Here is a 72,089-nt window from a genome sequence, read left to right as displayed (position 1 = left end):
TTTAACAATTTCATTTTTAATGCACTCTAAATTCTTTTCTGTCTTGTTTCAGCATGTGATAGTCTTTTCTCCTTGCCCTCTAGTCTCTTTTGGCTTCACATGAAATTCTGGCTATCCAAAGTCCCCAGTATAACTTCCCCAAAGACAGTATACATTTGGTTATTTTATTTTATGTTATTTATTTTTTAGTAATCTCTACACCCAATGTGGGGCTCATACTCACAATCCTAAGATCAAGAGTCACATGCTTTACCAACTAAACAAGCCAGGTGCCCTTAAAAGTAATTTACATTGAAGTGCAAACTTATAGATTCATTTCCAGTAGAAGGGCATTTGGAATCTTACAGAGGAATTTTCATTTCTAATATCTCAAATATATATACAAAGATAGATGTTAGCTAACTACCTGGATAACTAAATAGATGGATATATACAAAGATAAATAAAAATCTCTTGATGTCTTCTGTGTACTCATATTATTGCCTCAGACTAAAAGACATAGATCACAAGAATCAACAGTGGGTACTCCATTTAGGAAAGCTTGCTCATATCTTCTCTGAACAATTCATTATCATACAAATAAAAGCTGAAGGTTGGTGTGTCTACTGATGTATAATACAGGCATCATATTGTGAATATTGTCTTTAAAGACATGTTTTGTAATGTTTTAAATAAAAAATGTGATTTTAAAAATTTTCTCAGTAAGAGTATAACTGGCCACAGCCAGCAGTGCAGATTATTCATTGAATGGGCTTCCATCTTTACGCATATTCTGCATTAAAATTATAACTAGATCAACAAAAAAAAGAGCATCTTTAAATGTTTCAACATTTTCTATGATACGGTTAACATTTGCTATTCTTTTTGGAATACGACTAGATTTCTTAAAGACACAGTCCCATTGATACTGTAATACATAACATGAAAATATAGTGCTGGTTTCTTTAATTTTTCTAACAGGGTAAGACTTTCCAATTGTTTCTTCCTATAGTCATCTGAGAATCTCTTATTTATGTTAATAGTGGGTGCTATTGTTGATAAGCTACTTGTAACAAATGAGTCAAACAAAAAGGCATGAATTCTGCAGATGGTGGAATAATTCAGTGGGATAATCTGCATAAGCAGATTCATATTTTCATAGAAAACATTTTAATTTAATGTTTGGCTTTGATCACTAGCTTACTGCACATACTTATTTTTTTTATCTAGTTCCCACCTTCTTTTTAATTAAAAATTGTACTGTAATTAGTGATTAATCTTTTTCCAAATAGCAACATGATTATAAAGCTATGTTATATGGTACAGATTTTCCATTGTTATAACTTTATTCAGATATATAGCTTTATGTCATCTGCTTCCCCAGTGAAATACTGTTCAGAGTGAAAGGAAAGGAAACAATTTTATCTGTAAAGAAAGCACAGGTTTTCTGGTCTGACATAAAAGTCAGTCACTCTATTCTAACGACAAGCAAGGAGCTGAACAACAAAAATCAAACTTTCCTAAATCAATCAGAGTAGTGGGGTCACTGGGCAAACTACAGCCCCCCAAATTAGAGAAACAGACAGGAGGATACAGATTCACAATTTATCAGAGCAGAAATCCCAAAGCAGAAAAACTTTCATGGGAATTGGTGCTGGGAAGGAAAACCTGAACTGTAACTGATGAATTGCTGAATATCTGAGAAAATCTCTTACTTCTTTGAAATAAATTTGAACATTCTGTTCTTAACAAGGCCTACCCTCAGAAGAAATTGTTTTACCCAAGTAAACTACTGAATTTTTGCTTCAGAGCCTAATCTAAATGGAGAAAGGGAAATAACCAACACCAGCCCCCTCTAGCCATCCTCTTTCACTTAAAGGGGTGGGGGGGCTAGGAAACACTGGTGAAGTTCACAGTCCAGGGACACAGTCCCACTAAAAGACTGAGACCTAATCATATGATTATAGAATACTTCCTCTCCCCCTACATCTTACTATTATATTACTAATGACCTATTTACTACAGTGCCTTTTACCTAGTCCTTCATGTCCATCCTTCAATAAAAAATTAAAAAGCACACTAAAAAGCAAAAATAGTTTGGGGGAACTGAACAAGGATCAGAATCAGAGTCAGATATAGCAGGACAGTTGGAATTATCATACCAAGAATTGTTTTAAACTATGATTAATAAACTAAGGGCTTTAATGGAAAAAAGTAGACAATATGTAAGAACACACTGATAATGCAAGAGATGAAAATTCTAAGAAAGAATCAACAAGAAATGTTAGGTATTAAGAATACAGTAAGAGACAGGAAGGATGTCTTTGATGGGCTCATTAGGAGACTAGACATAGCTGAGGGAAGAATCTCTGAGATTGAGGATATGATAATAGAAATTCCTCAAACTGAAAAACAAAGAAGAAAAAAGACTGAAAAAAACAAGTAATGTATATTCAAGATATGTGGAACAACTATAAAAGGTGTAACATACATGTAATAAAAATATCAGAAGGAGAAGAAAGGAACAGAAGAAATATTTGAAATAATAATGATTGAAAATTCCCCTAAATTAATGTTAGTTACCAAACCAGGGATCCAGGAAGTTCACAGAATACTAAATAGGAAAAATACCCCAAATCCTACACCTAGGCATGTCATATTTAAACTTCAGAAGAGATAAATAAAAAAGTCTTAGAAGAAGACAGCAGGAAAAAAAATAAACATCTCTTCAGAAACCATGCAAGCAAGAAGAAAGGAGAGTGAAATATTTAGAGTGTTGAATGAAAAAACACCAGCCTAGAGTTTGCTACTCTGCAAAATTACCTTTCAGAAATTAAGGAGGAATACAGAATTTCTTAAAAAACCAAAAGTTGAGTAAATTTGCTGACAGTAGACTTGCCTTGTAAGAAATCTCACAAGAGAGAAGGAGAGTAATATAAATCAGAAACTCAGATCAACAAAAATAACAGAGGGCACCAGAGAAGTAATAAGTGAAGATAAAACAAAATTTATTTGTAGACCACAGTTGGTTCAAAATAGTGGCAAAAATGTATACAATTTATACATTATACAATGTGTAAGTATATATATATATATATATATATATATATATATATATATATGAAATAAATGACAATAGATGACAGCAATGATACAAGAGACAAAGAGAGGAATTAAGAATATTTTGCTATTATAAGGTACTTTCACTACCTGTGAAGTAGTATGTTATTTGAAAGTGTACCTGGCATTTTGCAAACTCTCAGGCAACCATCAAAATAAGTTAAAGAGGAAATGAGGAAGACGAATATAAAAACAAAGAACAAGAACAATAAAAAGAAAACAATAGAAAATATAATAGATATTAATCCAACTATATTAATAATCTCTTTAAATGCCAATGATCTGAAAACTTCAGTTAAAAGATTGTCAGGGCGTGCCTGGGTGACTCAATCAGTTAAGTGTCCAACTCTTGATTTCAGCTCAGGTCATGATCTCATGATCTTAGGGTCATGAGATCCAGCCTCACATGGGGCCTTGTGCTGGGTGTACAACCTGCTTAAGATTCTCTCTCTCACTCCCTCTGTCCCTCATCCCCCTGCATTTGTGCCCTCTCTCTATATATATAACAATAATTATATATATATAGTTGTATATAGTTCAATTATATATATATATAATATTATATATATATACATTATATATTATACACACACACACACACACACACACACACACATATACTACAGATTGTCAGAATGGACCAGAAAACAAGACCCAGTTATGTTTCCGACAAGAAACTCACCTTAAATATAAATATACATATAGATTAAAAGAAAAGTAATGGAGAAAGATAGACCATGCTAGCACAAATCAAAACAAGCAGAGTAGATATATTAATTTCAGACAAAACAGGCTTCAGAGCAAGGAAAGTTATCAGGGATGAAGAGAAGCTTCACATAATGATAAAGAGGTCAACACTCCAGGAAGATATAATAATCTATAATGTATAGATGTCTAACAACAGAGTCTCAAAATATGTGAAGCAAAAACTGGTAGAATTGTAAGGATGAATTCACTATTAATGTTGGAGACTTTAACATTCCGCTATCAGAAATGGACAGATCCAGCAGACAGAAAATCAGTAAGAACATAATTGAATTTAAGAATACCATAGGTCAACTGGATGTAATTGGCATCTATGAATTACTTCATACACAACAGCAGAGTTCTTCTCAATCTCACATGGAACATTTATCAAGATAGACTACATTTTGGGCCATAAAACATATTTAACACATTAACAATAAATAGAAACCATACAATGTCTGCTCTTAGATCACAATGGAAGTAAACTAGAAATACTTGGTGGTCAAATGACACACTTCTTTTTTTAAAAAGTTCAAGCATAATTAATGTACAGTGGTACATTAGTTTCAAGTGTACACTATAAAATTCAGCCATCCTATACATATCTCAGTGCTCACTGTTAATCCCCTTTACTTCACCCTCCCCCTCCTCTCTGGCAATCATGAGTTTATACTCTACAGCTAATAGTCTGCTTTTCTGTTTGTCTTTTTTTCTTTGTTTATTCATTTTGTTTTTTTAAATCACACATAAGAGTGAAATCATATGGTATTTGTCTTTCTTTGACTGACTTAACTCATGTAACATTTTACCTTCTAGGTCTATTCATGTTGTTGTAAATGGGAAGATTTTGTTCTTTTTTAAGGCTTAGTAATTTTTCATTGTATGTATATATCACATCTTCATCTATTCATCTGTGGATGGACACTTGAGTTGCTTACATATCTTGGCTCTTGTAAATAATGCTGCAATAAATGTAGAGGTGCATGTATCTTTTAGAATTAAACAACAGACTCCTAACTAACACATGGGTCAAAGAAGAAATCCCAAGAAAATTTTTTTAAATATTTTGAACTAAATGAAAATGGAAATACACAACTTTTCAAAATTTGTGGAACTCAGAGGAGTAGTATGAGAGGGAAATTTATAGCATTCAAGTATACATTAGAAATGAAAGAAGATCTAAAATCAACAACCTAAGCTGCTTCCGTAGGAAACTAGGAAAAAAAAAGAGCAATAAATCCAAAGTAAACAGAAGAAAAGAAATGATAAAAACTAGAACAGAAAGCAATGAAATTGGAAACAGGAAATGAATAAAGCAAACAAACAAAACAAAAAAAAATGGGTTCTTTGAAGTATCAGTAAAATTGATTAACCTCTAGCAGGAGAACTAAGAAAAAAAAAAGAAAATAAATATAAATTACTAATATCAGAAATAAAAGTAAGGTCATCCCTACAGATCTCAAGGATATTAAAAAAATAAAAATAATAGAGGAACACTATGAACAATTCTATGCTCACAAATTTGATAATTAAAGGGACCAAATCCTTAAAAGATGCAATTTGCTAACCCCTCTACACACAAATAGACAATCAGAATAGACCTGTATCATTTTATGAATTGAAGTGATAGTTAATAACCTTCCAAAACACAAAACCAGGCCCACCTGGGTTTACTGGGTAATATTACCACATATTTCAGGAAGAAATTATACCAATTCTCTGAAATCTCTTCCAGAAAATAGAAGCAAAGGGAATACTTTCTAACTCATTCTATGAGGACAAATTACCTTAATACCAAGACCAGGTAAAGATGTTATAAGGAAAAAAAACAAAACTACAGAACAATATCTCTCATGAACATAGATGTAAAAATCCTTAACAAAACATTAACAAATCAAATCCAGCAATGTATAAAAAAAATTATACACCACTACTAAGTGGGACTTATCCCAGTATGCAAGGCTGGCTCAATAGCCTTCATGGATAGGAAGACTCAATATTGTTAAACTGTCAGTTCTTCCCAACCTGATTTATAGATTTAATCAAATTTCCAGCAAGTTTTTTTTGTGGGTATCAACATATATATTCTATGGAAAGACAAAGACCCAGGATATCCAACTCAATATGGAAAGAGAAGCATAAGTTGGAGGACTACTACCCATCTTCAAAATGAATAACTTGCTCAAGACTTACAATAAAGCTACAGTGATCAGAACAGTGTGGTATCAGTGAGAGAGTGGTTAAATAGATCAATACAACAGGATAGATCCCAGAAACAGACTCATAAAAATATAGCCAACTAATCTTTGACAATGGAATAAAGACAACACAATAGAGCAAAAATAGTCTTTTCAACATATGGTACAAGAACAACTAGACATCTACGTGGAAAAAATGGAATCTAGGCACAGACCTTATACTGTTTACAAAAATTAACTCATAAAGGATCATAAGACTCAATATAAAATGCAAAATTATAAAACTCCTAGAAGATAACATAGGAGAAAATCTGAAGGAATTTAGGTTTCATAACTTCTCATACAAAGGCATCAACTGTGAAAAGAAAACAATTGAGAAGCTGTACTTCATTAAAATTATTCTGCTCTGTGAAAGCCAATGGCATGAGAATAAGAAGACAAGCCACAAATTGGGAGAAAGTATATGCAAAACAAACACCTGATGAAACACTGTTATCTAAAATATAAAAAGAACCCTCAAAAACTTACTAATAAGGTAATTAGCAGCCCAAGTAAGAAATAGAAAAGACCTGACCAGACGCTTATCCAAGGAAGACATTTAGAGGGCAAGTAAACTTTGGCAAAGATGTTTAACACCGTATGTCAGCAGAGAATGAGATATTACAATGTGTTTCTTAGAATCTTCAAATCTAAACCCCTTCCAACAAATGGTGTGGTTGTGGAGCAACAGGAATGAATCAAGAACTTATGTCCACTCAAAACCCTGCACATGTGTGTTTATAGCAGCTTTATTCATAATTGCCAAAACTTCGAAGTGACCAAGATGACACTGTAGTGCATTTCAGTAGGTGAATGGAAAGATTAACGAGTACATCCAAACAATGGAATGTTATCAGTTCTACAGTGAAGTGAGCTATCAAGCCGTAAAAAGACTTGGGGGAAGTCTTACTAAGTGAAAGAAGCCAATGTGAAAAGGTACCTACTATATGATTCCAACTATGAGACATTCTGGAAAAGGTAAAACTTTGGAGACAGTAAAAAGATCAGTGATTGTCAGGGTTAGGTGGGGGGAAGGAGGGATGAATAAACAGAGACAGGATTTTTAGAGCAGGTAAACGATTCTGTATGATGCTACAATGATGGATACATGTTGCTAGACATTTGTCCAAGCTTCTAGGATGTACCAAGAGTGAACCCTAATGTAAACCATGTGCTCTGGGTGATTATGATGTGTCAATATAGGTACATTGATCGTAATAAATATACCACTGTGGTGCAGGACATGGAAGTCGGGTAGTTTGTGTTTGTGTGGGGATAGGAGATATAAGGAAACTTTCTACACTTCCCCCTTAGTTTTGCTACGAACCTAAAACTTTTTTAAAAATAAAATTGAGGGTTTTTTTTTTTATTAAATGCACATCAAAGTTTCTATGGGCCACACATATTTGGCTGTTCATTTACACACACACACAAAAAAAATACTATGCATGATGCTCAAAATTCTGCTTCTTGTAGGTTTGTTCATCAATTTACTCAACAACATTTTCTTTGGGTGACAATATTTTCATGCAATTAGTTGAAACTCTTCTAACTTAATAGAAAAACTATCAATGAACCCTTTGCCCCACACTATTTTTACATTACGTTGATGATTGAGTATCTAGGAGAATCCCTAAGAACTCCCTGAAATAGATGCGGCCACCCAAGGATGATGTGAATCAAATCTCAGGTCTCTGCTGCAGTAAACCACATTCAAGAATGGTTCAAACTGGGGCACCTAGCTGGCTCAGTTGGTTAAGCATCTGCCTTCAGCTCAGGTCTTCAATCGATTCTGGAATTGAGCCCTGAGTTGGGCTCCCTTAGCAGGAGTCCTGCTTCTCTGTCTCTTCCCTGCTTGCGCTATCTTCTCTGTGTGTGTCTCTCTTTCTCAAGTAAATAAATAAAATTGTTTAAAAAAAAAGGAAAGAAAAAGAATATTTCAAATCATGATGTGATGTGGGAAAAGTTTTAAGCAGTAGCCTAAGTCTGACCTGACCCTTTTGTATTTTATGGCTCTCCTCCTTTCACTTTAAGTATGTGTTTATGAATTAGGCATTATCTTAGTCACTTTGGATTGTTGTAACAAATTACCATAGACTAGGTCACTTATAAACAACAAAAATTTATTTCTCACAGTTTCAGAGGCTGGAAATCCTCTGAGATCAGGGTACTGGCCAGTCCATTCAGGTTCTTGTGAGAATCCTCTTTCAGGATGTGGATGACCACCTTCTTGTATCTGAATGTGGCTGAGAGCAGAACAGAAGCAGGCTTTCTAATAAGGGCACTAATCTCATTCATGAAGACCCCACCTCATGATCTCATCTAATTCTAATTACCTTGGAAAGGGCCCACTTTCTAATACCATCACATAGTAGGATACTGTTACAACATACGACTTCTGTGAAGTCATGTGTTGGAGTGTTAAATAAACCAGTAAAAGGCACAAAAGTATCTCATATTCCTATGTGGGAAATGGGAATTAATGGAGAAGTATATTAAAGAGGCTTCAAAAATTTTTTTCACAATAGTAAGAATATAGAGGCTATATTAAAGGAAATGAAATTCTACTACTGTACCTGGAAGCAATAAGTTCTTACCTGTACCAGAGAGCAGTTGCTTGTGTTTCAAGCAAGAAAGCTGTCCTTTGATCTCTATAGAAGGTATATCTTTGGACCTCAGTAGAAATCTGTTTCAATAGGAAGTTTCAAACACATTGTTGCTTAGATTTTTTTTTTAATTGTTGCTTAGATTTGAATAGCAATTTATCTTCCTCCACTTCACTAGATAGAACTATGGTTCTTAAGTTTTAATGTGCATTAGAATAGTCTACGGAATTTATTAAAATCAGATTTCTAGCCCCCAAACAAATACCAATTTGGTAGGTCTAAGCAGTAGGAGTGTGTGTGTGTGTGTGGGGGGGGGGTGTTTGCTTTTCTAGCAAGTTTCCAGGGGATGCTGATACTCCTGGTCAAAAGAACATATATTGAGAATACGCAGGATTGAATACTACTGGTCAAATGTACACATATCCTCATAATGTCCTAAATTGTTATTTTTGATACCAACAGAGACCATCTTTCCCACTTTATATAAACAGCTCTTTAGATGTGAATTTTTTTTTAATGGGCTTGTCCCATAGAGTAGTAACTTTTGTAGCCAGAAGAAATATACCAGAGAAGTCCTGCATTTGGAGTAAGGAAATTTGAGTCTTGGCTTCTTCACTTTTCTGTGTTCAGCAGCTTGGGATAATCAATTACTATGAGAGGCTCACTTTCTTTCTCTATAAAATGGGAATGATATCAGACTCCCACAGCTGTTGTGAGTGTTAAATGGGATGAGGCTATATGAAAGTGTCTTGTAAACAGCAAAGTACTTTACAAATGAAACAGTTTATTATTATTGATCTTATTATTGATTTGAGAATGACTTCCCACCTTCAAAATTTCTGATGTAGAAAAGACTCATCATAGTGGGTGAGTTTTGTTGACAGACTACAGTAAGCAATCAATAAATATTTATAAACTAATTGATAAAATAAGACGGATTCAGGTGCTGATATTTTACGATAAATATATAGACAGACTAAGAGAACTCTGCTATTCACTTGTAACAGCAGACTAAGGGAAATTAATTGAATACAATTGAATAAGTATTTATTAAGTGCTTCCTCTCTATCAGGTTTCATGATTAACCATTCTCTGTTCATGTTTTAAGTTATTTCAAATACCAAACACCAAATGAATTTCCCGTTTGAGAGTCAGTTGCTTCTTTGAAAACAACCCCAACAGAACCGAGAATTTAGCCCAGGGAACTTTGCTCTGAGTTTGAATTTATTCAGTATAAATCCTCATACATTGTACTAGCATAGTTAAATTTCTATCTGTGGCTTGGTGATCTAAACAAAGGATGTTAAGTCAAAAAAATTACAGGGCAATACAAACTTAGTATGATCTCATCTTTACATAATTTTGAAAACCATTAAACACGGCATATCTGGAGAAATGAAAGATAGGATTGATATATACCAGTTAATGAAAATTACCTTGGAGGGGAAGAATAGAGGAAAACTTTAACATTTTACTTTGTACATTTCTGATAGCATATACTCATTTATATAAGAATATTGTACTGAGAACAATCAGAACGTAAATGGTAATTTTAAATATATATATATACCTACAGGGGGTTCCTGCTTGGGAAGCAGTAGTCTCCCACATGATGAGTTTGTATTCCCCTTCAAAAATATCAACCTGTGAATGAATCATTAGGCTTTCTGTCCTTGCTAAAATGGAATCCCAATCCAGTTCCCTTAACAGGTTATTTTTCCGTCAGCACTAATTCACATGGTTCCTGTGCTTTGTGTCAAAATGTACCACTGCTGAGCACTGGGCTTCCCTTTGAGGGGTCAGTGAGAGTGATGTCTAATCAAGAACAACTTTCCCTGCAGGATTCCTTCCTGTAATTTACTTCCCACTGATTCTCAGGGAGGTGATTCCGCAGTACAAATACATTCTCTGTTTAATCAGTTCCCTTGATTTCTTTCTGAAATCCATAAGAAGATAGCATTGCAATAACACCCTCTCTCTGGGGTGGCTTTAGACACTTCCAGCATTTTGTCAACAAGCCCTCTCTGAGCAGAACCCCGCACTAGGCACTCTAGCTGGGTAGAGAAGAGTAATGAAATAGAAAATGGCACTCTGTCTCCACACCTAGAACGTAAAGCCAGGAGAAAGGAGTGAGAGATCTGAGTCTAAAAAGAGAAATCAGAATAGGGTGGAAGGTAGCTGTAAAAAGGAGCAGAAGAATTAAGGAGGGTGAGGGAAAGGAAAAGTAACTGGATCCCATTTTGTTACACAATTTTTTTAAAGGTTTGAGGATCAATGACCTAACTTTGAAATTTAAATTATAATGTCAAGTTGAAAATATGGCAAAAGTTTCTAAAGCCACCCTACATGTAAGATGTTAATTACCCAGAAAAAACGTAAGCAGAGCCTGTTTCCACCACACTCTTGCCCAGCTCAGAGCTGCCTCAGCTAATGATCGTATTTACTATCCTGGTTTGTCTGAATGGGACTGCAGACTTCAACCGCAGAGATTCAGCTCTTTACCTCAGTTTTGTAAAGATGGCTGTACCCAGACTTCATAAATATATTGAGTAAATACATGAGAATCTACATTGTTGGGGTTTTTTGAAAAGTGAATTCCTGAAACAATCTTAGGCTAAAAGGCATTCACGGTTCTTTTAGAAAAATCTTGAATGCTATTGTATCAAGCCCTGTATTTTTCAGTTGTTATTATCTAGAATTCTGTATATTCTTTTCACGATCTCATTCATTCTTTTCCTTTATGTGGAATCTCTAACATATCCTTTTTCTTTTCATTTTTCCTTAGATTGACTTCCAAACTCACCCTCTTGCTCATAAAATGTGCTTCTGAATTGTCAGTGCAGTGCAACTTGTTGGTCCTTTTATTTTGTTCCTACTTTATTTTAAACTGAAATAAAATATAATTGAAGGAAACTTGTCAAGGTAGCTGTTGAGAATAGAACTGTGAAAGAAGATTGCTGCCAACAGATTTTTTTTTCTTTCTTTTTTTTTTTTTCTGAGCAGGAGAAAATCACTATGATTTTGTTTTCCTTTGAGTGACTTCTTTTCTACACGTTGCTTGTTGCTGTAGCAAGTACTAGAAAGAAGGGAGAGGCCATTTTAGGACTAACCCGGCAGTGGCAGCAGTGGCAGCACAGTGGCAGCCTGCAGGTAATTGGGGGCACAGAGGAATTCAGGACCCACCCACCCACAAGAGAAGTAAAGAAACCAAGAAGACTAGCAAGAGACAAGGGAAGAACAGTTGAAGGCCATTCCAGGCAAGAAATCAGGCCTAATAAGCAGTTGCCAGATGGAAGTCCAATTAATTTGGAATGGAATCTGGGGCAGGAAGAGAAAAGCTGCTGGAGTAAACGAATTAATTTCATAGAGAATTATGATGCCACACAGATCTAAGGTGACAATCTCCATATCAAACTGCAGTCAGTCTTCAAGCCTAAATCACACCTGGTGAAATTCGTTCTTGACAACCCCAAAGTGTTTTTTCCAAACTCCTTTAGTTCTCAGGGTACGCACCTCCCAAGTAGAGAGCCACCAATTGTTGCTATGTATTCTGGGAACATTTTATGTATGGTTTGTGATCTCTTCTACTGGATTATAAATTTCTTTCTTGAAATATCTACATTGTTTATCTGTCGCATAATAAATACAAAACTACTGCAATAATAATTTCCCTGATATGATCAGATGATGATATCAAAAGCCTCATATAAATATTGTTAGTCTCTTTCAAGTCAAGTTCAAAAGCTAAAACCTCTATCCTCTATTATCTTAAACACTGAACAAAATTGGTAAGAACTGATGCCATGTCATTGGTACATGGAAGGTGTTCACAATAAATGTGCTGTTGATGAACCCCAGACTCTGAAATCACTATTTTAGTTTATTCACATTTTTTTTTAGAGAGAGAGAGAGAGTACCCATGCATGCAACTGGATTGGGGGAATAGGGGGTACATACTGAGAGAGACGGGGGAGAGAATCTTAAGCAGGCTCCCAGCCCAGCATTGCGCCCAGTGCAGGGCTCAAACTCACACACTGAGATCACGATCTTGGCCAAAATCAGGTGTCTGATGCTTAACCAATTGAGCCACCCAGGAGCCCTAATTCCTTCACATTCTTAATACTCCTTGAAATTACTGTATTCTCTTTTTTACTGTCTCCCTCCCTCTCCATACTAAACTATAAGCTCTGTATGTGCAAAGAGCATATCTGTCTTGCTCACTGCTAAATCTTCAGGGCCTAAAGAAGTAGTTCTTAATTCAATATTCAATAAATATCTATTAAATTGAAAATGTATTTTTGATTCTGACTGTACAATAGGAATTATGACCCTTGTAGAAGAAATTAGACAAGAGCCTGACTGATACAGAAAGATAGTAAATAATGTAAAAGTAAATAAGCCATAGAGTTATATACAAAGGCAGAAATACTTTTAGAAACAGCATAATACAACTTCTCAAAGGCCGACACGAAGATTCTAGCTCACCATTTCCCCAGTCTTCATAGAATTCTTCTCAGTTTCATGGCTTTTATTGTGCTTTATGCCTACCATCATGGATGCTCAAAATGTCTTTACCTTAGATTATATACTTAATTGTGCAACTCACACAATTATCCATAATAGATCATTTGACTTACCTTTTGAAGTCCATCCTTTCATGTTATGTCCTTGACTAACATACATTATAGGAGTAACTCATAAAGGACATTACACTCACACACTGGTCTCTGTTCCCCACTGCACATCAAGGGTAAAAGTGTAAGTCAGTGGGGCCTCCCTGCAGAGCAGTATGGCACCATTTAGTTTAGATGGAGAAAATCTTGTCCTAGGCATTGGAAAAACCAATCTGTGCATAAGGAAGCATGTAAAAGAAAGTCTTTGGAGCCTTGTCAATAAAAGACAAATTAGAGGGCAGCCCAGGTGGCTCAGCGGTTTAGCACCACCTTCAGACCAGGGCCTGATCCTGGAGTCTCGGGATCGAGTCCCACGTCCAGCTCCCGGCATGGAGCCTGCTTCTCCCCCCTCCTGTGTCTCTGCCTCTCTCTGTCTCTCTGTCTCTCTGTCTCTCATGAATAAATAAATAAAATTTGTTTTTTTAAAAAAAGACAAATTTGAAACAACCTAAAGCTTTATTACCTTGAAAATGGATGAATACATTGTCATACAGTAACACAAGGGAATATTTCACAGCAGTCAAAACAAATTAATACCAGCTATATCTATTAACATGGTTGAATCTAAAAACATAATGATAAGTTAAAAAAAAAGTTAGCTATAACATGTTGTATAAAACGTAGGAAATCTTATCCACCAACCTCTTGGAAGAGAGGACTCTTCAATGAGCTAGGCAGTCATTTATCAAATGGGGACTTGCCCAAGGTACCATATTTTTATTTAAAACAAACAACAACAAAAACCCTTCCGGGAATTACTAGTCACACTAACTGTCTCCATTGATCTCTTTACCCTTGTTTTCAGTCAGGGAACAGAAAACTAGGCATCCTTTCATTAGAGTTTTTCTTCCTTATGTAACATAGAAGGCAAGGTAAGAACAGAGAGGAAGAGGCATAGAGAATATGAGAAAAACAGAGAGTAAAAGGCAAAGAGGTTAAAAAAAAAATCTCCAATCATAATCAAGTCTGTCACTGAGAAAATGTTGATAATTAGTTTTATTAAGTAAACACAGAAGCTTTTAATCTGCACATTCTTGGTTAATTGTTCAACTCTGCACTTCCCCTGCTTTTCCTAAGGTAGCACTAAAAGATAAGAACTAATTCTGACGAGTTGGTTAACTACCATTAATGTTCTTGATAATTTAGGTGTGACACTTTATTTGAAAAGGGAAAGAGAGCCTCTTTTTGGAACAAAGAAGTCTTTCTCAGGATTTTCAATGTTTTAAAAATAAATACATAGAATTTGAATAATTTAAGACCTTCAGTGTCAGGCTTTGAAAAACTTAAAAGCATAAGTAAAAATACTTGTGGATAGCCTACAAACAGTTTCCTCTGAAGTGGGATTATTAATTATTGAACTTGTCTGTACCAGATTAGTTATTTTGAGTTGTTTTGACTCGATTCTGCAGCCACATTCTCTGCGGTGATATTTAGTTCCCTTTAAACTCTATTTTACAATCATCTTGCTTCAATTTCATGAAGTTCAGATTTATTCTAAGCAATTTAGAGGACATTTGCACATACTCAGTTCCCTAATGCAGCATACTGTCTCCTGGCTCATTTTATTAGAAAGGAACAGAAGTGATGGGAAAGGTGATTGGAGGGTAGAGGTGGGTCAGCAGGGCAATTGATTCTTTTTAAATTTCATATTTCAAATGGAAGGTAGTACACTTGATTTTTGTGTTAAAACAAAGGGGCATATCTATAATATCACCATAACATCTATGTCTGGGAATGATGACATAGCAAGTCAAGCATCTTCTCCAAACTATGTTCTCATTTTAGAAAATCAGAGGTCCCTAGAGGTTAATCTCATAATCCAACACTCATTGCAGTGGCCCTCTTTGACTAACGATATTTAGGACTATTTGGAAATGTGAGGTATGGCCGACTTTTTCATTGTAGAAACAGCTGATTCCATTACTAGAAAAGTCCTACTGCCCTAAAAGTCTTCCTTATATCAAGCTTCAGCCTGTTTCCCTATAGTTTATACCCTTTATTTTCTGTCTGCACTTAGAAACAACCTAGTTCAAAACTCTTACTTCCAAGGGCTTGATAGCTCTCAAACTAACTCAAGACAACTGTCTATTCTCTCTCTAATCTTCCCTACTTTAGGATATTTATGGTTAATTTTTGCCAACAAATCTTCCTGGGACAAAATATACAGAACCCCCATTACCCTGATTGCCCACTCTCCAGACCACTTTTGTCTAACATTCAGGATAGTGGTTAAAATTCCTAAGTTTTAGAGTCAAAGGGAGCTTGGATGAAAGCTCAGTCTCCCTGCATTTTAGCTATGTGCTGCATAGGATAACGTTGGTTGCATTAGTCTTCCTTATTGAATTTTCTCTTCCAATCACCAGTAGCAGCCCCATTTTTTCCCTGTTTCCAGGAGCATTCTTAGACTTTAGAAACTGGTTTTGCCCAGAAGAGAAAGTATCTAGGAATTTACAACCCCCTAGGATAAGACTCCACAAATTACTGCTCAGTGTGGAGGCAGGAAAGATGGAGCTCCCTTGCTTTGGACTTGAGTAATCTTGAGCTCACCTCATACCCCAGGACTCCCCTGTGTTCATAGGCTAAAGTCACCTCTGAGACTTTGTCAAGTTTCTTCCTTCCTGGCTCTCTCCCTTTTCCTGTTCTCTTGCTCCCACTTACCTATTGGTTTCTCCTGGAAGCACTTTCTTAGTAAACCACTTGCCCTAGAATACTTATCTCTGGCTCTGCTCCAGGGAAACCTGGCTGAAGATGAGAAATTACTATAATCTCTCAACTCATTCTCTATAATTGGAAGTAGGATAAAAATTGCATCTACTTCTAGAATTATCGTAGGGATCAAATGAGAAAAAGTATATAGCATGATATCGTTTCTGGCATAATATAAATGCTCACTAAAAGATAACTTACCAGATCCTCTGGGCCAAAAACTTGAATGTGACATTCAGGATGCAGAAAATTCAGGATATTAGGTTATCCAGTTTTCACTAATGAAGCATAAGAATGCTAGCTTTCCTTGAGAATGGATGACATTGACGGCTACCATGGGATTAGAGGTCATCACAAAGCTCAGTGCTCAGGATTTATGCACCGTGCCAGGTATCTGTTCAGTAGCCTTGCTGCTTTCTTTTCTCTTGGAACTGGTTGTCAGTAAACCAGAAGGCCCAGATCACCAACAGTACTTTTTGATATCCTCTCTGGGGCACCTAGAAGAACAATGTTTCCAATATGAAACAGACCAAGTCAAAATCTAGAATGTTTGTCCCAAATACCCGTTTCAAAGAGCTATCCAAAAGATTAAATATGATATAAGTCTATATGCCAAAAAAAAAGTTTAGGAAAACTGAGGTTTTCTGGTCTTTGTTTGGCACATCAGACCACATATTTGAGAGGTACAACATTGTGCAACCAATTACGAGATGAGATTGGTATTCGAGGGTTGCATTCACCCAGCTGCAGAGCTCAATCAGGGTTATATGCACAGCTGAAGGAAACTGGGCAACAGTTTTAATTAATTGGCAATTTTGAGCCTTTCATGCTAAAGCTACCTTAATGATGGGAAAAGAAATGATATGGGAAGGCAATACAATTTGAAACATGCAGATTTCCGACTCTGAGCTTTTAAGCAGCAACCTATCATTCGCGCAGTGATTATATGCTAAATATTTTCTAGTTACAAAAATCTTAAATAAATGAAAACCAACTTAGAATTTTGAGCTCGCTAAAAGCTTTTTGGCTTCTAAAAAAAAAAAACAATTTAACTGGATTCTAATGCTGTTCGCACTTGAGTAACAACAAATATTCTATTTATTTGCATAATATACCTACTATGATTGCTAAAATGGAAACAGTGTTTTCTGATTTATAAAGTCCTATTATTCGTTATTATTTTATTTAGCCCTCAAAACAAAGATAGAGAAAAAATATTATTTTTTAGAGAGAAAAAGACAATAAAATCTTGAATGTTCTTAGTGGTGATGTGAATCTACTGACTCATATATCATTTTTCCAAATTGCATTGTCAGTTCACATCAATTTATTTATTTATTTATTTATTTATTTATTTATTTATTTATTTATTTTGAAGGGAGGGGAGGGGTATAAGGAGAGGGAGAGAAAGAGAGAAAGAATCTTATGCAGGCTCCAGTCCAGCTTGGAGCCCTATATGAGGCTCGATCTTATGATCCTCAGATCATGACCTAAGCGAAAACCAAGAGTCTAATGATTAACTGACTGAGCCACCCAAGTGCCCCACAACAACCTATCTAATAATCTTGCTGATTTTTCTAAACAAAAAAAAAAGAGATTGTATTTTATTATGATCCAAATATCAAGGGGAATGAACTCATTTGTAAAGTATAGTCCAGTTTAAATCCTACATAATGGTAAAAAATAATAATCTTTCCTTCAACCCTGACCCAACTGGAATCCCAGCTTCTACCTTGCTTCTTGTGTTAGATGATGTGTGTTGGAGTCCTGTCACTATCACATTCATATTCTTGATAAGCAAAGCTTAATTCTTGTTTGGTAATATGCTTCCTAAATAAATAACTGAGTTTGCTTGGGAATGCAGAAGTTACAAGAGAATTATTATGCATGAATATTCCTTGGGAAGAGTTTACAAGCTTGCTGAACATAGAAAAATATATACAGGGCCATAAAGAGCAAGAAAGTGCAAAACTAAGTAATGCTAGAGATGAGTTTAGTGAGGCTTCAATCAATAGAGAGTGACAGTGTTAGAGAAGGTCGGGAAGCTGCGGCTGACACCAGGCCTCAGAGCTATCTCTGAATGCGTGACCAGCTTTGTACTCCCAGGTTCCGTGTGCCTACATTCCGAGTAGCCAACCTAGAGGTCTCTGTCACAACCTAGAGGCTGTGAATACTCGTGCATCTTTGCCCCTTTCCACCAACTAGGCACAGCCTAATCAATGCACCTGGATGAGATGGTTCAGAGGTGTCACGACACTGTCTCCAGAGCTCCTCTGCAAGGCTGAGCCCAAGTGACCCTCTATGCAACTTCATTACATATGGTGGCCATGCTTGCTCCCTTCTCATCCTGGATCCCACTTCTTCCTCCCCTACCTACTTTTTCCTGCACCATCTTAATAAATAACTTTTACACAAATCCTCTTTTCTGGGTTTACTTTTGGAAAGCTCAATTTAAGCCAGAAAAGTCTGAAACTTATCTAGGCATTAAATATGCTTTAGATTTGAGTGGTATGTTGAAAGTCTCGTTCCCTTTGTGAGCAAAGGCTTGGGGAGATAGGGCTTTGTATAGTTTATGTAGGTCAGGGGTTGGGAGGGGAGCCTTTCTGATAGCTAACTCTGGGTGTGGTAAAGCCAGGGGGCACAATTTTGTGTAGGTAGGATAATAGGGCAGAAATAAGATCAAGTAAGTCCTACAGGGAGAAAAAAAACACAGATATTTGAACTCGATGTGCTAAGGAGTGGGAGTCTTAAGCCATTTTGAGTCCTAAGCAGAAGAACACGAGGAAAGCCCTAATTGCATTTTTTAAAACATAGTACAGCACCCCAGTTTCTGTAGATACCATGTGGAAAAAAAAAAAGTTTCTCTGGTCAAATAACTTTTCTAAACACTTCATACATTTAGCTCATTGATGACTACCGAATGACCCTAAGCCTATGAAAGCTGGGCTCAAGGATTAGTTTTTAATTTCTTTTCAATATCTACTCTTCTCAGTTTGAGAACTACAATTCAGTGTAGTGCTATTCAAAGTGTGATCCACTGATGGTAAAGAATCCTCTTGTGCTTTATAAAGCATTCCTAAACACGCTTGCCCACTGAACACTGTGGAGAAGTCATTCTCACTAATACAGTATAGAGCTGGTGTTCCTGTAAACCTACTTTAGGAAATGCTGTCTTTAGGAAGTTCAGTGAAAGCAGCAGAGACTGGATGGAGGCCAAGAGCTTTGTTAGGGGTGGGACTGGACTCGGTGGCCAGAGAAATGTGAAGTAAACTAAGAATTGGAGATCATCTAAAAAAGTCATTGGATGTTGTGAATGGAGAGATGGGAAGACTGAAAGAACTTGAACTTTCCAGCCCCATCACAGTAGTGTAAGTAACACACATGGGTCTGTCTAGTAGTACACATTCTTTCAGATTTCTGAGGTATCTAATGGAGATACAGATATGTCTACTAAAGATATCTAATGGCTGATATCTAATGAAAAATAGGGAATGGAACAGCATCTTGAAGTGAAAATTTTTTAATTAAAAATTGAATGATTCGGGCAGCCCGGGTGGCTCAGAGGTTTAGCGCTGCCTTCAGCCCAGGGCCTGATCCTGGAGATTGGGGATGGAGTCCCATGTCAGGCTCCCTGCATGGAGCCTGCTTCTCCCTCTGCCTGTGTCTCTGCCTCTCTCTCTCTCTCTCTTTCCATGTCTCTCATGAACAAATAAATAAAATCTTTTAAAAAATAAATAAATAAAAAATAAAAATAGAATGATTCAGTCCAACTGGCTATATTATCCAGCATCATTTTAGCAATGTTAAAAGGTAGTTTTATTGAATTTAAACATTAAAACTTGATTATTTTTACAAGCTTGTCTGTAGTTTCAGTTGTAAGCTCAAGTAATGCAAGGATAAGTTTTGATATTTTCTGGGTAGGCTGGGTAGGATTTTTTTCAAATTTTAATGAGTAGATGAAACAGCTGGAAATTTGGTTAAAATGCAGATTTCAATCTCCTGGGTCTGGATAAGGACTGACATTTTGCATTTCCAACAAGCTCCCAGATGTTGTAAGGATATGGTCCAAGGAACACACTCTGAGGAGCAGGAGGATCAAAGATAAAGTCCAGGTTATAATATGAATGCAGAGACTCTAAATTAGAATTATGATAGAATCCCTGGGTGGCGCAGCGGTTTGGCGCCGGCCTTTGGCCCAGGGCGCGATCCTGGAGACCCCGGATCGAATCCCACATCAGGCTCCCGGTGCATGGAGCCTGCTTCTCCCTCTGCCTGTGTCTCTGCCCCCCCCTCTCTCTCTCTCTGTGACTATCATAAATAAATAAAAATTTAAAAAAATATATAAGAAATTATTTCTACTCTCTCAGGTATTTACTGTATTCTTTCAACATTCCATTTGTTCATTTACTTTGTTAATTTCAAAAATGATAGTCACTGTCAACTGAGGATATTAGAGAAGACTGAATGATAGGGAGAAAAGATGTGGGTAAAGGAAATTTAAATGAGATATAAAAACCGTGGGAAGCTCAAGGGAAGACTAATGGTATACTTTTAGAATGAGAGTTTGGTACAGGTGGGAGGTTCCCATGGCTAATTTACAAGTTATACAGAGGGAAGTGAACGTTTCATCAAGATATATTTTTAACATTTTTTTTTCATTCTGAGTTCTTCTTTTAACTGTTAATTTTGTACATGCTGTGGGCTGAGAAATATGAATAAGATTTCGCTTTAATAGCAATGTTACCTAAAGCTAACCACACCAGTTTTTAACAGAATCTTTCTGCTCTATTTTATTTTGTTATTTCAATAAACTTTCAATAAACTGAGGAAGTATCCAATAGGACTTCTTTCATTTTTGCAGTTAGTACCTTCTTGATTCTAAAAGCATTAGCCAGTGTCTAAGAAAAAAAGAGAAAGAACGTTCTTGTAATCATTTGTATTCAGAACACAATGGCAAAAGAGAAATTGTAGTTCCATTGGTTTTCAGAGTATCTTTGTTACTCTGTGGAAACAAAAGCAAGGGGATTTAAATAGTAAACCTTTGAAATCCTGGTGGTTCCTGAAATAGCAATGATGAAAACATAAGCTCTACCCTTTTGTTCTTCTTGAGACGGTCCTATTGACCATATCTGAATATTTTAATGCAGAGGTCCACCTTAAAATTAATAAGAGAGTAATAAAAATAATTGTTCATTTTAAAATCTTCATGTCATTACAGGATGTTATACATAAAACAAGTTCTCATTTTACTTTTAAAATATGACTATACCTTTATTAGATATTCAATGTATTTTTCAGAAGATTTATAGGTAAACTTTGTATTATATTATTAGTCAGCCATGGCTTCCTCTATGGATTAAAGAATTAAAATGTTAATGGGAAATTCATGGCTCAGGAATTAGAAAGCTTCCTTTTTCCTCTGAATGACTAAGTATATATTTGGCTCTTTTCAATATCATGACCCAGAAAATTCATTAGATTTACATTAACAAAGTGAGCAGTGTATATTAATTTTCCCAGTCTAGAAAAAAGTAAGAAAACTAACAACTCTTGAGTGTCTCTACTGTGCCAGGTACTATTGAAGGGGCTTTCATTTAGTCATTTCATAAAACAACTAAAATGTAGGTCTGTAAATTACAAAGAGAAAATTATAGACTATCTCCAAATAATTAGGGTAAAACCATCCATAAAAAAAAGTTGTAGGGCAAGGAATATAATTTATTGTGACAGTAAATAATTACTGTGCCCCTCATGTGCAACTTCACAATTGATTACAGCTCCAGGATACTGAAAGAGAAACCCACAGAGGATGGGGGTCCAGCAGATCCCCCCATGTAGGACTGGATCATTGACAATGGATCTGAGAATTTGGAGTTAACTGAAACTTTCACTTCCCTCTGAGAGACCACAATTTTATACTTGCAACTCTTACATCCAAAGGCAAAAGAAGAAGACACAGAACTCTGCCTTAGCTGGAATGTTTCTTTAATATTTGATTTGACTTTGCAAACCCATGTATTAATAAACAGCTGATGTTAGAGCAACTCAATCTTTAAGAATTGCATCAACAGAGGAATTAATACCTATGGAAAAATTTTTAAGTGAAGAAAATTACCCAACCACTATGAAAATACATGGTAAATCTGGCATGAGAGTACTCAAATGAAATTAAAACAGATAAAGCAAATAAAAGAGAATTTAAAAATTATATCCGGAATTGTAGGAGTTAAAAATTTTATGGCCAAAGAATCAGTTTACACATATTTTCCCCTGTTGCTTTCCACTGGGGATCATTACTATAACTAAAAGAAAAAAGTCTTTAGAGGAATTTTCAGACAAAAATCCCTTCATACTTCCTTACTTCAGTCTTAAGCACTTACAGTTTTGTTTTGTCTGGTTTATTAGCAAATTTACATTGAAATGGTTAAATTGTTTTTAGATTTTACCAGAAAATATGCATGCCAAAATGAATTTGAAGTTTTTCATAATATATTGTTTACTATAGCTATAGATGGAAGGGGAAAAACAGATTTGTACTTATGTTAGATTTTTTCTTTTATGATTAGATTTTTAAATTTCTTTATAAACTGTCTCTTAAACTGTGAATTATTCTTTTTTTAAGATTTATTTATTTATTCATGAGAGACAGAGACAGAGAGACAGAGAGAGAGAAAAGAAGGGACACAGGCAGAAGGAGAAGCAGGCTCCATGCAGGGAGTCTGATGTGGGACTCCATCTCGAGTCTCCAGGATGACGCTCTGGGCCCAAGGCAGTGCTAAACCACTGAGCCACCAGTGCTGCCCCATGCAAATTATTCTTATTCTGTGTAACATTACCTTATCCTCCACTAAATTGCTTCTTTTTCTTTTTTTTTTTCCAGTCTCATTGTAAAGGCTAAAGTTGCCTTTAATTTATTTCAGACACAAAATTTGAAACTATCACCAAAATTTGTCTTATGAAAGATGATATTTCCCTGCAATTCCAGAAAATACACTGAGATTTTGGATGTATACACCAAAACAAGGTACACTGTCCATAATTATTACATATGATTAGGAAAAAATGACTGAAATAATAATACAAGAGTGTCACCAATGAACCACAGGAGGTCCTGAGACAAAACTGACATCTATAATTTCATTTAATCCTCCTCACAACACTAAGAGATGGGTTCTATTGTTACTATTCCATGTAACAAATGAAAAAATTATTTTTAGTTCATTTTTAAGAAAAATATTTTTCTATAAAAATTATACTCTTTTTATCTAAAAAGAAAATGGAGCAATTTATAAAAGGAGAAAGAAGGCATAATACCTTCAAAAACTCATCACACAGGAAAAAAATTATTAGTGTTTGCGGAAAAATATTTCAGACGTGTCTTTTTGCATGTGTATGAACACAAGGCTATAGCTATGTGTTATGTCCATACAGATTGACAGATAAGCAGTAAGATGACAGATAGATGAATAGATAATATAGATTAATATGTAAAGTGGTGATAAATAACAGATAGAAATTCAGCTACTGTTTTTTTTTTCAGCTAGTGCTTTGAAAAACAATATATTTTTCTTTCTTCTCTTTCCATGCACGTGATCAACCCAAAGCATCCATATTTGATAGAGGTGGTAAGATTTGGATGCCCAAAAAAATGCAAAGAAGAAGTTACTATTCAATATCTGATATTCAAAACAGAATTTTAAGAAGACTTTAGGCTTGAAAGTCCTACATCATGGGATCCCTGGGTGGCTCAGCGATTTGGCGCCTGCCTTTGGCTCAGGGTGCGATCCTGGAGACCCGGGATCGAATCCCACATCAGGCTCCCGGTGCAAGGAGCCTGCTTCTCCCTCTGCCTATGTCTCTGCCTCTCTCTCTCTCTCTCTCTCTCTCTCTGTGTGTGACCATCATAAATAATAAAAAAAATTTTAAAAAAAGAAAGTCCTACATCATGAAAGGAAAGAATAATATTTTATATAATCTTTTATCTTCCTTTTAGTGTATCAAGAGCCAGTCTTCAAGAAGTAGCCCATAAAGTCTTCATAATGTGATTTCCATACAGGAAGAAGTCCTTGGTCATTTATATTTTGCCAACGGTAGTGGTTAATTCTCAGCCTCTGACCCACAGGTAAAAGATGGGCTCTTCCTCGGGCTAGCAGTGCAGGGTCAGCAGGATGGGGCAGGCCGTGCATGCAGGTGCTCATGGGGTCCTGGCCCAGCCCTGGCCATGGTGCAGGCCTGGTACAGGGATGAGTCCGCCAACGACAGTGTGCAGCCAGGCCACCTGGTCTGCCTGGAACAGCTGTCTAGGCTCGAGGTTCTTTACTGGAAGCTGGATCCTGACAAATAGGAGAATGATGCAGAATTAGAAAAGATCCAAAAAGAGAGAAACTAGTCCTGGACAGACATAATAAGGACAAACTCCCAAATTATACAGTAAAGATAAAGATGTTCTATGAGGAGCATTTGCACTTGGATGGACATCCACCACGTTTGGCCAGTGGTGGATACTTTGATATGAGAGACAAAGAGGACAGGTGGGTGTCCTCATTTTCATGCAACAAGGAGATACGATAACTCTTCCTGTAGGGATTGATCACCACTTTACACAGGATGAAAAGAACTGCACGAGGGCCACCTGGTTGTTTGTGGGGGAACCAAAGTGCACGGGGTACAACCTGCCAGCTGACCAGAGTAGAGCTCCCAGGGCCTAGCTCTCCTTTCGTCCTTGTGAATGTTCTGAACATGATCCCAGCAGAGAATCTGTCCTTTTTCCTTGCTTTTCTATTATAGACTTGGGACTAGGAGAGCTTCCCTTTGCAAGATTATTTGATCACACTGTGTTTTAATGAAAGGAGCTTTTATTATAAAAGTGATTTTTACATGGAAGCAGTTGTGGGAATGTGGAAAATCACATTCATTTTACCTAATTCAAGATCAGCACTCAGCAGCCCTGTGTTAAGCACTTGCATTCAACTTTAACCTGAATGAGAGTCATCTCTCCAAATGTGCACGCTGAACTGCTCCTTGGGGACCTGGGTCTTCATCTGGAAGCAGATGTCAATCGATGACATGTCTGCCTTGTAAGAAGGTATCATCATAGATGACAGGACTGGCCTGATGGAAGACACTTTTTCTCCCAAAATGGCGTAGTGAGTGCTGTGTGGATTGAGCTCTCGTATTAGTGGGTGGATCCTTGGAGTTGCTTATGCCACTTTCTTATTCAAAATAAAATAGCTGCCTTAATTTTATACTCTTGGTTTGGAGTCCTTATATTCAGGTTCATTAAAATCATTCCATTTAGAGCCTTAAAAAAGGGAGGGGGTGATATTAAAAGATGTTTAACTACTTCACAAGTTTATAATTATAATTACCTTACCTGTAAGGAGTTTTGTTTGTTTTTTAAGATTTTATTTATTTATTCATAAGAGACACACAGAGAGAGGCAGAGACATAGACAGAGGGAGAAGCAGGCTCCTCACAGGGAGCCTGATGTGGGACTCAATCCCCGGACCAGGATCACACCCTGAGCCAAAGGCAGATACTCAACCACTAAACCACCCAGGCATCCCTCTTTTCCTTTCTTTTTTTTTTTTTTTCTTATTTTCTTGGAAATTGTTTTCATTTTTGTTATCATGCTTATTTTACCCCATAATTTTACATAGCCAAGTCTTTTAAAATATCAATGTTTATATTATAAAACATGTATTATTACTTACTCGTTTTACTAGTTAACAAAGTACATAATGCTAATAATAATTCAAATAATTAATGATGATTGGCTAATAATATTTTGGGTCAATATAGAGCTTTTAACTTTTCAAAACTTTTATAAAAGTTACTACTTTTTACGTTTTCTACTTTAAACATCTAAATATCTATAAATGCTTTTTCACAAAAAGCTTTAATGACAAATACAACAAATTAAAAAAAAATTGAATTTCCATCTAATGGGAAAAAAGAATTGAGTCACAAAGAGTGAGAATGACTTTCTTCAGATCATACTGCTGGTAGCTGACTGGCAGAGCTGAACAAATTAAATCAGTTCTTCAAATCCCCAGCCCAGTATTATTTTCATTAAACATCCCTTTGAAGTTATCTCTAGACAAGTTTCTTCACTTTAGGATCAAGTTAGAAAAGATCACTTAAGCTATCTGCACGGCAAGATCTATCAGAGCCAGTTGTACTTTGGTCCTCCTTCTAATCTTTGTCATTGGTAAATCTTGCCCATTCTCTAATTTTCTTCTGTCCAAGCACCCACATTGATGCACTGATCTGACCTGGACATACAAGGACATTTTCTGGTTACTGTGGCTTTGGGATAACCTGTCTCTGCCAAGTTGGTCATTGCTTAGACAGTCAGTCCATCATAACTTTGTCCAATCCAATAATAAAATCTGGACATCAAAGAAAATCAATGTATTTGAATATTTTTTAAGTGAGTAAGAGCATCCTTTTAAAAATATCCTTTCTAAGCCAAGAATTAAAATGCAAAATAGTGAGTGGATGCTGGAGATTAGATATGAAGAAATAGTTTGGGAGTTCATAAACCCTAATTTCACCAGATACTGACTCACTTCGTACTTAAAGGATTTTGTTTTTAAAGTCTCTATTCTTTTAGTTAGTCTGTACATTTAAAAAGAAAAATGAGAGAAATAGAAGATCACATATTAAATAAGAAATTCAGACTAAGTATTCAAAACTATATAAAATGAAAGCTTTTTAAAAAGATTTTATTTATTTACTCACGAGACACAGAGAGAGAGACAGAGGCACAGGCAGAGAGAGAAGCAGGCTCCCCATGGGGAGCCCAATGTGGGACTCCATCGTGGGACCCAGGATCGCACCCTGAGCCAAAGGCAGACTCTCAATCACTGAGCCACCCACACATCCCATAAAATGAAAATATTTTATAACACCTCAGAACTTAAGTTCAAAGCACTACAAGATCTGACTTATAGATTTTCTTTGCTGAACTTATCTAATCATATATGTACTCAACATAATCACATGTTCTGAAATACAACCAATGAAAAATAACACGTGAAATCAGAATCTCAAAAAAAACCTCAAAAAACCCTATTAGACTTATTCTCATAAAAAAATAAAATCCTTGAAATATTCCTTGCCCACAAATGATTATGAAACAATGAGAGATACTTAATGGAGGAAGATGCTTAAGGTCAAGTAACAAACAAGATATGAAAAAATCTGTTGTAACTGTGGAGTGTGCTCCTTTATTGTAACACATTATAAACTTTAAAACAGTGCTCAGCCTAGTTTTATAGATACTACTCTTGATCCTACCTCATGTTCTGTTGCATTTGAAAATGTTTTTCTACTTTAAACCTTTAAATATCAGGCTGAAGAAGCCTGACTTAAGAGCACTTATTAAGAGCATTTCACGCCTATTTTATTACATTTAAGCTGCTTTGAAATCAGTGGAGTGTCTCAGCTAGGTTTCCCTTGAACTTATTACCCTACTATGACACATAGAGGTTTTTCCCAAAGGCAGTATCTTTTTCAAAAGTACCATCTCATATCAGCTTATTAGCTACGATGGCCACTTCAATCGGCTAGCAACATTAGGGGAATAGAGGTCTCAAGTATTCTAAAAAGTTTTTGAAGACTTAATAATTCTATATTATGATTTTTGTAGTGTTTTGTTTTTTTGACCTTTTTCTTCGTCTTTCATTCTCAGGATCTAAAAAGGCATTAGCCTAATGTCTAAAACTCTCCACTAGTATTTAAAAATCTTGTTGTGAACTCTGATAGAAGAATGATCCTCTCCTGGAGTGATAATGGCCAACTGTTCATCTACTCTAGGTCCTTCTGCTGGGGAACACCAGAGCATTTAACTCCTTTACTCCAATTTCAGTCAAGCCACTCAAAACAAAAGACATTTGCACTTCTACCACCACTCTAAAAACTTTAGAGGCCATATTACCACATAAAATTTCTGCTTTAACTGATAGCATGAATTCTGAAGATTTTCTCTAATTGTTTATACTTTACTATTGCTCCATAATTTAAGATATCTCAAAGTAAGCTGTTCAGCTATTCTTATGGCAAAAACCATCTTTATAACAAAATTATCTATACAGTTCTGGATCTGAAAATTTGAAGCTAGAAGTGACTGTTCATACTGAGCTCAGTTTTGTGGTAATAAACAGATCATTCTGATATTTTGAGTCTGAGCATCTATTTGAGTCCCTGTCTAATAGTTCCAACTGTCCTCATCTTTCCCCACAGAAGATACTCAACGTCCAATAGAGAAAACAAAAATCCCAGTAGGTATTTCAACAGAAAGAACTTAATATAAATGAGTTAAATAGGTGTTGAATGGTATAAGAGAGATGATGGCCAAAGTAAGCAGCTTCTTGGAAAGAACCAAGAACCAAGTGAACGGGCTTTAGTTAAATTCACAGAACTCAGAAGTTTTATAGATCATAAAATCCCATGGACTCGGGTCTGTGAGGAGAGGAGTTGGTGTACCAGGAGAGGAAGAGAGCTGGCTGAGGAGGGAGCACCCTGAGGACATGCACTTTCAGGCTGCTCCTGGATCTCTGAGAAGTCACAATGAAGCCAGTTCTTGGAATGCCAAAAAAAAAAAACGAAAACAAAAAACCACACCAAACAAAACAAAAACTGCTAGAGATCTCAACCAACTCCTGCTGCCAGGGTAAAGGGGTTTGACTAGGGAGACCCTGGGGAGACCTTGTCAGCCTACATGAGTAGGCTCAAATCCTATTTCCCCTCCTGCTTTCCAATTTCCCTCCAGTTCCTCTTTGGCAAGGAAACCTCCCTAGCAGGGAGCCAGAGGCAAAAGAAAACTGTTGTTTTCAGAGTTCTAGTTCCAGTCTTGCAAAGCAGAGTATAGAAAGGTGGATTTCAAGCTGAGGGATGATCTTATCACTGTTGTCATGTCTACTCATCATCCTTCAAATATTGGCTAGGAGAGCCTTCCCTACCCTAGAGATAGGGCTCTGTAAGTTCCCCCTTTCTTTGCTCTCCTATGTTTTGATGAGGGGCAAAGGATTTAATCATAAGAAAATCTCTCTCTCTCTCTTTCTCTCTCTCTCACACACACACATGAATCGGTGGACAATAAGCTCATTAAGAATCAAATGAATAGCTAATAAAGTAAGAAAATATTTTTCACCTACCAGACTGCAAAAAAAAGGAAGTTTCAATAAAGCCATCTATGATCAAGGATTTAGTAAAAAGAAGTTGCTAAGTGTAAACTGGTGGTTTATCATATTGTAGTAATAATCTGTTGTCTGAAGACCCATACAAGAATGTGATCCCCTAAAGCTTCATCACAATAGAGATGCTTAATTAAGATGATGCTGAGTGAAAGAAGGAAGGCAGCAGGGAACTTTCCTGAGGTCAGAGGTGGAGTGGAGGAGACACAATGATACCAGGTTCTTGGATTTCATTCTAGAAGCCTTGGCATCACACCATTTCAGGGAATTCTCCTACTCTTTGCATGCATACTAACCTGTCCATAAGAGATTTTAAAGTTTTATTAGTTTTTGACCACTTTCTTGCATACAAAAATAAATTCAAAATGGATGAAACACCTACGTGTGAGACAGGAAACCATCTAAATCCTAAAGGAGAACACAGACAGTAAGTAACCTCTTTGACATCAGCTATGACAACTTCTTTCTAGATGTGTCTCCTGAGGCAAGGGAAACAACAGCAAAAATAAACCATTGGGACTTTGTCAAGATAAAAAGCTTCTGTACAGCAAAGGAAATAATAAACAAACTAAAAGGCGACCTTTGGAATGGGAAAAGATATTTGCAAATGACATATCTAATAAAGGGTTCGCATTTAAAATATATGAAGAACTTAAACTCAACACCCAGAAAATAAATAATCCAGTTAAAAAATGGGCAGAAGACATGAATAAACATTTTTCCAAAGAGGACATCCAGATTGCTAGCAGGCAAATGAAAAGATGCTCAACGTCACTCAACATCAGGGAAATACAAATCAAAAATACGATGAGATATCACCTCACATCTGTCAGAATGGCTAAAATCAACAACACAGGAAACAACTGATGTTGGCAAGAATGTAGAGAAAGGGGAACTCTTTTACACTGTGGGTGGGAATGCAAACTGGTGCAGCCACTTTTGAAAACAGTATGGAGGTTCTTCAAAAGTTAAAAATAGAGCTACCCTATGATCCAGCAATTGTACTACTAGGTATTTATCCAAAGGATACAAAAATACTGATTCAAAAGGATACATGTACCCTGATGTTCATAGCAATATTATCAACAACAATCAAATTATAGAAAGAGCACAAATATCCATCAACTGATGAATGTATAAAGAAGATATGGTATATATATATATATATATATATATATACACATACATACATATGTCATATATACATATATATGTGTATATATATGTATATATGATGCAACATTACTCAGCCATCAAAAAGAATAAAATTTTGCCATTTGCAACGATGTGGATAGAGTAAGAGAATACTATGTTAAGCAAAACAAGTCAGTGAAATAAAGACAAATACTATGTGATTTCACTTATATGTGGAATTTAAGAAACAAAACAGATGAATATAGTGGGGGAAAAGGATGTTAACCATAAAACATATTCTTAACTATAGAGAACAAAATAAGGGTTACTGGAGGGGAGATAGGGAGATGAGTTAAATGGGGGATGGGCATTAAGGAGGACACTTGTGATGAGCACTGAATGTTGTATGTAAGTGAACATTCACTAAATTCTACACCTAAAATAACAGTGCACCAGAATTTAAATAAAAACTTGCAAAAGAAAAAAATAAATAGAAAAAACTAATAAAGTTTATTAGTTTTTTGGATATAGAAATATATAAAGAACAAGAAAAATCCTACAATTTTACCATGTAGATAATCTCAGTTGATATTTTTACATAAGCAATATATGTGCAGAGTTAGAAAAAAATTAAACTGTTCAGAGAAGCACAAAATAAAAACATAGAAAGCTTTCTCTTTCTGCTCCAGTCCCTTTAATGGAAAGATTTTTGGTTAAAATTTTAAAAATTTAAATGTTAGAAAAGCTTACTCCAGGTATAAAGATATAGCTCAAGCTTTTTATTTTCAGTCTAAATTACATCATTTATTTTTTAATTTTGTAAAGATGTATTTATTTATGTGAGAGAGTATGAGCTAGAGAGGCAGAGGGAGAGAGATAGGGAGAGGGAGAGAGAACCTCAAGCAGACTCCAAAGAAAAGTGCTAAGCCCAATGTGGGGATTGATCTCATGACCCTGAGATCATGACCTGAGCTGAAACCAAGAGTTGGATGCTTAACTGATTGTGCCCCCAGGAACCCCTAAATTATATTAAATTGTATTCCTGAACACTATCCTTGCAAACCATCACAGTAATATAGCACCATGGTATGGTAACATTATACAACTCAATATGCTTTCAATAATATGTAGTTTAATTCTCTCCGTTTGGAGATGAAGAAAGCCTGGAGATAAAGTTTGTGTAACTACCCTGAGCCCCCAAATCAGTAACTAACAGAGTTACTAAAACAATTCGAAGTTCCTGTTTTCCCATCCTTAATACATATATTACCCCAAATTCAAGTAATAGATATAGGGGAATTAACTAAAACTGTATGTGTTAAAGCTAATGACGGATCTTCTATAATTATTTTGTTTCTATAGAGAACAGATTTTTAGAAAAAAGATAAGAGTTCCTAATATTTTTGTAGTACGAATGTTAGAACTATTGAGGCAAAAAAAAAAAAAAAATCCACATTTCACCAGGTGTTTCACATGAGTCTGACAACTGTTTTTAAAACATTGCTAATCCTTTAAGCTTGTATCCTAACATCGTTTGTGTTTGTGTACCTCATCACAAATAGAAACGGGAATATTCTCTAAATATTAGACTCGATGAGAATTTCCTTAGCAATATTCCAGCCTCACATGCCCTGTAAATGAAAGGCGGTAACAGTTCTTTTATATTAGCAATATTATATCTGAGATGCAAATGCTGTGTTCCTCGGATTTCTTTGCCATCGTCAAGAGTATCATTATCTTGACAGAATGAGGAATTTGGGGGATGGTGTTGCAGGAATCAAAAAGACAACACAATGCTTGAGCAAATTTTTAAGAATACTAAGTGGAAAATAAATGCAAATACTCCCTAAAATGCATCTGTGTTTGAGGGAGGTCGGAATTTGAATGAATTGCTAAAACAAACATATCAGAACAATTAATAAATTCAATCTGTGTTCCTCTAGGGTTAATATTCTGATTAAAGGACAGAGAATTAATTGGGCATTTTGCAAAAGAAAAAATGCAGATGATCCAGTAAAATAGAAGACTACCTAATAATTAGATTTGCAAAATTAATAATAATGATAATATCCAATGTGATCAAAAGTGGAAAAATGGAGACTTCCATACATTGTTGCTAGAGATGTTAATTGGTCTAATTTTCTGGAAGGCAATTTGGCTTGTCTATTAACATTTTAAATGTGCATGCCCTTTGATCCATCAAGTCCAATACTAGAATCTATCCCAAGGAATTCACTGAAAAATGCACCAAAAAAATTTAAGTGAAAGGATGTTTATTGCATTGCTTATAGCAATAAACAGCTGGGTAATGTCCTCACTGTCTGTCAGTACAATATTGGTCATTTATTTAATGAATATACAGCCATTAAAAAGAATGATGTAGATGCATTTGCACTGACATAGAGAGATGGTAATGATGTATAATTAATTAAAAGGAAAGAAAACTGGGGAATAGGCTACAAAAATATGTTTAGAATTGTTTGTGTGCATGTATCTTTAGACATATAGTTATACACTTAGTTTGGCATAGAATACTTTTATCTATTGTTTTATACAAATTTGTACTGTTAATTATTTTGCAGTAAGTTTTTATTATATTTATAATCAGCAAAGATAATAAATATATTCTAACTCAGGCAGAAAAAAGACCGTTCACATAACTGTCCATTTTTAGCATTGGGATGGTGGAGAGTCATTTTGTCAAGTTCCATAAAACATTGAGAATTTCTTTTCCTTTTTTTTATTCTATAAAATGTCAGCATTAAATTTTGCAAGCTGTATGTGACAGGATATAGGCACAAAGAAATGCCACAATTATGTGAGCTCAGGAACTCTTGAATCAGTGTTAATATTTTGCCTTCATTTGTTAACTTGTAACACATGCTACTATTACATAGGGAAGATTATTCCTGGTAATAATAGCTAGTATTTATGGAAACTTACCATGTGATAGGTACTGGTCTCAGTGCTTTAAATGTATCAACTCACTTAGTCCTCACTATAACTATGAATAACAGCTGCTCATATTATCTTTCTTCTACAGGAGAATACCCGAGTTATCAAAAGTTTAAGTAATTGGCCCAATATTGCAGAGTCAATAAGCAGCAGAATCTAGTAGGAAGTCCAATATCTGAGCCCATTGCTAGGGTTTTTCTTTGGAGAAGATTTGGGATCCTTGATTTATGCTTTCACTAGGCATAAAAATGTTACATTTGTAAAGCTCTTTTCTGGAAATTACATAAATCAAAAGTCTTCTAAGAATCTTCTCTTTTATTCACATTTAGCTAAAAACCAGTGTGAGAGCTAAATGCTGCAACGTGGGAATGGGCCTGGGGGCGATGATGGGAGTGGGAATGCAGGTGCTGTTAAGAGAGCAGAAGGGAGGTGGACTGATTGAAGGACAAATGAAGACTGAAGGAATGGGGGACACAGAAGATAGATCTTAAAAGATTGATTTTTTATTGTTCTATCCTTAATATGAAAGAAAAAACACATATGGGGGCACTTGAGTGGCCCAATTGGTTAAGGCTTTGCCTTGGCTGGGGTCATGATCTCAGGGATCCTGGGATCCTAGGATCGAGCCCTGCATCAGGCTATCTGCTCAGGAGGGAGTCTGCTTCTCCCTCTCTTATTCTCTCTCTCTCACTCTTTCTTGCCCTTACTCTCTCTCAAATAAATAAATAAAAAATAAATAAATAAATAAATAAATAAATAAATAAATAAATAATAAATAGTACATACTCATTGTAGAAATTTTAGAAAGCACAGAAAATCATAAAGATGACAATGACAACCACTGAAACTCAGAAACAATCACATTTTGGGGTATTCTCTGCTGGGTACAATTTTAAAACACAGTGATCAAAGTGGAGACAATTTAGCGAGAACAAAGGCAGAGAGGTGGGAAACACCAGATTATATTGATACACTATTTAAGCAGCTGGAACAAAAGGAAATTAAAGGTAAGTCTGAAGGAGTAGCTTAGGGGACTTCATCATTGAAAACCTTAAATGTAAGGGAGCCACAAGGTGAGCAGTAGGGAGCCATTGAAGTTTTTAGTGCAAAGGAAGGACGTGTTCGAAGCCACACTTAAGAAAGATTAATCTGGTGGTAGCATCAGAGAAAAAGTGAGAAAAAGGAATGATGGGAATTAAGAACACTTAATACTTTATTACAGTGATCTAGAGGAAAAAGTTATATATGTAATCCCAAATTAAAGACAACATAACAGATAGAAGAGGGAAAAAAAACACATAATTGCAGAAATAAAGTCCTGTACACCTTGCCTAAAATGCCAGTATCTCTGTGTGTGCAGTTTTTACTATCTCTCATTCTATCTTCCTTTTAAGGGGGAGAGCCTGATATGTTGCAAAACTGTAGAACATCGGTTTTGACAATTCCACAAGAGTGGTTAGTTTCTTAATAAGTAACTCATGCTATGATTGGAACAAAATACACAACAAGACAAAGAATTGGTTACCTTCACAAATTCAGAGGCTACATTACTGAAACAGCAAGCTTTTATAAGGATTTGAACAAAGGCCTTCCTAAGATTAGTATTTTGCCCAAAATAAAATAATTTGGTTATAGGATTTGTCAACTGTAAATCTTTCTCTTGACTTACTGTTGCATAATTAACAGTCTTAGAAATAATGGACAATTTGGTAAATCATTTCTATTTAAATTTAATTGAGAGAGAAATTATATTATGATGACAAGGGTTTAGTACTATCTGTGCATACATTTAATAAATTGCCTTAGTTTGCTTTGCATTTTTAGGTGTTTGTTATTTTTTTCCGTGATTAGTGCTAGATGATATTACAATTCCTGTTAGAGATAAAATATTCAAGAGCAATTAGAAGAATTATTGTGTCAGAAATAACTCTCTGTGACTTCTTTTCCCAGATCTGACATTACAAAATATGTGACCTCATACTTCATTCTTCCAATTTCTGAAGTGGAGATAGAAGTTGAAATTGTAAAAATTGAAGTTGTAGAAACCAAGGAATTGCAGTCCTCTTCTCTGTGTGTTATATAAATACCCTATAGGCATTCCATAAATGCATAGGTAGTATAAACATCTACAGAAAAAAAGTTTCTGGTAGCTTTTGGCAGCTGTATTTGCAGCAAACACTGTAGAAATGTTTCCAGACTTGTGTTCCTTACACCACTAGCTCTTGCTGCTTTAGCCAATGATTGATTGGAAAAAGGTAGGAAAGCCCAGCCTCTTTGCCTAAAGTGAGAATATCTTGGAGGCCCAGCTTATATTCTAGAGCTCTCCAGGGGTTTCTGCCTGAAGCTACCCTACATGGGATTTTGCACCCTTCCTAGCTTCTTCTCTCTTCTGTGTCCTGTGTTGGCCCCAACCATTTTCTCCTGGGGAAACTTAATATTTTGTATGTGAATCCTTTTCTCAGGGTTTCATCTGGGGAACCCAACACAGGAACTACAAACTGAAAACCAAAAGTGAACTAGTATAAAGTTTACTGAAAACCAGTTGTCATTTTCTTTCAAAAAACCAGGCCATGAATATGATAAGAGCAATTAAATCACCAGAGAAATACATGAGAAATCAGTTTCAGGAGGAGCTTTTCAATGAGCCTTTCCAAAAATATTGTCATGTCAAACTGAAAAGGAGAAAAAATTCAGTGTGACTCATCCTTTTCAGAAAAGTAATAGCTGCCACTTACTGAATTCCTACCTATGATTATCACTATTCTAGCATCTTTCCTTATCTATGTCACTTCGTCCTCAGAATGATTCTACAGTGGAAGTATTGCTTTATTTTTCATGTTTTGAGTGTGGCTCCAAGTTCACACAGCTTAGCAAATACTGGTACCAGGATTCAAACCCAGATCTAACCTGGCACTCAAGTTCATAGTCTTTCTGCTTCACCTCACTGTATTGCTCTTCTATAAAGAGTGTTCCGCAGTATAATGGATGCCTATGTTCGTTGAGTTGCTATTGGTTTTCACACTGACATTGGCAGGAAACGATGAGATGGTATTTATCCAATGACATTCATCAAAGTACTTACTCTTTGTAAATATAAACCAAACTCTTCCAATTACTTCAAAAGCCTAAAAAATAAGATTTCTCAAATCTTGTATTTTAAGAATACCAAGATTTGTCCAGTTATGGCTATGTCATGAATGTGCCCATTAAAGAGGTCATCGACAATTTGCTTGATCAGCTAGTGTAGAAAAGACAGCAATAAACATATTATGCAAGTGCTAAGTCTAGACAGAGCTATTAAGCTCAATACCTCATGGCTCACACATAACTACTTAGATTGTTTAGATAATAACTCTGGCCAATCATTTTCCTGTGGTGGTCATTTTTGACTTCTGAAGGCTGGTCAACTTATTCCTGTTACAGCATGCTATCATGAGGCACATTAAGTTGTAATGCTGTATCTTTTATCTATAACAACTGTGGAGAAAAATCAAGAATGTCCACAAGAAGCTGGAGCCATTTTGCTTTTTGTGATCAGACACATTCAGATACATAACATTAAGTCAGTCAATGACACAGAAAGCAGCATAACTCTAGTGGGTGGCATTATATGTATCTGGCCTTACAAAATAAAAATACCAACTTCATATACTTTTAACCTTATGGCAGCAAATGCTTTTCATCCATGGAACAGTTCTACACTTGGTACACAACCCTGAGGATTTTGTATATCTCATTTAGCAGTTATTTGGATAAAGAGACTTAATTTAAGAATGGATACTAATTAAGTTGAGTGAAGAGATGACTCAATGAAGGCAGGAAAACTGAGTTTTATTTCTATAGCTGTAGATTACTTTGGAATCAGAAGTGATTCATTTCCAACCGTCTCTATAAACATGGAAAACAATTGGACATTATTGAACTGTGTCCCCACTAAAGATCTTGAGGTCTCAACTCCTGGTACCTATGAATGTGGCCTTATTTGAAAATAGGGTCTTCGCAGATGATTGAGTTAATTATTCATAGCATAGTTATTCAGAAAGCCTTCAATTCCCATTATGACTATTTAGTAAGTCATTAGCTCAGCATTCAAGATTCTCTATATTCCTGACAATATGTACACATTTAACTTCATTTTCTAATCATACCGCTTATAAATCCTCCGTAGCATAGTCAAATTGATGTCCTCATAGTTCATTATACACACTGAAAGTCCCCAAATTCTGACTGTTGCTACTTCTTTGCTTCTCAAAAATGTTCTTTCTTCTCTTCATTTTTCCAGGCTTGAATCTTACTTCAAGGCCTAGTTTACCTCCCAGCATTCCCATAAAAATTTCCCAGATTGCACTGGAGTGGCTAATGGTCCTCTACTTTGAAATCCTATATTGCTTATCACCTTCAACTTATTTGATTCTCTAGCTATCTAATGTGTCTTAAGTATGTCTTTTTGTGTATCTCTTATCTCTCCAACAAGATAATAAAAAATTACACTTATCTTTGTATTCTACAATATAAAAGCTAACATCCAATAAACATCAGTTGGCAATTATGATACATATTAATAACTTACGATATATATTATATATTGTTATACAATATATGATATATTATCAACAATATATATCATGATATATCTGATATATCAATAGTGGTTGTCAATTTTTCAAGAAAATTACTTGAAATTCACAGATACTTATAAGTAAAGGGTAATGTCTTTGCATTTATCTTATGAAACAAGTAGATCAGCATTATTATCTTGATGTTACAGAACTAAAAACAGAATGAGGCACATTAAATAGCTTCCCTAAAATTTGCCCCAATGTTAGAGATAGGATGGTCAACAAAGAGGCAGAGCCTGAATACAAACTCAGTTCTAACTCCAAGCCCATGACTTATTTATCCAGCATTAAAAATTGTCAATGAATGTTTAATAAAAAGGAAACAAAGATAAAGATAAAGCAACCACCCTCAAAATGTTGAAGACTATTTTGAGAGTTAGAAATATGTAAATACAGGATGCCTGGGTGGCTCAGCAGTTGAGTGTCTGCCTTTGGCTTGGGGTGTGATCCTGGAGTCCTGGGATTGTATCCCACATCAGGCTCCCTGCATGGATCCTGCCTGCCCCTCTGCCTGTGTCTCTCTGCCTCTCTCTCTCTCTCTCTCTCTCTCCCTCTCTCCCTCTCTCTCTCTCTGTGTGTATGCGTCTCTCATGAATAAATAAAGAAAATCTTAAAAGAAAAGAAATATGTAAATACCATAAGTCTGCCTCTGGTGTACCTCCCAGTTCCTCCGACATAGGTTTTATTAATTACAATATCAATCAGAGAATATATAGGAAGGTATTATATGTTTTGTCTTTCTATATGACTTGGATCTGAATTCAGTGTCATTTTTATTGAAGGATGAACACAGAACTACTGAAGAGAACAAAAGATACGGATAATTCCATATAATTCCAAGGTCAAGATTTAAAAGACCTACCTAGTAGACTAGGATACAATGAATTTGAACCATGATATGCTATGAATAGTGCAAAGAAAAAATGTAATTTGATGAATTAATTTTTCAAAACTCTTTAATTCAAAACTTTCTAATATTTGTTCTAAGTTCTTAAATATTTATCAAAGAGAAAGAGAGAGAGAATCTTGTACTCTCAGCCAGATTTTCTACTCTTTCAAGAACCCAGCTATCATTTATCAATCTGAAAGAGCAATTATTGTTCTTGTATAAATGTGGTGCATGTAAGCAACTAAGTGCTTTTTTTTTTTGCTACTAAGTGCTTAATAGGTGCTGTATTTTCTTATACACCTGCTGTACTCCAAACATACACATTAATAAAAAATAAAGAGTTCAAGAATAGCTGAGGCTTAAAGAGTGTTTCATATACCTAAATTTATTTCTTTTCTTGGTTCTTAGAGCATTTTCCAGAGTTTAGGTTGATATGCAAACTTTATCTCCTAGGTATTGGAAAAATCAGTAGTTGAGTGTACAAATGGCAGTTAAATTATTTTGGTTTTGTTGCTCACCATAGTAACACTGTATTCCAATGGATCATGTTTCATTTTTCTACAAATGAAAGAACTGAACAGTACATGATCCTTTTTTAAAAAACACCAACTTATTTATCTACTGGGGAAAAATACTGTACCACATCAGTACATACCATCCTCTTATTAGTGAAAATCAAACAACATTGCAAAGTTTGTAAGCTTGGGTTGACAAAGCTGTCAGGAGAGATGAGGGAGTTGCAGCAATCAAGATTGAGAAAATGTTAACTGATCAAATGTTCACCTCAGCTTATTTCCTTCCCTTTCCTAGTTTTCACTATTCCCACCCTTGTTACTGTGCTTTTGAGATGATAGCTGAATTCTCACTAAAATCCTGAGCTCACCTTTTACTTTTGTTCTTGCTTGATGCACTATATACTTATGAGAAAACCCATAAATCTAGCAAAATATTTTAAAATAATTTATATGGTTTTGCTTAGTATGATGTGATGATCAAGATGCCATTATGTGTGTGTGTGTGTGTGTGTGTGAGTGTGAGTGTGTCTAGTTTTATTCAGGCTTCTTTCTTCTCTTCTTTAGCTCACCCTTTAGAAATTGTTTTATTTCAGCACTAATTTTAAAAAGATGTATTTTATTTTACACTTTTATCTTATGCTTTTAGTTTACACTTTTTATCTTATGCTTTTCACTAGCACTATGGGAAAAGAAATTTTAAAAAGCTAGTTACATCAAAAACCATAAAGATTGAGCAAGCCATAATCCTCCTGCTAATGGATATGCTATAATCAACAGGAATGTTACATAAAACTAATATTTCCATTCCTTTACATTTATAGAAAGGTTCAAGACAACTGCTTTTTCATTATCAATTTTACGTTGCAAACAAGCAGATTAAAAGAGGCAGGAGACCATTACTGTCTGGGAGAATTCATGTTTCTCATGTAGGGGTGAAATAAGAACTACATTCTGAGCTTTCTTGGAAAGAAGCCACTTAATCTTCCCTTGGGGTCTGGTGGGGTTTCCTGAGCTTTTTCCTGGCAATAGTCAACTGTTGTTTATGGGACCATGCCAAGACGCCAAAGGGTTGAGGAACTCTCATTTGGATGGCTGGCCTGTCTGGCACTCTCCTTGGTGCTAGCTGCTTCCAAGATGCTTGCTTCTCTGGGCTTTGTTCTAGCAAGTCAGACTGAAAAGGGGCCACCCTGCACAGCCCTTGATGGATTAACATCTACAAATGATTTCTTGGCTTTGTTACCTCTACCTGACCCACCTCCCTACAAAGCTTCCCTAAACTGCTTCAGTCTTGCAGCACCTAAATTTTACCTTGCCCTTGGCACTTAGCAGATTTTGTATGGCTTTGGAATTTAGTTTGTGGTTTGGTTTCTGAGTTTGTAAGACATTTTGGAGTAGGCACTTGCAAATTGCCTTATACCTACAGTACCTCGTATGTAGTAAGTCCTCAAAAAATATTGTTAGATGATAATAGTGTTTCCCTGTCTTCTTCCCAAGAAGCAACATATTTTATCCTATCCAGAAAATGCTTGAGGTCATAAGCTGAGGTATGTTGCCCACAATCCACAAGTACATTGTTTTTATCTTTCCCTTTCTTTTTCGATAATCATTCAAAACCTCCTATCCTTCTCTGTCTCTTTCTATGTCTTTTTCTCTCTCAGATACAGCACACATACACACAAACTGATACAAGGTTTACTGTTACCTAGACACATGCTTATCTTCCATCAGCATCCTAAGAATAGAGGTTGAGAGCATAGAATCTGAACCTAAACTGCCTCAGTTCCTGTACCAGTTCCTATAATTAATATCTATGTGGCAACAGTTTCATTAGTATCTCTGTGCCTCAATTTCCTTATCTATGTAATGGGAATAATAATAGAACCTAACCCAACAATTTGCTGAGTTAACCATGTAACACATCTCAAAGAATTCCCAGCCTGCAATGAGTAGTAGATTAATACTGTCCACTATTCTTATTTTGGAGTAGCCTAGCTAAGATTTTGCTTCTCCCTCTCTAGACCATCAGATCGGATTTCCCAGATGTCAAATCTCAATTATTGAAGAAGTGGCAGTGACAGTCAAGGTGAGACTTCACTAGAAAAGCTAGATCCTCTTCTTCCTGATCAAGAGAGTCCAAATCAACAAACTTTACTTCTTTAATGGAAAAGACACTAGTCATGGAAGAGCAACTGATAAATAAGTTTATTTGGGCTACAGAAAGGTTTACAAATCTTTCACACAGATTTGGATTTTATGTAGCTTTGCACAATCACTTCTCTTGAAAGCTGGTCTTTGGAACAGCTAGTCTGAAGAGCTGATGTTGAATACGTAAGAGTTTTAGTGAGTCACAGGAAGACAATGTCCAAGGAAAATGATTATCAGTTTTTAGACGTGATAGTTTGGTGAGAGAATATGCTTTTCTTTTCTTTCTTTTTGAAAATATGCTTTTCTTTGCTTCATCTCTGTACTATTTCTTGGTTTCCCCCATGAAAGGGCTGCTTGGAGATAAAACAGCAGGTCATCAAATGCTCAGTATTTAAAGTGTGTTTGAAAGGACCTAAAGTGATAGCTGAAACGAAGAGCCAGACTTGAAGATCATAGAAAACGAGGCCTCATAGTTTAGCTTCAATGAAGGCAAGTCTTTGCTGATAACTCTGCTTTACTTGAAGATTCCCCAATTTATGCGTATCAATGGGAATTTGTGACTGGTACTATGGAATAAGCTCAGAAGCATGACTCCCTGGATTACCTAATAGTTGATGCCTGTTTGAATTCTGAAGGCTGTACCTCACTGAAATTGGATAGTTCTGAGGTTGACTAGGTGATTCTGGCCCAGGTGAAAATATCTGCAGCATTTATCCTGGCTAGGATGTATATGGGATGACTCCAGTTTTACATGTGTATGGGTCAGTCTGGAAGGAGAAGGTTATATTCATAGGAGGCCTCACTTAGAAGTCATTCCAGTTATTTATGGCTGCATAACAAACCATTCCAAAACTTTGTGGCCTAAAGTAACAACAATTATTTATTTTACTCATGAGTCTGCCATTAGGGCAGGACTTGGCAGAGTGACTCATCTCTTCTCTGTGAGCATCAGTTGAAATGCTTGGGCTGGGACTGGAAGATCCATTTCTAAAACAACTCATGCACATAGCTGGCAAGTTGTAGCTGGCTGTCAGCTGGGAACTCAGCCAGAGCTGTAGGCTGGGGGTTTTCCTCCGATCAGTGGAAGCTGAGCTCTAAGAATGAGTGTTCCAAGAGGCTTTGTCAGGAGGTGCAAGGTTTCTAATGACTTTGCCTTGGAAGTCCCTGTATATTGTATTGGCAATTTAGAAAGTTATTTATTAAAACTAGCCCACATTTTAAATGGGAGAGGAATTAGACATCATCTTTAATTTATCACAGAAGTTATCATCCCTAAATTTCTACCTTTCAATGAGGTTATTGATGATCTCTCTACTATATACACTAATGTGTTGATTTCTTTCTAGACTTCTAGACAAGTAAATCTTGTTTAATATACCCAAGAGATGTTGTTTCTGGTCTTCCTGCAGGTCATTTCTTCCCATTGACATTTGCCAATAACACCTTCTGCAAGTTTCCACTTATATCTCTATCTTTTAGTTGATGTATTTAGACCACTGACATTTAAAGTAATTTTTGATGTAGATGGGTTACTATCTACCATATTAATCATTGTTTTTTACTTACCCTGTTTTTTTTTTTTTTTACTTACCCTGGTTTTTGTTCCTACACTTTTTATGCCTTTTGTGTTTTAATTGAACATTTTGTATAATTTCATTTTCTCTGCTTTCTTAGCATATCACTTATGCTTTTAAAATATTTTTTGGTGGTTGCTCTGGAGTTCACAATATACATTTACAACTATTCCAAGTCCTCTTTTTTTTTTTCTTTCTTTGGTAGATTTTATTTATTTATTTGAAAGAGAGAGCAGGAGAGAGAGTGCACGAGCAGGGGGGAGGGGCAGAGGGAGAGGAAGAAGCCAACGCCCCACTGAGTAGGAGCCTGATGTGGGGCTCCATCCCAGGACTTGGAGATCATGACCTGAGCTGAAGTCAGACACTTAATCAACTGAGTCACCCAGGTGCCCCTCAAATCCATTTTAAATAACATTATACAACTTCATGGGTGGTACACGCATCTTACAATAACAAAATACTCCAATTTCTTCCCTCCCATTCCCATATCATAGTCATCATTCATTTCACTTATATATTAAGCATACAAAGACATATATACATGCTTTATATAACCTTATACATCCTTATATATCCTGATACATATATAAGCATACACACATATATTATATAAAAAAGCAAATAAATACATTTTATTATTTTAAACAAACCTATCAGATCCTTTAAAAATAAGAAAAATAAAAGTTTTTGTTTTACCTTCATTTATTGCTTCTCTGATGCCCTCCCCTTATTTTTGCGCATCTGAGTTTCTGACTTATACTACCTTCCCTCTCCCTGAAGAATTTCTTGTAACATTTCTTGTAAGGTAGGTCACATACAAGCAACAAATTTCCTCAATTTGTGATTGTTTCAGAAAGTATTTCTCCTGCATTTTTTAAGAAGGTTCCATGCCCAATATGGAGCCCAATGTGGGGCTTGAACTGAAGACCCTAAGATCAAGACATAAGCTGAATCAAGAGTCAGATGCTTAACTCACTGAGCCATCGAAGTGCCCCTCCTTTATTTTTGAAGGATAATTTCATGCATACAGAATTCTATGTTGGTGTGTTTTTTTCTCCCAGCATTCTCTTCACTTCACTCCATTCTCTTCTTGCTTGCATTGTTTCCTTAGATATAACTCTTTGTGTCTTTAAAGGTAAGATATCTTTTTCCCCTTCCAAGATTTTTTCACATTTCATTTTATGAAAGTTGAAGATAATATGTCTTGGTATAGTTTATTTTTGGCATTTATCCTGCTTGGAATTCTTGGAGTTTCCTGGATCTGTGGCTTAGTGTCTGGAATTAATTTGGGGAAATTCTCAGTCATTCTGGCTTCAAATATTGCTTCTGTTCTTTTCTCTTTCTTCTCCTGGTATTTTCATTATAAATTATGCCTTTTCCTTTTGTAGTTGTTTCATAGTACCTGAATATTCTGTCCTTTTTTTCAGTCTTTTCTTTTCTTTGATTATCAGATGTGTAAGCTTCTTTTGTTACATCCTCAAGCTTGGAGATTCAGATTTTTCCTCAGCCTTGTCCAGTCTGCTAATGAGCTTAAAAAGTATTCTTCATTTCTTATTATATTTAAAAAATTTTAACATTTCTTTTTGATTCTTAGAATTTCCATCTCTTTGCTTAAATTTTCCATCTGTTCTTGCATATTGTCTAGTTTTTTCTCAAACTAGTTTTTTCTTTGTCTATTAATCATAATTTAAAAAAAATCTTGGTCTGATAATACCAATATTACAGCCATAACTGACATTCATTCTGATGTTTGAGCAGGGTCTTCAAACTACTTTTTGCCATTTATGATAAGTTGCAATTTTTTTGTCAAAAGGTGGACATTATGTACTGGGTAAAAGGAACTGTTGTTGTAGATAGGCCTTTAGAAAGTGGTAAGATGTGGAGGAAAGAGAAGCATTTGGTAAATCTTTTGGTAAGTCTATGCCCCTGGGCTAGCAACTTCACCATTGCTTCTGGTTTTGTTTTGTTTTATTTGTTTGTTTTCTGTTTTGTTTTCTTTTTTTTTTCCTCTTAGGCAGGATAATATGGCTTAAGGGTGCTGGAGTTGGTTATTTTCTTTGCCTCAGTTAAATTAGGCTCTGATAATACCCCAGCAGATTAGGTTTTGGTAAAATAGTTTCTCCTGAAAAGAGGTCTTGCTAAGAACTGAATGCTCTGGCTTATTTCAAAGTGGTTCTTTTCCTCTTCTCCCTGCTGGAAATATGAGGGGATTTTATCTGTTATTTAATGTGAGGATGGGGTATAACCCTGGAGTTAAACTCACAAAAGGGATAGGGCAGAGGTGCTTATGATTGGGTCCCACTGGAGTTTTAACTCTCAGATTTGTCCACACTGAACCTCCACTCCTATGGAGGTGTCTACCTGGTGGGTCCTTGCTCAGGTAATGCAATTCTCTGTATTCACCTGTCAGTGCTTTTCCAATCAGGAGGCAGTAATTTGCTCTGTGACCTCGCTATCTGATGCATCTAAAAAGAGTTTTCTGTTTTTCAGTTTGTTCAGTTTTTTCTTGTCTTTGGGATGCAGTAGCCACTTCTAAGCTCCTTACATGCTGACGGGTAACCAGATATCCTAATTCATTACATTTTTAAAGGTTAATATTTGAATTTCAACAAAATAATTAGGGGCACTTAGATAGTTTGCTGGCAATAGCTACTAAAATAAGAATTTTAGGTAACTTCCAGGTTTTGAATTACATTCATTTAATAAACATTTGGAGAATACATCTAGGGGAATCTAGGAAATATTTTCACCTAGTGAAAACATAGAAGTATATCCTAAGAGTAAACACTCAATTAGAAGACAAATAAAATTAAGCAAATTGTGACTTCTGCGCTAATATTGGCACATTCATCTCTCTTATTTCCTGAAGCTAATGTCTGAGTCTTGCCTTATGATTTTCACATATATGAAAAAGTACTATTGATGCCTTCTCTCTAACATGGAGAATATCTACATGGGTGCTCGTACTTCTAACCACCGGGAAAGGAATGTTTTATCTTTCAGGGCAAATCTGTCTTATTGTTGCCATCATTGTAGCTGATATTGAATCCTTGGGAACAGGCAGCATGTGGCACAGCTTGACCTTGCAGATCAGCAGATTAAGAACATTATATTTTCCACCCAGTCAATGCAAGGCCCATGGTTAATGATTACTTAGAGCATAAATCCCACAGCTGATTTTCTGTCATTTGGAAATGATCAGAGCCCATGTCCAGCAAAATCTGGCAGTGACATTTTTGGCAAGCTATTTCAATAACAGATGCTTTCAGAAGAGAGAGAACAAGCCAGGACTGGGGTGGGGGAGGAGGGAAAGCATCGTATATTTTAGGTAAAATTTATTTTGCTTATAGTTCAACCATGCACCCACATTCTTTCAAAATGATGTGTTGATATTGGAGAATTTTAGCATACTAATACATTACATGTCACTACTGGGATGGAGTAGCATGCCTGCTGCTTTATTCCAGTTGTGCAATTGTGAATTCTATTTCCATAACATTGTCAGAAGTGCACTGAAATACTTTCAACCACCTCAGGCAATAACTTTTCTTTAATATTCATCAGAATAAGGTTTTGTAGGTCACTGAAAAGGGAATTCTAAAATGCCCATCTTTATTAAAATAGAGATGAGGATATAGTGGAGTAGAATCAAGGTAAGAAGTCAGGTAAGTAAGAGAATATGAATTTCTCTGCAGTAGTTAGGTGTCTAGTGAATAACTCTTCCTTCTGTTCATTGTTTTTGTTGTTGCTGCTGCCTCTTTTTGCTCTCCTTCTCCCTCTACTTTCAAACTGTTGTTGCAGGTATAGAGTAGAGAGCAAAATATGTCTATTGGACAAAGGGCCTACCCTGAGCTGGGGTAAGCTAAGCTTTCCAGGCAGCAAAATTTTCCTGATGGCTTCCATCAGGCCCTGGAGACCTACATTACCTTACATTTGAGATGTGTTCTAAAAACACAATGCATGCAAGTAGGTCACCAATCAAAATTGCAAGGGAGTCAGAGTTAGCTTTTGATCCCGCTCTTTTTTCTTTTTCTGAACAGTTGCTTTGCTGCCTCTCAGGCACACAGATCCTTAAGGGTGGCCTATGTATGGCTGTCTACACCACCATCTCCACCGAAGGTCACTCTTAACCAAGTGCTTCACATTCCAAAACTAAATCTCTTGTGCTCATCCAACTCACCTGCAATCTAAATTCTTATTATTCTCCAAGCTGTTACCATCACAAATATATTTGGATCTGTGATTATATTCATAGACACTGAGTTGTGAATGACTGATAGGCAACACTTTCTGAAGTATCTGCATTTAAAATGAGTGCCTACTAGCATAAATTATTCTTGACTAATAAGATTACTACGTTGGAAGGTGAAAAAAGAGGACATCCACAAGACATTTGAAGTTCTTCTTCCTGTTATATGTATTAGTTAAGCAACTGTATTAAAATTATCTAAAATATAAAGATAGATAATGCAGGGCTGATATGGAAACACTGCCTTCATTGACATATGGCTTCTATCAGATCCAAGTCAACTGTTCCATTTGTTGCTAACTCCCAGGAAGAGAAGGGAAAGATACAGATTGTTTTTACACCATTCCATTGACTGAAACATAGTCAAGTAGTCACATAAATTACAAAAGAGGCCAGGAAGTATACTCTCTAGCTAAGGAAACAGATTCCTAGACAAAAGTGCCATGCTTTAGAGAATGTGACCATTACATCATCAAAGAAAAAGAGAGTGGTTAGTGTTAGGTAAATATAGGCACTACCATACTATTTTACACTATCTTGTAAAATGGATGGGGATTTTTAAAAAAATTTATTTATTCATTCATGAGAGACAGAGAGAGAGGCAGAGACAGCCAGAGGGAGAAGCAAGCTCCACACAGGGATCCCTATGATCCCAGGACCCCAGGATTATGCCCTGGGCCAAAGACAGGTGGTAAACTGCTGGGCCACCCAGGGATCCCCTAGATGGGGAATTTGGTCCAGAAGACAGTGCCATTAGGTAGATTAGATGTTGGTTAACCTATTTCCCAAAAAGTTTGGATTCCTGAGTCCTGTATTGATTGTAACCTGTTAAGGCCATTTCTTTATATATATATAAAAAAAGCTTCACTTGGACACTACCTTATATACTACAATAAACAAAAATACAGAATATATTCTCATCAATTTTGAGGATGGCATGAATATAGTTGGGAAAGTTACTTCACAAGTTAATGAAATCCAAATTCCATACAATCTGGGCTGACTGAAACAAGTAACTGGAATTATAAAGATAGGAATTATTAAATGTTAAATGAAAAGTTACTTTCAGCTCAAAATGATTATACTAGAATGACTTAGCAGTCCATATACTGAGGATATGAGTTCTCTTAAGCGTAATGTAGCAAATCTTACTATGGAGACATGGCAGCTTCATGAGCTAAATCTATTTAAAGCAAAAACAAAACAAGTAATGATTCTACTGAATGTTGCATTAAATTGAACACGTCTATATGGTTCTCATTAAGATAAATGCCACATTTGAAGGGAAGTTTAACATGGATCATAGATAGATGATAGATAGATAGATCATATATATACATATATGTGTGTATGTGTATACACATAATATAAATATTATTTCATCTAAGAAATGAGTCAAAGAACTATGAATATTTTCCTTGAAGAAGACAAGGCTTGTGAGAGACAGTGAATGATAATAATCTTCAAGTATCTGAAGACCTATCAACAGAGTATATAGTCCTCTAAGCCAAACTGGAACATTCAGGTTATACAAAAGTAGATTCCTAACTCAGTATAGGAGTTATTTCCAACTGTGTTGGCTCATATTTCAAAGCCATAATTATATTTTAACCAAACCCTTGTAGAAGGGGAAGTCATGGCAAAGGTGAAAGATTAGTGGTAAGGGTAGTAAGATATGAGTTCTATTTCTCTTATTTCTGACGAACTATTTGTGCACATTTGTATAAATGCCTGTATATACATGGATATATGGAGCTGAGGGTATCATATCGAAGTCAGCACAATATAGAATATTCAAAACTTAGAGAGGACTTTTCTGCGTACAGGGATTTGGGCATGTTAGTCATTTTTGGCAATGCTTAGTTGGCCTATTTATATAGCATTTAGGAGTAGACAGTATGCAGTTTTGAAATCTAAGGTACTATTGCAAGTTATTAGGAAGCCAAAATGCATTCCTCCATTCCAATTCTAAGAATGTGATATGATCATATAGCTTTTATTTCATCTTGGAGCTGGTGGTTTAAGCACATTCTTCAAGTCAAATGACTTGAGTTTGAATCATCCTGTGGACACTTTCAGTCCTGTGAATTTTGTCAATTCATTTAGTCTCTATTATATTTCTTTTTTTTTCATTTTTAAATAAGAATAATGACTGACTTACAGCATTATCCTGAATGTCAAATGAGATAATCATGCCAAATCCTTTGTAAATTCTATACCAGTAAGGTATTAATATTTTTCCTGGAATGCTGAAATAGTTTCAAAGACAAAATTTTCTCTTATTCTGTATTTTTTATTTATCCTTGTGGATTATCTGTATCTTCTTTTCAATTTCAGTCTGGCTTTTCTCTGACACTTATTCATGTATCTGGGCCATTATTTTTCCATTCTTATGTTTGTTCCTCCATCCACTCTCATAAATTATTAATTTTAAAATTAAAATTTATTTTACGATTAGCTTAAGGAAAACAATGGGGGGAAATAGTGAGTTTAAAATAGTATAGAAGCAGAAAGTCAAATATGATGTTAATGGAATCAGATTTAAATAGCAGAAAGTGAGCTGGAGCTCAAAATGTCAGAAGAGTTTAGAGGATTCCAAAGATCACCCCTGCTTAGTATATAGAGCATTCTAGGCATCCTCTCTAAAATGGGAAGCAAAATTTTGAGTTCAAATGCTGGCCCAGGAGAACAGCTATTTAAAAAGAGACTTTCTCCTTCCACAAGTAATCTAAAGAAAAGCTCTATGATTTAGAAAGGACAACTGAGAACTAATGTCCATAGTTGGTTACATAAAAATATTGTTTCAGTCTTCTTTAGGTCAGGTAAAGTTGTGGTACTTAGTGCTCATTATGAGTGTAAAGCTTGTGCACAAAAATGATCTACCCTACAAGTCAGCATATTTTTCATCTAGGATGTAATGACGGTCACAGTCTTTTAAATGCAAATGAAAAATTTAAAAATATGGAAGCATAAATTGATATTGGCAAAGAAAAGTGATAAAGTATTCTGTAAGCTGCAGGTTTTTCTGTGTTACTAACCCCAAAAGTCATAGTTGAAATGTTAACAAAATATATATTCATTTCCCCAGAAAGAAAATGCTGAGATTATATTATATATCTCAGTTGTACAGGCAGCATTTTCTAAAACTTTTCAAAACAGAACTTCAGAAACATTGTAAGCCTCCCTCTCTTACTACCATAGTCAAAATTAACTATTCATACCTGTGTTCCTATGGTATATCACATATGTTAATTCCAGCACTTATCATTTTGAATTTAACCATATGGAATTTAAGCATATAGTTTATCCATTTTAGGTAATACTACATCCTAAGTATAAAGGAATTCTATTTCTTGAATGTGACCCATATTCAAATATTCCTTGTATCATTAACTTGTTCGTTATTCAACAAATTGTGCCAAACATTGTTCTAGATAATTGGTATGACTCACGAGAGGTATTTAAGGAATAAATATTAAAATGCTTCTTTACATTTCAAAAAGATACATACTATTTTAATAAAGCAGTCTTTATTATTTGGGATTCAGAAAGACCTCACGGAGAAAGTAGAATTTGAGATGAGTCCAAAGGAAAGATAAAATTTGCACATGGGGCAGCCCGGGTGGCTCAGTGGTTTAGCGTTGCCTTCAGCCCAGGGCCTGATCCTGGAGACCCCATCGAGTCCCACGTCAGGCTCCCTGCAGGGAGCCTGCTTCTCCCTCTGCCTCTGTCTCTGTCTGTCTCTCTCTCTCTTTCTGTTTCTCTCATAAATAAATAAATGAAATCTTTAAAAAAATTTTTGCACATGGAGGAGTTTGAAGAGACCACAGAATTATTATAGACACATCGCATTCATATTTACACCCAATTACCTATCAGAGAATCTACAAAATTCTAGGGACTCAATAAATGCTACTTAATAAAAAATATTCTTTCTCCATCTCACTGAAATTCTTACCTTATTGTTTAAAATTACATAATTTATTCTTGATTCAGGAAAACTGAAAAACAAATTATTACTATCAACTAAAAATATTCAACCTACTTGAAATTTATTATCTTTAGCCATGTCTTTCTCCACTTAAATTATTTAAATATTCTTCCATATAAATCCTATCTTTTAGCTCTTCAATCACCTTTGTTATCACCCTCTGTATCCTTGAACTGAACTTGCAATTTACCTATTTTGAAATGTATTTGGGGCTATCTTGGAACCCCCAAAAGATTTAATATGCAGTATCATTTTTTCCTAAGTTCCTGTTCTTTCATGTGTAACATATTTTCTCGACGTACATAGGTCTCATGGAGACATTGAATATTTGATAATAACATTAAGTTTTGAAATTAGCTTTTTCATGAGGAATTATAAAAACGATGGCCAAAAAGTTACCTGTGAACTTGTTGACTTTTTCCTTTTTTACTTTAAAATGAGAAAAAGTCACATTGAAAACTATTGACGTTAAACTGCATATTTCACCTAGCCCCCCAAGGTAACATTTCAAGTTGTGTTTTATTAAACCCTGTGAGTCACAGTGCTCTCTCTTGGTTCAGGGCTCTTTGCTACCTACGGGTCTTATTTTACATCAGGAGTAGCTGAATTTCACACCTATATTTGTCACTCTTCTAGATCCTTACCCCTGAGCTTATTAACACCATCCAGCAGCTACCTTGAAGATATACTGTCAGGAAAAATAAATGTTTTCTGCAAGGAGCAAAAAGGTTTTCTATTCCCATATGTCAGCACTTCAGTTCAGGCCTATTGCCAAAAACTAATAGCATTTAAACAATAGTTCATTCAGGTGAGAGTTATGAAAATGCTCCTCTTCTGAGAGGATTCACCAGATATTATTATTCAAAAGTGAGAAGAAAATTGGTTGGTTTTGCATCTAAAAAAACTACTGGAGCCATTGAAAATGGAGCTAGAGACCTGATTCCTAGTCCATGTTTCACACATAACTTGCGACTTGACAATGAATTTTCACATCACCTTCCATCATCCCCATTTTCTCATATGTAAAATTAAGAGACTACCATCTTTTTACTAGTCATTTTGAGGCTAACAAGACATTGCATGCAGATCACTCTAACATTATAAGACACTGAGTATATGTCAGATAGTATTAATAATGCCAAATTAGATGTTTTTAAGAAATAAAATCTATAAATTGAGAAGAGTGACAAAAGAGAGTCATTACAGATTAATGGTATTTGCCTGCTTACCCATTCTATTTTTGCATTTTGGGAAATTAGCTATTTATGTTCTTTTTGTGTGTGAACTTTCAACCCAGAATACAATATGAAAAATCCATGTTATTATTGCCTCATTTTTATTTTGTTTCATTCCCTTTTTGTTTTCTGATGAATCTTACAGTCCTTGGGGGTGAGACAACTATTTGCCAGAGTTGAATTCAGGGTCATTAAAAGCGATATACCTGAGCTCTTTGGCTGAAAGATGAATAAACTCAAGACATGCTCACTCCTGGCTTGAGATTTACATCTAGAACTGAAAATGTAACCTTGTGTTTAGAATCCAAACACATGTGGAACCAGCTATGATCATAATAAGGAAAAATAAAACTGGCTGTAACTCTGAATTTTGGTTTAGTAACAAATCATTAGTAAAGTTGATGAAGGTCATTTGATTTGAGTGAACATTTGACATAGTTTGGTCAAACAAGCATAGATCAAGGAAAAGATTAACAAAGTATGAATAGTGAGGCTGTGCATACTTCTTACTTTATTATTATTTCAGCTAATTTTATTTTCTAATTTTGTTATAATGAACATTATTCACCTGTGAAACTTAGATAAATGAATAAATGGATGAATAAATCAATCAATCACCATCAAAGTTTTAGGCCAAACGTTAATGCTATCTCCTTCATGAGGAGATACCAATCCCTTGGCCAAAACCAATAGTATTCTCATTTGATAGCTATTTGACATATATCTTATTTCTCTTACAAACACAAAATTGCTTTCACAAATTCAATTCAGTAAATGTTCAGGGGCATCTGGGTGGCTCAGTGGTTGAGCCTCTGCCTTTGGCTCAGGTTGTGATCCCAGGGTTCTGGAATGGAGTCCCACATCAGGCTCCCCACAAGGAGTCCACTTCTCTCTCTGTCTAGGTCTCTGCCTCTCTCTCTGTGTCTCTCATGAATAAATAAATAAAATCTTTTTTAAAAATGTCCAGTGTCTGTATTATGTTTATATTTGTATACCCTGTGTCCCTAGCACAGTGCCCTGTAATAAATATTTATTGAATCTGTTGAATTGAGAAGGTCATAATGACAAAACATGATAAATCATTTGCACCAACTACAACCATCTGGTATTATTTGATTATAAAATTAGAAACCTAACATAGGAGGTGTGAGGTTTTTTAAAATGAGTGAACAGCCAGTAGAGTTTTTGAGTAGAAGACTGATGTTCTGTATGCATGAATTCAGCTTCAGATAAATACACTTAATTGTCTGACAGAAAACGTCACCATGAAATGTTTGAACTCAGAGAGAATACAGAGATTCAAACTATTGAGAAATCAATGTGATGAGTATCCTTGAAAAGGTTAAGGCTCTCAAAAAAAGCTATTTGAAATCCTTGTTAGCAGTGTTATTCTGGAGGGAGAAATGTGATTGTGTATGTTTCGAGGTGATAAATTGTCTTTTCTGGGGTCTGTTAGGACAAAGGCAGAGTTCGTAAGAAAAATGCACTTCTGATTTATGTCCCTAAACTTTGTGGATTTTGTTTTGGCATTTAAATAAGTATTAAAATACATGGCTGTGAACAGGAGGTCTTTGTTATTCAGTGATAACCTTGCTGCTTCTTCGACCAGTCCACAAGATATAAAGAAGGTCATTTTCAAGAATAAAACTCACTCTTCTGCTCAAGATTCACCACATAGATTGTCAACAACTGGGGCTCTCTGATGTCTAGCATGGGACACAGATCCCCATTTTCGACACTGTAAAGTGATTCTGGTCAGTAGATGTTATTAACCACTAAGGTCATGTTGTTTAGCTCAATTAGCTAGCTTTGTTTAATGGATATGTGGTATATAAGAGGATATGCTGCCTTATTCAATAAATAATTTGCTATGAAAAAAAAATAATAATTTGCTATGCCAGCTACTGATGATGCTGTCAGCAAACAATATTTTTTTTGTCTGCCCCTTCAGGCATTGTCTCGTTGACAAAAAACCACCTTGATCAAGTTGACACCTTCAGAGAGGGGGCCATAATAACTGATAGAGCAAAACAAAATTATAAAGGTCAGACCATTCCAGCCCACCTCAGAATAACCACAGTTGGTGGTAATTTCAGCCCTAGAGCTCCCAGTGGGGTCAGCTGAAGTTGTTGTATGGCCTACTGTGCACCTTGGTTTCTCCATTAATCCAATCTTACTTCTTCTTCTTCTTCTTCTTCTTGAGAGAGAGTATGTGTGCAAGCAGCAGGGAGGGGCAGAGGGAGAGAGAGAATCTTAAACAAGCTCCATGCAATGCCCCATGAAGGGATTGATCTCACAAACCTGAGATCATGACCTGAGTCAAATCAAGAATTGGATGCTTAATTGACTGGGTCACCCAGGCATCCCAATCCTGCTTATTTTGCCTCAAGTCTACAGGTATTGATTCCAAGGGCACCTCTTAATATACATCCTGCACATTAGCTTTCATGATAAATTTAGCTTTGGAAAATCCAATCTGTAGTAGGGTGGAATGGACAGACTTAGAAGCTGACTTTTCTTAATTAACAACATAAACAAGTATTCAGAAGAAATAATGATAGAATGCTAGACAGTGTTTTAGGAAGTATGAATAGTTTATAAGAATGTCCTCAGCAAAAAGGAACATGGCATGAATGAAGCTAAGAAGAGTAAGCTTTGTGAAAGTGTGTCATAAATAGAGAAGTAGGTGACTCTAAATGTGCAAAGAGCATAGCTGACCATAGTTGATCACTGGCAGTTGGAAGATATGATGGTACCATTGAGAAAACTAAAAAATAATGAGAGAAAGGTGGCTTCCATGTGGTAATCAATAAGAAGTTAGTGACTTTTTAAAATAGGAGACAAGAACATCCAAATATATGCAGAATTGTACCAAGTACTTTTAGATATATATTACATTATTTTAATTGTCATATTCCTGTGAGATACATACTTCTCTTTCTGGTCGTAAATAAAGAAACTAAACTTTAAAAGGTTTGGGAACCTGTTCATTGTTACCCAGGATGTCTAACAAATGTCAGAACTGGAATTTTAACATAGGCCTATTTCAATTAAATGTCAGTCCTTTTTATCATTGCACTACCTATCACTTATACAAAATATGAAGGTTTTAATATTTTAAAAAATGTTTCCTTTTTTGTTAAGTAATGAGAGGCAAGAAATTTCAAATCTTCCATCCATGATCACTTATTGTTGCCAACATATTTTTGAACTAGTCTAAACCTAAGCCATTATGTATGTACATACAGGAATCCAAGAGGAATAAAAGATTGAAAACTAAACCTTCCAGGCAAATACAAGTTCCCTCTTCTCCTGGTGACATAATCTATTATCACCTATGGGTGTATTCATTTATAATCCTATCTTTATATTTTCTTAGTAGGTGTAGACATTCTTCATTCTCTATTTCAGCAGTTTGGTTCTTCAGAAACCCAAGGCTCTCTTCACTTGGAAGTTTTAGTATCACTGAAAAAAAAGTAGAACCCGTTCCCAAAACGCTCTGTATTATTTTCTCCAGTATTCAGTCCCCAATGGAAAAGCAACTTCATAGCACATCAGTGTGGAAAACAGGCAAAACATATGCATTCTGAAAACTAGAACTGACTTTGGGCCAGTGACAGAGTTGCATAAGGTTTGTGATAAAGATTTACCAAAAGAAATATACAGAGCAGTATCCATGATACATTCTTATTTGCATCATATGTTCTCAATTATGTCTAGAAGGAGATAACAAGGCATATTCTAAAATACTACCTCATTCAGAAGGACAGTGCTATGCAGACAATGGAATAATTTATTGAGTGATGATAAACTTGCTCAAACTTGTTAGCGATTTGCCTTTCAACAATATTATTCAGGGAAGCCTTAGATATTTTTATTATTCTTAAAATCTCACCATTTACTTAAGGTCATAAAAGGAGTCTCTTCCCAAATTTCTTAAACTCAATTGTATATTTAAATATTCCATATATTTCATTATTGCAGAAGAAGCTAGTGAAAAACCTAGAAACTCTTTGAAACATTTACAAAGGGCACTATCAAATCCTGGGAGGGATTTAAGGTTAAAGTGGATTCATAACAAAGCTCCTTGATCACCTCCCATGAAATGCACCTTCCAGGTTATCATGTGTATCTTAGCACATCCACCTTTTTTTTCAATCTCTGAACTCCCCAAATTAATTAAAGGCCACAGACAAAACTTTTTCAAAGCAACATCCCATATAAATAATTTATTGATGTGCTTCAGGAAGGAGCAAATAGTGGGAAGAGTGACGCTACAGAGAGGTTTGGAAGTGTGTTCATTCCTGTATTATGGCCAGGCCACCTTCAGAGAATGTGTTACCAATCGTTGAGAATAAAGACATCATGTTAGTCAATAGAGCTTAACATTCTGAAAAGTGTCATCACGGTGACAGTTCAATTGCACAGAATAATCATTTCAAGTAGGAAATCAAGCAGGTTAGCAATAATTGCATTGTATAAAACACACACAGTATACCCTCACACACCAAGAAAAATAAAATTCCCTGAGGAAGCATTGGGCTTGTGTTAGTTTCTTAAAATCATTGGATATATATAGTGAAAGTCAGTATTAGTGATCTTGAAGTAGTATTTAGTAGTATTTATTTAATATTTAGTATGCTCATTAGAGACTTTCAGAAATCTTTAAATTTCTCTATTGAGGAACACATGATAGGAGCATACCTAGTTTCTTCTTCTCATTCAGTGTTTAACTATAATATCATTCTTTTGTATGGACTTCCTTGACCACCCAATCCAAAGCAACTCCTTTTCTAAGACATTACTTCACTCCTTCATTGTCTTCTAACATATCACTGTTTGGTATTTTCTTAAATATTTATGTAATTGTTTTCTTTCTTTCCCAACTGGAGTTTAAACTCTATGTAAGTAAAACCAACTTTGGTTTTCTTCACCACTGTATCCTCAATATCTGGCACATAATAGGATCTTTGTATAAATGTATGGAAAAATATTTTTAAATTACTTCATGCCTGGATGATATGTTTCAACTAACATTAATTAAGGACATATAATGTGCCAGACTCTTTATTATAACATATAATTTTATACCTTAATCTTCATAACAGCCTTGTGAGGTGAGCATTAGTATCTATCTTCTATAGATGAGGAACCAAGGCTCAGAAATCTTTTCTTTATATCCCACATGGTACCTATCCATATAATCTATCACATGATTACACACTCTTATTTTGGTTTTTAGTTTATTTCTATCTATAGGTGTTAACTGATTACACTTTTAGCTTCTCACCATAGGGATAGGTTCTCTTTTGGTTTTGTCTTTATGGTGGGCAGATAGGAATGCAATTATTTTACCAGGAAGGTAAAAAATGCATCCCTGTAACTGGACCAGAGTCATGGAATTGCCCTTCTTATTCTCCAGGGAATGGATCCCTAAATAGGAACTCAAGACCAATTGACATATCTCACTTTACTCAAAGCTAATAATAGACATCATTCTATATTTCTATATAATTTACTAGTTACTCACATTTTATACCTGTCCTCATCCCTACTGCCACTTATCTCAAAACTTTAGGAAAATAAGAAGGCAATATCCCAATTTTCGGAATTCTTATTTGAGACCTAACACAAGCTCTAAAACTACCATGTGTCCTATTGCTCAACTAAACCTACATCTTCCAGTTTACAAATAATGGGAATGAGGGGATCCCTGGGTGGCGCAGCAGTTTGGCACCTGCCTTTGGCCCAGGGCGCGATCCTGGAGACCCGGGATCGAATCCCACGTCGGGCTCCCAGTGCATGGAGCCTGCTTCTCCCTCTGCCTGTGTCTCTGCCTCGCTCTCTCTCTCTGTGACTATCATAAAAAAAAAAAATAATAATAATAATAATAATAATAATGGGAATGAAATGTGCTGTTAAAATCCATACTTTCAGAGCAATTTGTTTTAGAAGAATTCTCTGGTATGTTTATAAGTGCTCAGCATGTGCTTAATATTTTATCTTAGGAATAGATTTATTTATACATCAAGCACAACACATTCATTGAGCTAGCAAAGCAATGTGGCAAATGTGCCATTCATCATTTGAATTTGATGAATTATTAAATTTTATCAATTTTTCCAGTATTCAACTTACTTAGAAATATAGAAAAGCCAAATTTCAAAAATATGTTTTTAATTTACTCATTTTCCATTCAGAAAATTCTATCACTGGATGCTGAAGAGAAAGTAACTCTCATTTTATAAAAACATAATTTTTAGCTTATATATAACCAGAGGAGGCTTTGAATAGTATAAAGGGACACCGACAGGAGCATTGATATAAACAGAACAATTGATCAATTTGCTAATTGTAATATCAAGTGGATGATACCATACTAACTTAAAAGAATTTGGTATCTTCTTAGAAGACTTTATAAAGAGCTTTCAATTACTACCACATTTTTTGGTATAGTCTGATGTTTCACTGGTGTTGCTCCCCAGGAATTTAACATGAGTATGTTTTGCCTCTCTTGCATAGACCCCAGGCCCTTCAAACCAAGACATTCATTTCTTTACTTCAAGGTATCTAATTCTATACTCTAAACGCAGTAGGAAATAAATTCTTGTTAATTAAAGTAAATCCGTATGATAAGATTTCTGATACTGTGAGATATTCTGAATTCACAGAGTTCAAGCATTTTCAAGGAATCTTTTGCTATTCAATATATTCACAGAAATCTGATATTTATCTTTTCAGTAATCATGGATATGATCTTTTGAACCTGGTCTTCAGATAGGTTATAAGATATTTCTTTAACATTTTTTTTGGAAAGAGTAATTGTAAATGATGCTAATTCAATAAAGATTGATGGAGTGCAGGTACAGTGCTAAGATAGTGTAATGGTGGGAATATAATTCCATTACAGTGTAATGGTGGGAATATAATTCTAAAATCAAACTATTTCAACATAATATGGTGTCTTGGCTGAGTTTTCCCCAAAAATCATAGCCTTGGATGAAGACCTGAATATTAGTAGTTTGCAAGGGAATATGATTCCTGTTAGGAGAAGTTTAGGATCAGGGAAGTGACCATGCAGAAACCATTTTAGGAGTCTTATAAAATGCATTTCAGAACTGTGTGTCCCAATGGTCAAAGGGGGAAACACTTATCTATTAGCTGCAGTTGTACATTGATTAAGGGTGACTTCACTAGAATTAATTTCAAGAAAATTCAGGTTGCATGTGCAACCTGAGTGCTGGCAGGTTACCACAGCCATTCTATGCAAAGACATCAAGAGAAGCCCAGGGCAGTAAAGGAGAGGTAAAAGGCACAGCACTAAGGCAAATTGCACCCACCCGAAGCCAGTCAAAGATTACTTGGGTTCTGTCATTTGTGCTGGAACACTAGCTGAAATATAAGGTGGAGCAAAGAGAATAGAGTGTCCAATACTGTGGTAATAGCTAAGATCAAGGGTGATGTACAAGCAAAGAGAAGGAAATGTTTTAATCAAATTCAGGATTTAGGGAAGACTTCTAAGATAATATTATGCCCAACTGAAGAAGATAGAAATGTAAGAAGATATTATTATATGTTCAGAATGTAATTGTACCCTTACGATCATGGTTAAGAATACCAAGCTTTTAGTACCCCAAGCAACAAATTCAAAAGAATCACCAGCTGTGGAGACCAGCCACCTCTCCACAGGACTTCCTGAAATGGGAGCTATTTCACAATACCCTCTGTACTTCAACCACTGTCCATTTAAGGAGAAAATGTTGCCTCTTGATGAATTATAGTGCTCATAAAGAGGGACAGTTTTCTCTTATATACTCCCTGTAAAAAAAACAAAGCAGGGTCTTTCTCTTCTAAGCCAATAGGTAAAAAGGCTCCCAAAGCCACCTGATTGTTATGAATTTATGTACTGGATCCGAAAAGAGGATTGGGACAGATGTCATAATGGTGCATTTTAGAAGTGATGTCCAATACCACCTTCTCAATTTTTGAGTTTTAAGCTGCCTAGGAAATAGAGTACGGGATTCTGAAGGTTATAGGAAGCCCAGAACTGGGAGAAGGGAAAGCTCTGGAAGTTAGATGAGATTGTGTGCTATAGTCTAGGTGAGACAACCCCAGCAAGGAGCAAAGGACCACATTTATTGAGGCATATGACCTGAGATGTCTCAATGGATAGGTGAGAGGATAGCCACAAAATGTCAGGAAGTTGCTTAGGAAGAACCTCTCTTCAGTAAGTTCTTTTCTTTTTTTTTTTTTTTCCCTCTCTTCAGTAAGTTCTATTGGAAACAACACGTGTCCAAGCCAAGGCCATAAAAAGCAAGCAGGAACAGCAAGATAGGCAAATAAGAGGCTGCAATACTACAGTCTTGTCTTCTTTTGCCAAGAATAGAGGAGGGAACTCAAAGAAGAGCAGTGAGTGTGTGTACATATATGTATGAGAGAAGGAACACTAGCAAATTACTACCTTCAACCTCTCACTTGAATTATCCTGCACTAACTGGGTTAGATAAAATATGAAATTAAAGTTTTTAAATAGGGGTAGCCCGGGTGGCTCAGCGGTTTAGCACTGCGTTCAGCCCAGGGCCTGATCCTGAAGACCCGGGATCGAGTCCCACATCGGGCTCCCTGCATGGAGCCTTCTTCTCCCTCTGCCTGTGTCTCTCTGCCTTTCTGTCTCTCTGTGTATCTCTCATGAATAAATAAATAAAATCTTTAAAAAAAAGAGTTTTTAAATAAACAATACCGAGCCTTAAGAATTTAAATGAGACTGAATAAACAGAGGTCAATAAAAACGTGTGGAATTGGACTAAGATGTCATTTTAAGGGAACCTATTATATATTGATAAAAGGGGATCCATTAGAACAGAGTTAACATGAATTGTTAAAATAGAAACTCATAATATATTCCAGTAACCCTTTAATAAATCAGTTATAAAGCTAATATTTATTGAGTTCATATTCTGTGCTCAATTTTTATCTTTTTTTTTTTTTTATGATAGGCACACAGTGAGAGAGAGAGAAGCAGAGACATAGGCAGAGGGAGAAGCAGGCTCCATGCACCGGGAGCCCGACGTGGGATTCGATCCCGGGTCTCCAGGATCGCGCCCCGGGCCAAAGGCAGGCGCCAAACCGCTGCGCCACCCAGGGATCCCTCTGTGCTCAATTTTTACTAATACCTTCACAATCATTATTTCACCCAAAGGTATGAATTATTTTTTTATTTTATTTTACAGATAAGGCAACTGAGGTTTAGCGAGGGTATGTAACCTTTCAAAAGACTCACGATAGAGATTTAAAATCAGTCTGCATGCCTGACTCCACAGTGCACACTCTTGATCACCGTGTTATGATGTCATTCTTTGGAAAGCAAACAGAAGAGGAAAAGCACTGCATAATGCCATGAAACAATATATGTGTGGAGTTACATAGAACTTGGCATTACTAAAGTATTAAGAGTGAGGTTGAAAATAGAGGGAGATTGGAGAAATGAGGCTAGGTCAATGGATAGAAACAAGTTCATGGAGATCTTTTGTGTACACTACCAAGCTCAAATTGTAGGCAGTAGGCATTAGGGAAATTTGGAAGGGTTTTTAAGCAAGGAAATGATCAGATCTGTGATTTCTTACAAGGTTGACTCTCTCATATGTACTGATATTGCTTAATCTTCACCTACTGACTTTAAAATTCCTTTAGGTAACAAGGAAAGCCATGCAAGAGACAATAAGAGGTTGTGGTTCACAGCCACAACCACTAGTAAAAAAAATATCTTAAAGAACATCATAATAGCATCCACATTCAAGAATTAGGAGCCACTTTGTTTTTTGTTGTTGTTGTTGTTGTTTAAAGATTTTATTTAATTATTCATGAGAGACACAGAGAAAGAGAGAGAGAGGCAGAGACACAGGCAGAGGGAGAAGCAGGCTCCATGTAGGGAGCCCGACATGGGACTCAAACCCGGATCTCCAGGATCAGGCCCTGGGCTGAAGGCAGCACTAAACCACTGAGCCACCTGGGATGCCCCTTAGGAACCACTTTGTTAAGAATTTTTAACATAAATGGATGTTGACTTTTGTCAAAGGTTTTTTTCTGCATCTATTGAGATTATCATATCCTTCAGTTTTTTAATGTGATGTGTCACATTGACTGATTTGCAGATGTTGAACTATTTTTGCATCTCTAGAATAAATCCCACTTAATCACAGTGTATGAAGCTTTTAATGTATGATTGAATTGGTTTGCTAATATTTTGTTCAGGATTTTTGCATCTACGTTCATCAGGGATATCGGTCTATAATTTTCTTTTCTTGTAGCATCCTACTTGGTTTTGCTATCTGGCTAATGCTGGCCTCATAAAAGTTACCTAAGAATTCCCTACTCTTTTACTTCTTAGAAGAGTTTGAGAAGAATTGGTATTAATACTTTGGATATTTGGTAGAATTCATCAGTGTAGCCATCTGGTCCTAGATTTGGTTGTTGGGAGGCTTTTGATTACTGATTCAATCTCCTTACTAGTAATTGTCTATTCAGATGATCTGTTCTATTATGACTCAGTTTTGGTAGGTTGTATGTTTCTAAAATTTTATCCATATCTCCTATGTTGTCCAATTTGTTAGCATATAATTATCTATAGTAGTTTCTTATGGTCTTTTATATTTCAAAGGTACCAAATGAAACATTTTCTTTTTCATTTATGATTTTATTTATTTAAGTGACTCGCCCCCCAATCTCTCTCTCTCTCTCTCTCTTTCTCTCTTTCTCTGTGGTGAGTTAAGCTAATGTTTTGTTGATTTTGCTCTTTTCAAACAGCTCTTAGATTCACTGATCTTCTCTATCATATTTTTAGTTTCTATCTATTTATTTATGTTGTAATCTTCTTTTTCCTTCCTTCTATATTTTGTTCCTCTTTTACTATTTCCCTGAGGAAAAGTTAGGTTGTTTATTTGAGACTTTTCTTATTTCTTCGGGTAGACATGTATTGCTATGAATTTCCCTATTAGAACTGCTTTTGTTGCATCCCACAAATTTTGGTATATTTCATTTTTGTTTACCTCTAGGTATCTATTTCTCTTTTGTTTTCTTCTTCTACAAATTGGTTGTTCAATAGCATGTTGTTTAATCTCCACACATTTGTGAATTTTCCAGTTTTTTCATGTAATTCATTCCTATTTTCATAACATTGTGGTTGGAAAAGATCCTTTATATGACATCAATACTCTTAAACTTATTATGAGTGGTTTTGTGACCTAACATATGATCTATCCTGGAAAATATTCCATGTGTATTTAAAAAGAATGTGTATTCTCTTGCTTTTGAATGGAATATTCTGAAAGAAAGAAAAAAAGAAAGGAAAGAAAGAAAGAAAGAAAAAGAAAGAAAGAAAGAAAGAAGAAAGAAAGAAAGAAAATACTAACATAAAAGATATATGTATCCCCATGTTAATTTAGAATGGCCAAGATACAGAAATAATCTAAGTACCCACTTGAATGTATATAATAGATATATAATGGATATATAATGAATGGATTATATATATACATATATATATACCACATATATACATATTATTTGGCCATAAAAATTGTGATATATATATATATATACACATACATATATACATATTATTTGGCCATAAAAAAGAATGAAATTTTGCTATAACATGGATGGACCTCAGGGTATTATGCTACATGATATAAATTAGAAACAAAAAATATTGTTGTATCTCTCTTATATAAGTATTCTAAAACAAAAAACAATCAGAGAAATAAGCTCATGGATACAGAACAGATTAACAGTTGCCACAGACAGAAGGTGGGGTAGGGGGTAGAGAAATAATTTTTTAAATGCAATCTAATCATATTTTTGATCCAGTATGTGTCTATGTGTGAATTTATATCCATATCTACCTATTAAGAAAAAAATGCTATTTAAAAAAAGAATTAACAGAACATTCCATTGTCAATCCTTAATTCAAAACTTCACAATTCACTTGTTTAAGAATCACTTTCTACATAAATATACGGATAAAGATCTTCATATAAGATTTGATTTTGGCATTTGTTATTTGCATGAAAAGGTTGGTCATAACTTAATTTTAATGCTTATGCCTAGAATTTCATGTGACTAATTTAAAAGTCATACTTCTTAAGTATTTAACATTTTTTCTATAGATCTTTTGACCTTATAAGGTGAAATATAAGCTTTATAACATTCTAAAATTTCCTTACTCTGGAGATTTTATGTTATTCCACAGACAGCTTCACATCTTGAGAGTATGGAATTTCAAGACCAATTCTTAGAAGAAAATTAGCAAATATCGTGAAAGTGATTATAGTGTTAGCCAACATGAATTGCATGTAGCTTCTCATAAGTTACATATAAGGCAAAGACCACTAAATTCAGGTCACTGGAAAAAAAACAAAATCCAATCATCTCTGAATCTTAATAAGAATCCTTAGTAAAAAAAAAGAAAAAAAAAAGTTGTATTTAATAGTTAGAAACAAATCTAAAAGGAGACATATCTGATTACAAAAAAATAAAACAGTCTTGGGGCACCTGGGTGGCTCAGTTGGTGAAGCGTCCAATTCTTGATTTCAGCTCTGGTCATGATCTCAGGGTTGTGAGACTGAGCCCTGCATCATGCTCTGCACTGGATGTGGAGCCTGCTTAAGATTCTCTCTTTTCCTCTACCTCTGCCCTTTCCCCTTCCCCTCTCTAAGCAAAAAAAAAAAAAAAAAAAAAAAAAGTAGACATTCTTCTGTTTAGTATTCATATAAAATTCATATATGTTTTTATGTATAGAGTTAAGAAAAAACACAAACAGACATGAAAGGATACTCTCACCCAAATATATAGAGATATTTGTAATTTTCAAGGCATGACAAAATGCATGGCATACTGGCTGCATCTTTGAAAGTATAAAGTAATATTTTTTAGATGACATGTTAAATCAAAGTTTTCCAGAGATTAAAGATTACATGGTAAATCTGGTAAAGAGCAGGGGTTGTAAATCTAGCATCCCAAAAAAATGTCTCCAAAACTCTTCTTACCCTCTCCCTAAAGCAAATACCTCAATATAACATTAACTTGCAAAATGATTTTCTGTTCAAAAAAGCTGCCAAGAGATTATTGGACATTAAGAGTTGTAACTGACATTGATAATTTGCAATTTATGGAATGCCATGGTTTCATGGTTACATTAAAAGTCAATTTTGTTTCTTTTCATAGCATGCTGAGTGAACATGGGTTTATCTCATAGAATCTGGAAATTTGCAATGTGATAGTAAAATTCTAAAGAACACTGGTTAAAAGGGAATGCCAGGCAACTGGTTTGAAGTTGCAGACTTTTTATGAGAATCTTCACAAAAGGATCATATTAATTTTTTACTATATAATCTTTTATTAAAATTAAAAATAAATGAATAAAAGAAAACGTAACAAAATATAAAATGCATGCAAAAAATAAAAAATACAATGTGGGTACTCAGTTATTTCAGTATACCATTACAATATTATTGTAGGCTCAAAATTATTTGGACTAGGTTTAAATTCTCAAATTAAGTTTTGAACTTATTTGCAAACTTAAATTCTTTGCCTGCAAATATATTTGTATTGTCTTTCTCTCTCCTTCTCCCTCTCCCTCCCTGCGCCTCCCCTTCCCTCTCCCTCTGTTTCTTTCTCTCTATATTTCCCTCCCTCCCTTTCTTTTTCTCCTATATAGATGGATTTAATAACACAATCATTTTTTGAAGTATAGAATAAAAATTTTAAATGCTGATTGCTCATATGTTAACTATATTTGCATCTTTAATATATTTGTTTATGTATATTCAATCTAAAAACTCTCAACTAGACAGTATTTTTGAAGTACATATATGGTGTCATATAAATTGTTTAATTAATATTTATTATGAAATTTTAGTAAAAGATTTATATCTTAAGTTAGAGAAGGCCTGGGGTGCCTGGCTGGCTTACACAGTGGAGTATGGGACTCTTGATCTCACAGTTGTGGATTCAAGTCCCACATTGGACATGAAGATTACTTTAAAATTAAATTTTTAAGAAAGAAATGTAAGAGCAGGCTTAAAATATGTGTTATAGATTTTGTAAACCCTAAAAATATGTTATTTTAGGCATTTTGGCATCTTTAAAAACAAAATATAAATGTTGCATTAGGATCTTAAAATACTGTAAAAGTGACTATTTGAAATAAATAAATAGTACTAAATAAAAAAGCTGATTTAGCTTACTGGTCGACATATATTTGTTGGATAAATTATTGACCAGAAAGATCCTTTGGCAATTGGTCTAGATAAATTCTTATGAAACTAACAAATACAATTTTATTTTTACTTCAGAAAAAGAAATAAGAGTTGTTTTCTAAAGTGACTTGCATTATTAGCTGCTATTCTCTCTTTTTTTTAAAAGAGGTTTATTTATTTATTTATTTATTTATTTATTTATTTATTTATTTATTTTAGAGAGTGAGACCCACAGACAGAGCATGAGCTGGAAGGGCAGAAAGAGGAAGACAGAATCTGAAGTAGATTCCTCACTGGGTACAGAGCTTAACACAGGGCTTGATCTCACCACCCTAAGATCATGACCAGAGCTGAAACCAAGACACTTAACTGACTGCCACCCATGCACCCCTCACTACTATTAAAAATCTATTTTATCCCTTTATTTACTTTGTTACAAGTTATAATTATGGATGATATAATTTAACTTACCAGTAATTATGCAAATTCATGAAAAAATAGTGATTCTTATCTGTTTTAATTAATTAATTTATTTTTGTGGCAATAATGAATGTGTGTATTATAACAATGCTATGAGTCCCATATGTTTTAAGAAAAAAAGGAATTTTTTTAAACACAGATCAGAAAGAATAATAGTATGTACATTAAATATACTATTGTTTATTTCACTTTTTTCATTCAATCCTAGCAGAGACCATAATTAGATAAATTAATAATCATTTTCATTTATCTAATATATTTATTAATATAAATTAATAAATCCTCATTTATTTCCTTTTTTAAAGATTTATGTATTTATTCATGAGAAACAGAGAGAGAAAGAGAGAGATAGGCAGAGGGAGAAGCAGGCTCTTCTCAGAAGCCTGATGAGGAACTTGATTCTGGATCCCAGGATCATGACCTGAGCCAAAAGGCAGTCACCTAACCACTGAGCCACCCAGGTGTCCCACCTCATTTATTTCCTATTGGACATTTAGCTACAATGTCATAAAAGAATAGCAAAATTCAACACATTTCTGAAAGCTGCCACCTGCTTGGAGTGTAGATGCTAAAGCCAAAATTCAACGTGACTGGATTTTTCAATAAACTGGTTGACCTATATTCTTCCAGAAATGTTCACCATTCAGTCACAAGAACCATTGACAAACATCCACCTTAAAGACTTAAACATATCAGCTCATATCTAAGAACTGTTTATGTCTATGGCTTTATGCAAATCTGGCCTACTCTTTAGATCTGACAAATTACCAACTACTTAAAAAAGGCATTTTTTTTAAGTTAAAAAATATTCTTGGGTAGGAATAACAATAAGTGATTAACTGTTAGGTTAAAACTCTTTCCTAATTCTGAGAACTGTAGGTAGAAAAGGAGGGATATTGCAGAGTGGGTAAAACTAACACAATTTATTGAATGTAAAAATTAATTTGAAAACACATTAAGTTCAGGATATGATGATACCTCTCAAAGATGGGGGTGGAGTATGTATTCAAGCTAGAGACAAGGCAGTCCTCCAATTGGTAATGTTTGCTGATAAAGCTTGTTCATGAATTTTCATATCCATGTGATTGGTGCTCAGAATGGAACCAGTGCCTGGAAAACAGAGGGGAGAAAATCAGGGTGATGGAGAAAGGAATATTTACATATGTAGCTAGCTATGCTCCTTGGAGAATAGAAAGAAAAGCTTTTGAAGATGAGTCTTAATTTATAGTGTTTATCAGTGAAGTTCTGAGAAAAGAGTAAATAGTACTTTTCCAGTTTCTAGCAAGAAGTAAACAGTAAATGAGTGCCTTATTTGTTTTATAATATCTTTAACATAAATTAAAGTGTAATAGAGGGTAGGGAAAAAAAACCAACAAAGTTTTCTTAAAGTTTCCAGACCAAACGCCAACATTAAAACAACAATATTAAGTTTATATAAATGGAGGTGCTTTAACCCAGACAGGCTGGCAAATATAACGCTTAAGTGAAAAAGGCACCAAAATGCTTCCTCCTCTATTAAAACCCCAAAGAATTTTAATTTAAACTTAATTAGAGTTTTAAGTAAAACGTTACACATTAATTATCCAGTCTCAAAGGACATGCAAAATAATGTCCTTTCACAGGAAGTTGGTTCAGCATTGACTAACTGCCAACTGTCAGACTAAGGAATTTTTAAAGGGACCTGCATGCAGAAGTTTAAAAAGGTAGAGGAATTAAGATCATATAAACATATATATGTATAATTAGTATAACTTTTTTATAATTCTCTGTGATACTATATTTTGTAACGAAAGACAGCACATTGCAAGTGGGGAAAAAAGTATTCATTTATATATGAGAAATTAAATGAGAAAGATAATTTTACATAAATATCACTTTTCTGTTTTAAAAGAAATAACTTCAATCAAGAAAATATTCAAGTTTAGAGATTCATGTCCTTACAATACACAAATCTTTTCCAAGTTGGTCTTAAAAGTCTATTTATTTATTCCAGTAAACAAATGACAAATCTATAAATTAAATACATAACCCATGAATAATGGCATCTCAATGAATTTATAAGTGAAATGTAGAAAATTCTCACATGTAAAATATGTCATTTATATTTATTATCTTCAAATTTTACATGTACATAATGCAAATAATTGAACTTGAAATACAGGAATTCATCATTCCTAAGGGTTTAATGTTGATTATGAGCCTAGACATTGGCCAGTCTTCAACAAATAACAAACTTCAACCAAGGTCCATTTGCAAAGGTTCCAGATCACCATTAGCTGTTTGAATCGAAACTGAAGTAAAGTTTTCAGTGGGAGAATTTTATGTTCCCTAAAATTCTTGCTCCTGGGAAAGTAATGGAGTTGTAATCTACCTCTATTTTCTAATAGTATTTAGCATATTGCCATGTGTATATGGTTTTGAAATATACATTTTTACATGTAAATGGAAAACTATCAGCTATCAGGCTCAAGAAGAACCATTGTTTCAATGTCACTCCAAAGGCTAGAAAAGACCAATGCCCCAGTTCAAGCAGTCCTCTCTTGGAGCCAGTTTGTCTTTTTATTATATTCAGGTCTTTTTTTTTTTTTAAGATTTTATTTATTCATGAGAGACACAGAGAGAGAGAGAGAGAGAGAGAGGCAGAGACACAGGCAGAGGGAGAAGCAGTCTCCATGCAGGGAGCCCAACCTGGGACTTGATCATGGGTCTCCAGGATCAGATCCTGGGCTGAAGGCATCACTAAACCACTGAGCCACCCAGGCTGCCCTATATTCAGGTCTTTAATTGACTGGATGACTGCTACTACAGCAAGCTACCTTACTCAGTCTATCTATTCAAATGATAATCTCATTTAGAAACACCCTCCAAACATACCCAGGATAAATTTGATCAATTATCCTGAGTGCCCCCTAATCAAACTGACACAAAAGTCATCACAGTGACTAATCTGGTAGTGCAACTCAAACCTTCTTTCCTGAAGGGGCTGAGCTCTTTGTAATCATATCATTCTCAGGCCAAAGTTGCTATAAATGTCCACTAACAATTTTAACAAGAAAATATAGTACTTCAAGGTACCAACGTAGATGACCTGGGCTCCACATGTACTGTTCCATGTTGAGATCACTTGCAAGAGTAATCATTTTGTCTGCTTGATATTAAATTTCTTTTAAAAATTTGATGCACAATATATGTGGGTCTTCTTCTTTTGTCCTATATTGAGCATCAAGCTAAATTAATTCCTTGGTGGTAAGTTCTTTGCCATTTGAAATTAATAATTTTTCATCATTTCCACTATTAACTTCAAAAAATCTGTTTGCAGGCTCTAAAGTTTTTGTTTTTTTTTTTAAGATTTATTTGTTTTAGAGACAGAGTGAGCATGAGCAAGGGGAGGGGTGGAGGAGAGGAAGAAATCTCAAGCAGACTCCTGCTGAGCACCGAGTCCAACTTGAGGACCAACTTAGGACCCAACACAGGGCTTGCTCCCACAAGGCTGAGATCATGACCTGAGCCAAAATTAAGAGCCAGCTGAGCCACCCAGGTGCCCCACAAGCTCTAAGGATTTTTGCTTTCCATCAGCCATTTCCTAAAACGTTGGAAAAGAGTCACAAATTGTGAGACGAAGTATCTTTCACATTTGTTCTTTGTATGTTGTGATGCATTTTGCCAAAACCTGATTGATAAGTTTTAAGGACTTTCTTGATGTTAAAACTAGTCCATAAATCTGTTAATGGAGTAATATCATACCAGCTACTACACATACTATTTGAGAGTCCAAAAAAGACCACTTAGATACGATCTTCCCAATCAATAACTACAGGAACTAAAAACATAACAGGGGGGGGAAAGGCTACTCAGATAAGATGTTCCTAATCAATAATAGAGGAATGTCTGGGAACTTATCTGTTATCAAAAGAGGTTTGTTTGCAAGATTTTCCTCCTTCATGTATTCCGTTATGAATAATCACAAAGATAACACTTCCTATAATCATTAAATGCTTGTTTCACAAAGCACTCTTCAATGATCCCTTAGGGGCCATGTGGTTCAGGGAATGACAAGCTTACAAATTTTTAGCTTAACAGTATTCCATAATTTCCACCTAGAAACAATGCTAGCCTATCCTTGAAAGCTTCAGGTGTGTGGCACTGTCTTCTCCCAGTTATCTGAAATAAACCTACATGATGACATTCATCTCTAAAGATATCCAATTTCATCAAAATTGAAAATGTGCTTTTGCATAATAACCGTGTTATCAATAATTTCCTGCAATTTATTGAGGAATATCAGCAGCAGTTGCTTCACCTATGACTTTCAAATTACATAGTCATGCATAGTTGTAAAAGCTGTTGAAGCATCCTGAACCTACTTAAACTAAGGTCTTTTGATGACCTCACTTCTCCCTTTCTTTTCTTCAAGTCTTTGAAGATGTTGAATACTTTCTGCTGTTTCAACATGGTTCTCTATGGCATTTCACAATGACTGGGGCTTTTAATACACAATGCATGGTTATTTCTCTAGTTTTTTAGTACCAACAACACTTTTCACGTTTTTTTCTTTTCTTGTCATTTTTTACTTTCTCACATACAGAAAATTATTACATGCCTGGTAAACAAAGACAAGTGCTTTGCCTGGCTTATGTCTTTTATGAGTTCTCATCTCTCAATTCAATTTAGCACTTAGAATTTTTCTATCAATGAATGGATTTTCTGGACTTTAGGTTTGCCTAATTTCCTAAAAGATCCTTTCACTTAATAATGTAAGGAAGACAATAGATAATGCACAA

The 72,089-nt window shown here is 35.3% G+C and overlaps 1 long non-coding RNA gene and 1 pseudogene across 1 annotated transcript; one reads left to right on the top strand and one right to left on the bottom strand.

The window, feature by feature from the left end:
* Positions 1-24,289: 24,289 nt before the first annotated feature.
* Positions 24,290-24,776, top strand: LOC112933793 (acireductone dioxygenase pseudogene; annotated as a pseudogene).
* Positions 24,777-41,559: 16,783 nt separating this feature from the next.
* On the bottom strand, positions 41,560-68,412 carry LOC140598676 (uncharacterized). Its single transcript, XR_012001256.1, has 2 exons — positions 68,287-68,412; positions 41,560-45,291 (listed from the first exon to the last, which is right to left on the bottom strand). It is a non-coding gene; the product is annotated as an uncharacterized lncRNA (long non-coding RNA).
* Between the last annotated feature and the right edge of the window lie 3,677 nt (positions 68,413-72,089).

Source organism: Vulpes vulpes, chromosome 4, assembly GCF_048418805.1.
Source record: "Vulpes vulpes isolate BD-2025 chromosome 4, VulVul3, whole genome shotgun sequence".
Classification (NCBI taxonomy): Eukaryota; Metazoa; Chordata; class Mammalia; order Carnivora; family Canidae; genus Vulpes; species Vulpes vulpes.
Note: the sequence above shows the minus strand (reverse complement) of the source record. Positions and strands in the feature narration are given on the sequence as shown.